This window comes from Phyllostomus hastatus, unplaced genomic scaffold (assembly GCF_019186645.2).
Source record: "Phyllostomus hastatus isolate PE091 unplaced genomic scaffold, TTU_PhHast_1.1 phas_contig_86, whole genome shotgun sequence".
NCBI classification, from domain to species: Eukaryota; Metazoa; Chordata; class Mammalia; order Chiroptera; family Phyllostomidae; genus Phyllostomus; species Phyllostomus hastatus.
Genome location: NW_025333977.1, coordinates 49,219,114 through 49,291,202, shown reverse-complemented (window position 1 = coordinate 49,291,202; position 72,089 = coordinate 49,219,114). Strand labels below are relative to the sequence as shown.

At 41.7% G+C, this 72,089-nt stretch overlaps 1 protein-coding gene and 1 pseudogene across 1 annotated transcript; one reads left to right on the top strand and one right to left on the bottom strand.

The window, feature by feature from the left end:
- Positions 1 to 99: 99 nt before the first annotated feature.
- Positions 100 to 188, bottom strand: LOC123827640 (annotated as a pseudogene).
- An 18,192-nt stretch (positions 189 to 18,380) lies between these two features.
- CLRN1 (clarin 1) lies at positions 18,381 to 59,218 on the top strand. The gene is made up of 3 exons (XM_045851821.1): positions 18,381 to 18,633; positions 46,576 to 46,755; positions 58,548 to 59,218. Exons 1-3 carry the CDS (start codon positions 18,381 to 18,383, stop codon positions 58,811 to 58,813), a joined length of 699 nt encoding a protein of 232 aa, XP_045707777.1. The 3' UTR covers positions 58,814 to 59,218.
- The last annotated feature ends 12,871 nt before the right edge of the window (positions 59,219 to 72,089 follow it).

Genomic DNA, 72,089 nt, shown 5'->3' with positions numbered 1-72,089 from the left:
TCTGAGATGCCCAGGAATCACAACTTGGTACCTAACAAAATCAGGAACTGATAAAACATTATTTGTTTTATTTTTCTTATTTTGTTTTCTTTTTCTTACATTGGCCTCTCATGCCTTTAAGAGCCAGCCCTCTACTCAGGACGGTCCTCCTAAACTGAGAGGGAGATTACTGTGTGTCCTGCAGACTCCCCAGTTACAACTGAAATTATTATTTTAGAATCACAGAAGTTAGAAGTATCCAATGTTCCATTAAAATGAGAGAAAAATAAGATCCAGCCAGAGTATCAGAAATAAAACTAGACCCCAAATCTAATAATTCCTAAATCCAGTAAGCCTGTGCTCTCTGCATTTACTCATTCACTCACTTACTTATGCATTTAGCATAAACATTCCATAGAAAAAATTCATTGACTGCACATGGAAAATGTTGGTGATGCCAAAAGTAAAATATAAACATTTAAGCAAAAGTAATAAATAAGTTCTTTGCTCTCAAAGAAACAATAGTGTTGAGAAAAGTGAGATAATGCACTGATCAGCCAAATCTGCCTGGGGGTACCAGAAGGACTTCACATGGTGACAGAGCAGGAACTTTCAAAAGAAGCCAAAGGAGAGGAGAACAATCCAGGAGGGAAGATGAGGTCAGGTAGGAGGCAGCAGGTGAAGTATCTGGGGACCATAGGGGCCTGGTTGCAGGAGGTGAGGCCAGGAAGATGGGCAGATGGGGTCATGAGGATTGCTTATGAACAAGCTGAGGAACAATTCTTTTTTTAGGAGGGTGGGTTATAGCTATTGTTGGTCAGATTTGCAATTGGAAACAAATCAAAATTTTAAAAGGCCGTTGAGAAGGGGTTAGAGCCGGGACAGTATGCCGCGTGGGGGATTTTAATCATGGAAAGGATCTGGTCAGATTTGCTGGAGGGGAGAAGTGGGGCTGCCTCTGAGGAGCTGAGAGGAACATGAATGAGGTTGCAGGGAGTCAGGTTCAGGGGCCATTGCATCAGTCGTATGAGAGCTCATGAGTACCCATCTTAGGTGGAGTTGCAGAGATGGGGGCAGAAGTGCCTTTGGAAGTAAACTCACAGGTCTTGGTCACAGAATAGGTATAGGGAGTAGAAAAGGAAAGAAAGGCAAGTCTGCCTCCCTGGTTTCTTTCTTTCTTTTTTTTTTACATATTAATTCCCTAAATATGTGTATATTCCTTAAATAAATAAATATATTTATGATTTTATTTATTTACTTATTTTGTTTTTAAAATTTATTTATATTTAGAGAGAGCAGAAGGGAGGAACAGAGGGAGAAAAACATCGATGTGAGAGAGGTATACATCAATTGGTTGCCTCTCCCACGCACCCAACTGGAGACCTGGGGAGCTGGGGATCGAACCAGCAGGCTGGCTCTGAATCCACTGAGCCACACCAGCCAGGGCTGCCTCCCTGGTTTCTGAGCTGGGAGACTGAGTGGAAGGTAAAGCTTCCTGCTTCTTTTCTTTTTTAAAAAAATCCTCACCTGAGGATATATGTATTGATTTTTCTCTTCTTAAGGGAGAGAGGGAGAGAGAAACATCGATGTGAGAAACATCCATCCGCTGCCTCCCACACAAGCTCGACCCCAACCCTGACAGGGGACTGAACCCATAACCTAAGCATATGTCCTGACTGGGAATCAAACTTGCAACCTTTTCGTGTATGGGAGGACACTCCAACCGACCCACTGCCAGGGCCGTACTTCTTTTCCACAATGCCTGCAGGTTGTAAACAATTCAAAAATGCAGAGCTGAAAGAAGTAACAAGTATTAAGCCCCTTGCCCTTGTCCTCCTTTACTCCAGTGCCACTCCCCAAGGTACAGCCACTGTTAATATTTTCTGTATTCCTTCCAATGATTCTGTGTTATTTGTGCCAAACTCAGTAAATTTTTTAAACACAAAGAGAACTGCTGCTGCAAAGACGTATTGCCAAATCACGGAAGTCTCTAGAGGGAATGTGTGCAGTCAACCATGCATATCACAGTGTCAGGGGCAAAGCTTCAGGAAGGGAGACACACCTCTGGGAGTTCATTCTGGGCTATGTCACGGATGCAGCCCTTGTTACAGCAGTCATTCATACGCCCCCCAAAATGGCTGTACAATGCCCAAGTATAACACAGCAATAATGAAATCTATAAACATTTTTAATTAACAGTTCTCCTTTAATGTAGGTATGTTCATCTCCAAAGTTAAATATAAAATATATTGCAGGGCATTCAATGCCCTGGAAATGCCAACAGGATTGTTTGTATGTACATGAGCTTCCAATAGGAGAATTAGCTATGGCAATTTTTCTTTCTCCTCTGTGACCTGGATAATATTACTTCTACAAATTAAAAATGAGGCAAATGTCATAAGGATGTGAAGAGATGACTTTGACAGCATATGAAACCAAAGTTAGATGGGATCTCTCTTTTTCACTCTATTTCACACACATAGTACATAAAAATCATTCAGATTTTCAGAGGGAAAACAAAGTCTACCATTTTTATAGAGCTAAAATAAAATCATATTGCACACACTAAATTCTAGATATTTCTCTAGGGAATTCACTGGTTAGGAGCTACTATCAAAAACCAAAGTGGAGTAAAGTAGACCCATTTAAGAACTTTAAATCTTCCTAAAGTTATGTTTCAGAGAGAACCTGTATCAAAAACTATATTAGAATGGTAGTAACTACATGTTCTAGGACATTAGGCCAGAAAATAATTTAAGTTTAAATTTGTCAAAAATTTAAGTCTCATGTTTAGTACTTTTAATATGAAAATAGAAACTAATATTTAGCAAGAATTAATTCTTAATTCATTGATTTTCTTAAAACAGGCTTAATATGTTATCTATTTCCACTGATTCATCTCTCTAGCCCAGAAAGTAATTATAATATGAACAACAATTATTATAATAAAGAATAGCTAACATTTATTGAGCATTTATTATGTGCCAGTTATTATTCCATTTCATCTTTGTAGTCCATTATTATCTCTCATTTTAAACATATGACCATTCCTGACTTTTAAAATTGGGTATCATAGACTCAAGGGATACTTAAGCAGGGTACTCTGGGGTGACAAAACATTCAGTGGTTTCAAAAATAGTTGTGCAAGGAAGCCCTGTCCAAATCAGATATTTGGAGCTGCTTCATGACTGAGAGTAAATTGCCCAGGTAGGTTACAGTATAAAGTGGAACTTAAGCTCTTGGTTCCACCCCTGGCACACAGAGTCCAAACTTAGAAACATTATCCTTTTGCATCTTGGACTAGTGGTTGCCAGGATAGGGTGTCGAATGTGGATGCAAAAGAGAACTGCTTCCAGATCTTGAATTAAGGAGACGGTGTATATGTCTGGGGAAGCTGCAGTGGGTGGCTGTGGATACATGGACAGGGCACAGACATCATCAATGAGATATCACTCCCAACAGAGTTGCTGTAAGTAGAATTTGTTGCTGTCAAACAGACCAAACAAACACATGTATGTTCCCATAGGAATGCTCAGAAAGACATTTTATTAAATGAAAAAAGCCAGATGTGTAAGAGTTCATGTGGTATATTATTATTTGTTTAGAAAGCAGATGGTGGAAGCAGAATGTATTTAAATCTATGCTAAGATGATCAGAGAATATAACAGGAAGTTCCATAAGAAATTCCCTTGGGGGAGAGAGTCTTTGAAGGATAGAACAGTTAGTTTTCATTGTTTACCATTTTATCATTTTTAAATTTTGTAAACAATGTATATGCATTACTATTTCAAATTGATGATGATGATGATGGTGATGATAGATAGATAGGTAGATATAGATAGATTTTGATAGTCAGCAGGATTTCTTCCACTTGCCCCTTCATTTCCACAGTCCACTCTTCTGCACCCTGCTCAATGCCCTGAGGCAAACCATTGGTATCCAGTTGGGTTTGGCCAATGAGAGCACCAGCAGCAGATCAGAGTCAGGTCAGGTCACAGTCAGGTCAACGTACTTATTTAAATTGGCCCCCAAAATTAATCATATAATGCAATTTTAGGTGGCAATGTGAAGAAAATAAAACAGTCCAATGGTATGGAAAGTGGTTATTCAAAGTGTGCTGTTTAGGTGGAATGGCCCAGAAGGATCCTCTGGAAAGGTAATATTTTCATATTACCTGAAATCAGCATGGAGAGAAAGGACCACCTCTTGGAAGATCCAAGGGATAAGTGTTGTTGGCATAGAAAAGGGCAAGGGTGAAGTTCCTGAGGTGGACACAAGCACTGAGTATCCTAAGAGTAGAAAGCAGGCTCGAATGCTGAGCCTGGCAAGAGAGGGTTAAGAGAAATGTCATGGAGTAGACAAGCAGGACCACAGGCAATAGTAGAGTCCATAATTGTATTATAACTGTAATGGGAAGTCACCAGAATGCATCCATCAGAAGCATGGACTTGCATTGAAACTTGCATGAAACCTGACTTGCATTTACATTTATAAAAGATCATTATCTGCTGAGTGGACAATGAATTGCACAAGGGAGAGAAGTTAAAGGTGATTGCAAGAGCACAGGCCAGAGACAATGATGATAGGACTAGGGTGACAACAGGAAAGATAGTAACACATGGTCAGGATCAGGATATTTTGGAGGTAGAGCTGGAAAAATGTACTGATAGATTGAATGCAGCAGTATAGGAGTGATGCCAAAAGTCAAGAACAACTCTTCGGGCTTTGGCCTGTGCTGAGGTGGACCAGGGGTGCCCTTAACAAGATGGGAAAAGCTCAGGATTGGGGACAGGGAGTAAGTTTTGTTTTGTTCCTGTTAAATGATTTACCCAATTACCATAATCTTATGGTTCATCTTTCAGAGTTCTGGGGGAGACATGGATCACATTCTTATTTTTGGAACTCCCCCACCCCCACCTCATAAAGCAAAGAACCAGAAAAATCAATTAAATTTTTTCCCTCTTATTTTCATGCAAAAGAAACACATGACAAATAAACCAAAGTTGATTTATTAGAAAAGAACTTCCAGCATGTCATAAGGTTGATACCGTTTCAGCCTAATCCTCTATACCAACTATACCCTGCTCTGCCTGATGGCTGATGGTCCAAGTGGCAATGGTGATGACCCCGGTCACCACAGAGTATTAGAGTGTCTTCTGAATCATCACAGAAGACAAACTCATGTACAGCATAAGGGTAGTGTTAGGTAGGCACTGCCTTCTATATTTTATGCCCTCAGCAGAACACCAGAATGAACTAAAATGTTTCTTAGAGATGATTAAATCCAATAATTTTTCACACAACTTGGGGATGACCTCTCAAGAATTTCAGATGTGTGGGAACTTTGAAAATGGATCACCACTCTCAAAGATACTGAAATGATCCTTGGGATTATTCTCTCCCTTGGTGGCTTCCCCCAACCCAGTGAAAACCACTGTCTGTGATGAAAACTCTTGCCAATGACGGTGTTCCTTACCTGTACCTGCGGAGGCAGAGAGAAGGTTGAGAACCATGCATCATGTCAAATCTACCAGTGTGAAACAGGAAAAAGTAAAAGACGAAGAAGAAAGCCACTTGCTCACGGTCCTGGGTAAGTCAGGTTCGAGACCTATAATTGAGCCCAGGTCTCCTGGCTATGCCACTTCTTCCAAATCATATTGACTGTTTATAGTATAACATATTTTGGAAGAAGTGTTTCTTGATTTAGAATTCTTTGGGAAGCTGTGATCCCTCCATGTAATAGTATATGTAACTCAGTTAAAGAAAATATTGAGTTGATTAAAATGTCCTGTTTTTCTATTCTAAGAAAGAGGTCAATTCACATTTAACTTCTTGCATAAGAAAATATCTGGAGAGCTATATGCTGAGTGGTGGCATTTCAATATATATTAATTGTTTTTTCTTTCTTGTAGGTTATATTTACATATAGCAGAATTTGCTCCTCTTAGGTATACAGTTCTAAAGTTTTTGACAACTCTTTTGAAGCATGTAACCCGCCATGGTCACCACCTCACAAAGTTCCCTCCTGCTCTTCAATAGTTAATACCACCTTCAGCCCCTAACAGTCATCAATATGATTTTTCTCCCAACAGTTTGCCTTTGCCAGATGTCATGTGAATGAAATAATTCAATAGAGTCTGACTTTTTTCACCGGACAAAATCCATTTGTGATTCATTGTTTTGGTGTATGTGTTGGTAATCTGTTCTTTTTTTGCTCCTGAAAAGTATCTCATTGTGTAGATGTACCAGTTTGCTTAACCACTCCCAGCTGGTGGACATTTGGGTCATTTCCATTTGGGAGGCAGTTATAAATAAAACCCCAATAAACATTTGTGTACAGGTTTTTATATGGCTGTATGCTTTCCTTTTTCTTTGATAAGTATCTGGAGTCAGATTACTGGGTCAAACTGAAAGTATATATTTAACTGTTAAGGAACTGCTAATCTCTTTTTCAAAGTGGCTGTGCCATTTCCCATCACTACCAAGATACGAGTATATGAGAGTTCCAGTTGCTCTGCATCCTCATTAGGACTAGGTATTATCAGTTTTCCAAAAATTTTAGTCATTTTAATAGTGGGTTGTGGTATCCCATTGTGGTTTTATTTTTTTTAAAAGATTTTATTTATTTATTTTTAGAAAGAGGAGAAGGGAGGGAGAAAGGAGGGAGAGAAACATAGATGAGCAAGAGAAACATTGATCGGTTACCTCTCACACACTCCCAAGCAGGGACCTGGCCTGCAACCCAGGCATGTGCTCTGACCAGGAATTGAACTAGTTAGGTTTGCAGATTGACTCTCAACCCACTGAACCACACAGTCAGGGCCCGTTGTGGTTTTATTTTGACTAATAATATTGAGAATCTTTTCACTTGCTTATTTGCCACCCATGTGTCTTCTTTTATGAAGTGTCTATTAAAATATTTTGCCTGCCCTGGGCAATGTGGCTCATTTGGTTAGAGCATTGTCCTGTAAACAGAAGGTTGTAGGTTCAATTCCTGGTCAGGACACATGCCTGGGTTGCAGTTTCAATCCCAGGACAGGGAGTGTGCTGGAAGCTAACAATTGATGTTTCTCTCTCACATTGAGGTTCCTCTCTCTCTCTCCCCCTCTTCTTCCTGCTCCCTTTCTCCTCCTCCCCTCTCCTTCTTTCCCCCTCCCCCGACTCTTCCTTTCTCTCTAGAAGCAATGAAAAAATGTCCATGGGTGAGGGTTGAAAAAAGATAGTTTATTCAATAAATGGTGTTGGGAAAATAGGGCAGATATGTGCAGAAAAATGAAACTAGATCACTTCATTACACCATAAACAAAAATAAATTCAGAATGGATCAAAGACTAAAATGTTAGACCCAAAACCATGAAAATCCTAGAAGAAAACAGGTAGCAAAATCTTGGACACTGCTTGTAGAAATTTTTTATTGGCTATATCTCCCCAGGCCAGGAAAACAAAAAAAAAAAAGTAAATAAATGGGACTACATCAAACTAAAAAGTTTTTGCACAGCAAAGGAAATCATCAACAAAATAAAAAGACAACACACAGAATGGGAAAACATGTTTGCCAATACATCTGATAAGGGGTTAATATTCACCATTTATAAAGTACTTATAAAACTCAACACCAAAAAAAAAAAAAACCACCCACAAATGACCCAATTAAAAAATGGGCCAAGAACCTGAATAGGCACTTCTCAAAAGAGGACATACAGATGGCCCATAGACATATGAAAGGATGTTCACTGTTAGTAATCATCAGAGAAATGCAAATTAAAACCACAATGAGAGATCATCTCACACCTGTCAGAATGGCTATCATCAATAAATCTACAAACAAGGGCTGGCAAGGATGTGGGGAAAGGGGTACCATTTTGCACTGTTGGTGGAAATGCAGATTGGTGCAGCCACTGTGGAAAACTATACGGAGACACGTGAAAAAATTAAAAAATGGATCTGCCTTTTGATCCAGTGATCCCATTTCTGAGAATATATATGAAGGAACCCAAAACACTAATTTGAGTGAACATAAGCACCCCTATGTTTATTGCAACATTATTCACAATTAGCAAGATATGGAAGCAGCTCCAGTGTCCATCAGTAGATGAGTGAATAAGACAACTATGGGGCGTTTAAACCATGGAATACTACTCTAAAAAAAGAAGAATGTTTTACCCTTTACAACAGTATGGATGGACCTGGAACTATGCTAGGTGAAATAAGCCAGTCAGGGAAAGACAAATACCATGTGATTTCATTCATATGGGGAATCTAGTGAACAAACTGAACTAACAAGGAAAATGGGGACAGACTCATAGATGGAGAGCAGGATGACAGCTAGTGGGGGGATGTTAGGAAGTAGAGGGGTTGTGCAAAAACGAAAATGGAATCATGGACATGGACAGCAGTGTGGTGATTGCTGGGGGAAGAGGGGTATAAGGGAACTAAAGGGTAATGGAAAAAATACAATAAAAATTAAATTTAAAAATATTTTGTTGACCTTTCTCTTGAGACATTTGTTTCCTTATTATTGACTTACATGTTCTATACTATATATCTATATATATCTCATATATTTTCTCCACGTCTATGGCTTGCCTCTTCATTTTTTATAGTCCCCTTCAAAGAGTAGAAATTTTCAACTTATCAATTTGTTTGTTAATGTTATGATTTATACTCTTTTTCTCTGAGGAACCTTTGCCTAACTCAAGATCATAAAGATTTTCTCCTAGAAATTTTACATTTAGATCTATAATATACTTCTAATTAATTTTTGAATCAGGTATGCTTTTCCTTTTTAAATATCTTTGTTAAAAATAATCTTTTTTAAAATGGTAAAACATTTCTTGTGTCACTAATATGAAAAAGTCATTGGCCAGTCTACCTTTCATTCCGAGAGAACTGAAGGCATGAAGTAAAGCTTGGTTCTCCATAAGGATCCCGGGTTCGTAGAATTTACATTTATTTTTCAGAGTACTCATGGATCAGTGCCAGGCATTTCACATCATTCAAAGACACAGTGTACTGTCTGATCTGGCTTGCTGGTGATTTTCAACATGTGACAGTCAAAGTGTCCTGTCTCCCAAGTACAGTAATTCCATAGGCTGTTTCCAGTCCAGCTTGAGTTTGCCAGCACTCACAACCCCCTTACTTACCCGTGGCTGCTCCTCCTGGAAAGAGACTATAAAGATAGGGCATTCACAGTCCTCTAGGTTGTTTGGTCTACAATTTACCTTTACTATTTTTCAAATAAGTACTATGCACAGAGAATATATACAGAGAAGTGAGAAAATTAATAAATATATTTATTTCTATCTGAATTTCCTGGTAAGGGGCTCTTAACATAGAAAACTTGTTTTGCTTTGTGTTTAATGAAACTGTCTTGGTGACTAGGTTTAAATGTTTGGCTTTACCTTTTCACTGCTCTAGTGACTGGCCTATGTTTTACCATCCAAGGCATTGCTTTTCTAAGGTGTACATATAAGCACTCTATTCAGGATCTTCTCATGGGCAGACAAAATACTTATTTTTGCTAATTAAAATGAGGATGGGAGGAAAGGAGAGAGTGAGTTAAGGAAAAAGGAAAGCTATTTGAAAGATTAAATTATGTGTATAGGGAGACTGAGCTGGACCTAGGCCCGGAGTGGAAGACAAGTCCCTGATCACCGTAGCTCCCTGAACTGTTACCCAGTCCCTCTTGTGGTTAGCTGTGAGGTCCACCTCCGGATAGCAGCCAGCACGCTGCCAACAGCAGACCCACAGCAGGGTTGCCTGTCTGCATCCCAGATTGCATTCAGCTCTCCCCACCTCCTTCTGTTCCTCTCCATGAAGTCAATCCCAGGAAGTTCAGCAGCCCAAGACCCTCTGGCTCCTCCAGGATTGGAGGGTGCACCCTGGACACCTATAGGGGTAGTGACGGCATGAAAAAAAGGGCTCATCCCTGATAAAGAAGCGGCCAGACCAAATGAGCCTGATTGAAAGCTCCTGAGTCAGGGCAGTGTTAGACACAGAAGCCCTGCAACTAGGGACAGGTGGCGCTAACACAGGTGCTCATGTACCACACATGGGGGCCCAGGCAGCCATCACACAGCCTTCACCCCAGTGACCACCACAGCCAGACTCACCAGGTGCACCACACTGTAAGAAGAGGTGAAATCAGTACTTCCCAGGAGATTTCTTTAGAAACAAATTGGTAAAAGACCAAGCAAACTTCGAAAGCAGACACCTACACTTGCCTTCCAGGAAGGAGAAGGGTCATAGTTGGCAAAAAACCGGAGCCATCAGTTTGGGCAGGAGCAGACAAGTCAAGCCCTTCTTCCTGGACAAAGGCTCTGCTTCCTGCTATCTTTCCACTGACTGGCGACCAGTGCTTGATTCACATCTCTCACCACCACACCTCAATTTTAAGGAGATAACATCTGATTGCTCCATGTGTCTATTCTTAATCAATGCAGGCTAGAAAGGATGGGTCATATAGCACAAACACAGCTGGCATAGATTTTATATCTGTGGGTATTGAAGGAATTTCTCAAAGAAAGAGTCGAGGGCTAGGCAGACACCCCAAACATGCATGTTACACTGTCGTAGCATTTGTAAAGGTCACGTCACAAATGGCTGCTATGAGCTCATTGTCTAGTTAATTGTCTTTTCACAGGATTGCTCACCAACCCTGATTTCCCCAGGCAATTACATTCTTAAATCTAGTGACAGTGTTGTTGCTTTGGTCTCATTCTTATAAACTATTGAGATAACTTTGAATCTCCATTTTGTCTTCTATTATTTTTAGCTGTCTCTGTCCATAGTCAGTGCTCAAATAAAGGTTTGATATGAAGCTAAAGTTTTGGGTGATGTATAGTTTAGGTTTCTAAGCAAGACACTGATGAAAATGTATGGGGGGAATTAGTCTAAAGATTGCTCTAGCTGGCATTGCTCCGTAAGGTAACAGTCTTCCTTTTGGGAGATTTGACAAGCTATAAATCCACCTAATTGTACTATTATCCAGTTCTTCAGCACAAGAATATTTTAGGAGACTTTGTGATCTGTCTGACTGAAAATTATGCTGTCCTACTACCTGGCACATCTTAACAGAGGAGAGGTAGGAAGTCTAGTAATTGCCCCAGTGCGACTGAAAAGAAATAAATCGATACACACAAAGTGTTTAGAATAGAGCTGATGCAGAGTAAGTCCTATGTGTATCACATTTTTGTTAATACTGCTGGTATTATTTTGATGCAAGTATCAAGGAAATTATCAGTATTTTAAGTGTCACACACCCACACAAAGGAAAACAAGTAGACAGCAAAAATAATTGGTAATTACAGAATCGAACTACTTCCAAGTTTGCCATCTCAAAATATCTACCCCCAGTTATAGCAATGAGGAAAATTAGTATCAATTTCTCTGTACAAGGACAGGAATCAGGTCCATCTATTACTGTTAACATAGTTGTCTCAAACTGTGCCATCCCTCTCCACTTCTTTAGGTTAAGTAATTTTTCCCTCCTTCCTGTAACAGCTCAGATATTCTGCTGGGCTGAGGTTTAAGTATCAACATAGCCTTGGTATAAGATACCAACGAGAAACCGAGAAAACTCTGAGGGTGTCACACTTCTTATTTGACAGATCACACTAGCAGCAATTTTCCTCCACTTCTGGCTCTCGCTTTATATCTGCTCTGTCAAAGGAGCAAGCCCAGCTCTGGCATTTACTCTAAATATCCCCACAACTGTCATTCACCCTGAAAATCCCTGCACTGAATTCTCACTCCCAGTCCAGTTCTGCTGTGGGTTCATCTGTATTCCAACAGAACTTTGTTTTCTTTTTCTTCCCTTCCCTCATCCCTTTTAATCCTCTAGTTCAAGCAATTAGCTCTACAAATAATAGCTGCAATCAAGGCCTAGCACACGTGGTAATTTTCCCCTAATAAATCAATCAATTCTTTCCGAGGAGTGTGGTTTTCCCCCTTACAGTCATTAGAGAATTATAATGCTACTTGAGGATCACCAGCAACTCGAATTAGTCAAGAAATGTCAATCAAACCTACCAGATTTTGCTTTAAAGATGAGAAAAATGGGATAGATTCACAAAGACCTCTTGTCTTAGAATAGGAAGCTTGATAAACCCTTGCTGAATCTCTCTTAGGGAGGCCTTGGAGTATAATGATCCATTTGGAAGAAAACCAAAGTCAGTATTACCAATGACAAATCAGACAAAACCCAGAAACTTATTTAAAAAGTTAATAATTGGAATAATCAATTGGAATAATTGGGATAGTTGGAATTATTATTGCAAATATATTTGCAATATCTTTAACAGATACTTTATAACAGATAACAAGTTGGTATCACAAAGAAAAAAGGATGAGAAATAATCTAGCAAAAGGACAAATTTTAATCTCATAACTAGCAAAGATATTTTTTTTAGTTGGAAGGGAACTAAAGGATCATCTGGTCCATACTTATCACTGTGCTTCTCAGAGTTGTCTTTAAGGCTGGAAGAGGCAGAGGTGGAGGCGGAGGAGGCGGAAGCAGAGGAGGGGGAGAGGGGGTGCAGTCAGTAGCAGAGCCACTTGATCCCATCCCTTCCAGTGTAAAAGCTCAATTTTTTACCTCTCAATCCACCCTAGTGTTCAACTGAAGAAATGATTTCTCTGGTTAAAAATAATTTGAGAATCACTCAAAAAGTGGCCGAGACCACTTTTTTCATGAATGAGTAAAATACATGCCAGAAAAATTAAAGAATTCTTAGTTTAGTGATGGAGTTGGGCCCAGACCCTGGATCAGGTATTTCTCCCAGCTCTCTCCACACCATGCCATGCCATCTCTTACACAGAGGGAGCGGATCAGATGAGAATTCCTATGTCTGTGGATTTTGACTTTTTTGGTTTTGTGTTTGAATGACTATAAAGAAAAAACAATGAAACCAAATTAGTGTGAGAAGAGGCATAAATGCTCTACTGGAAGGAAAGACACAGCCTGCAATTGCACTCTTTCTCTTTCTTTCTAGTCACACTGAAGAATTATATCATCATCCAGAATCTGAAAGGGGTCTTGGGGGAGGATGGAAAGGCCTAGTTCCATTTTCTTATGTCACCAGGTGTATTGCTATTAAGACTGTGAGAGGTAAAGATTTCAGTAGCATACTTGGTGAAAACTTGCTGACATTAATGACTCAAATTCTCAGAGAGACTGCAAGGCAAAATGGTGTCATCACTGTCATTCAAGACATTTAAGATGAAATTTCAAAAGCAGGCTGTCAGGCATAATGACTGCCAGGTTCTATTATATCATTCCCAGAGGGTGGATCACACACACTACTATGCAGCCTGTGGGTGGTTGATATCAAAGTTTGAAAGGAAGCTGTACAGAGAGAAGGTGGGCGTAGGACCTGAAGAGGCTGCTTCACAACTGGGAGACATCACCACTGACATTCACATGGTGACTTAGGGTGAATCTATGATCCAGGGCCTGGTCTTTTATTTTGGATATGCAGAAGCCTAGCCCATCAAGACATTTCAACAAGATCATGCTCTTGGTGCTGAACAGAACCAGGAAAGTCTGAGCTATAAATGATTGTGTAAGTTTATTAATTTACAATGAGAAAAACCTCTTCTAGTGACTAGCCATTCATGTCTCCTTGCACTAAGTCCATACTCTGAACTCAAACTAGCTTAAATCTCAGGAATTATGACCCAGACATCAATAGTTTTAAAATCTCCCCAAATGATTCCATTGAGCAGCCAAGGCAGAGACCCGCCTGCTTAGAGCAAAGAGGTTATCCAGGCCACCACGAGTCTTTAGACCTCATCATTTCCACACAGGGATCCACACCTGTGTGTGTTATAGACCAGTGATGTTTTGTTTTGTTTTGTATTTTTAAGTTGGCAGAAGATAGAGGCTTGCCAATTTTTTAACTTGCCAAGCAAGGACATTAAAAATTAAATTACTGGACTACTGGTCAAGATGGTGATGTAGGCAGACATAGCTCACCTTTTCACACAACCACATCAAAATTGCAACTAAAATATAGAACAACAAACACTCAGAACCATCAGAAATTGAATTGAATGGAAGTCTGACAACTATGGAATTGAAGAAACCACATCCATTCAGACTGGTAGGAGGGGTGCGGATGTGGAAAGGGCTGGCCTCACACCAAATTTGGGAGGGATATCTTGGGTGTGAGGAGACCCAGATCCACACAAGACCCCCAGTCCAGGATTCCAGTGCCAGGAAGATAAGTGCCCACAACTTCTGGCTGTGAAACCAGTGGGGACTGAGTCGGTGGAGGAGGCTGCTGGAGTCCTAAGCAGTTCTTCTTGGGGAACCCAAACACAAACTCACATCCTCAGACTTGCTCCCTCTGAGCATCAGCACTGGGGTGGCAGCTTGAAGGGCACCAGTGGTATACAGGGAGAGACTGAAGGGTCTGGCATCAGGGCAAACAGAGGTCATTGTCCCTTTGCTGGGCCCTACCCTCACAGAGTCTGTAGGCTGGTACCATATCTGAGACTCCATCAACCTGGCTAACACTGTGTGACCCACCTTGGAGATCCAAAGAGGCTCTACCCACCCAATTTACAGGCCCACCCAAGCTGCTTTACCATAAGAATAGTTGGTCTTGGCTCCTAAATCCTATCAAACAAGCAACAGTTGGCTTCAGTGAGCCCTAGAGGCAGCCAAATTACATTCACAGCTTGGCTTCACCTGGCAATCTCCAAGCCCAGCACAAGTAGCAGCCACCTCAGATTGCTTTACAGCTCAGGCAGGGGTGGACCCAGGAAAAACAGGTTGGGGCTGACCTTGGCCTGCATCACCTGGGAAACCCCACACCACACCCAGTGGACAGCTACAGACCATGTCAGAGCACCACTACCTTGCATAGCCGATCCTCCATGGAAAGCATAGGTTGGTAGTCAGTGGTCACAACCAGTCTTTGCAGCTGACTGGCCTGGGTAAATCCCTCCCGTTAATCTGCCAACAGCAATGAAGGCTCAACTACAAGAGGGTATACTCAGACCATACAAAGGGTGTTGGGAACTGCCCCGACTGGTATCAGAAGCTGAAACCCCCACCTAGGCTAAGGCTAAGGGAACGCCCTTGGAACCATAAGCCAGCAAGGAGACAAAAGCTTATCTCCCTGGCAGGAATGCTGCTTCTGCTGCTTTATTCATAACTGAACCCCAAAAAGCTTGGTCGGTTAGCCAAAGATGGGTAAGATTCCCCACGGGGGGAACGATCTAAGACAGGCATGATCACTTTGGGAGGCCCCCCAAAAGAAGGACTTGGGGAGCTGCAGCAAAAGGGGTGATGGACCCTCGCTCCTCGGCTTTGACATAGCCTGAGTTCTCATCGTCTGGGAGAAAAACTCCTTATCTCTTGGTTGCCTTAGTTCCCTTGTTCCACCTAAGCCTGAAACAATGACAGGGTGGTGCAGCTCTGTGCTGAAAAGGGCGGATTCCCCGGGTGATCAGGCCTAAGAAAGAGTATGTAAATTACTGTGAAACCTTCTTTGTTTAGAATGCTCTCAGTTGAATGAGAAGGGTCCTAGGAGGAAGTCTTACAGCTGTTTTACCCTGACTCAAAATAGACCCTCAGACTTCCTTGTTTTCTATGGTTCCTTACTTCCCCCTAATGAGTACTGTACTTTACCTGAATTATTGTGCAAAATGAGCCCAATAAAAGCAGGTATGGATGGTAAATCGGCGCACTCCCCACTAGAGGGGGTGGCCATTCCATCCCTACTTCTCCACAGAAACTAGTTTGTCTCTGTGCATGTTTTTTTTCTCGCGTGTTTTCGTCGAGCCATCCACAGCATTCCATGATCACTGCTGGCCGGTGACCCACGCATCAAAAGGGCATACTTGTGTACCCAGTTTTGGTGAAAGGTCCAGCAGTACTACTTGACCTTATAGCACACCTACTACCTTAGGCCACACTACCAAGACATGGAGTCAAAGCAACTCTAACTAATACATAGAAACAAACACAGAGAGGCTGCCAAGGAGACAAAGAAAAATGGCCCAAATGAAAGAACAGATCAAAACTGCTGAAAAAGAGCTAAATAACATGGAGATAAGCAACCTATCAGATGTAGAGTTCAAAACACTTGTTATGAGGAAGGAAGCTCAAGGAACTTAATGAGGACCTCAGCAGCATAATAAAGACCCAGTCAGAAATTAAGGATACACAAATTAAAATAAAGAACAATTTACAGAGAAACAACAGTAGAATGGATGAAGCTGAGAATCAAATCAGTGATTTGGAACATGAGGAAGCAAAAAGCAACCACTCAAAACAACAAGAAAAAAAAGAATCCAAAAAAATGAGGATAGCATAAACAGCCTCTGGAACAACTTTAAGTGTCCCAACATTCACATCATAGTGGTGTCATTTGGAGAAGAGAAAGAACAAGAAATTAGAAATCTATTTGAAGAAATAGTGAAAGCAAACTTCCTTAATTTGGTGAAGGAAGTAGATGTGTAGGGTAAGTGGAGGCAGCCTGGCTTCCTCACCCAGGTGTCTGGGTAACTAAGGGAAGCCATGTTCCCATAACCTTGAATGGACCTGATAAGTAGTGTTTTCATAGCCTTGAGACTGGGTCTGATAAACGGTCGCCATAACACGAAGTGGGCTCGCATTCGCAGAATCACGCCATGTTAAATAATTTTTTTTTGGCTTTTTGCCAGCTTTGTTTGTCTTTAGTACTTAAGCAAGCAGAGACTCCTTGCTTGGTGCCAGAACATGTGCCACACAAGGGGAGAGGTGACCTGCAGTGTGCCACAAAGAGACATGTAGAGGCTTCTCACTAGAGACACATGCAGCTTGCAGCATGCATGGACTGCCCACCCTGGAATAAAGGCATGTCAGACACAGCTCCATGAATATGCTTCTGTCTGCCCAAATACTGTGAAGATGTCAGGCCTTGAACGGTTGCAACACAACGTGCAAGTCCAAGAAGCACAGAGTCTCAATTATGATGGATGCAAAGAGGTCTACTCCAAAACACATCATCATTAAAAGGCCAAAGATTAAAGTTAAAAAGACTCTTAAAAGACAGAGAAAAGAAGTTAGTTACCAGAAGGTTGCCGGATGGGAGGGGGAGAATGGGTGAAGAGGTGAGGGGATTAAGAAGTACAACAGGAGGTACAGAATAGCCATGGGGATGCAAAGGAAAGTATAGGAAATGGAGTAGCCAAAGAACTTATACTCATGACCCATGGACATGAACAATGGTGGGGGGATTGCCTGAGGGAGTCGGGGGCACTAGATGGGGGAGGAAAAAGGGGGAAAAATCAGGACAATTGTAACAGCATAATCAATAAAATATAGTTTAAAAATTAAATTACCATTATTTAACTCACATTTCTACTTAATCTGGCTGATGACTTTGTTTTTTGTCTCCCTAATGAATTACCCCTGCTTGGACCCTTGCTTTTATGTGGCAAATTCTTAGAACCTTCTATCTGACTACAGTCTCTTCTTCCCATGACAATGACCTTGTCTGCTTTACAGATTCTGGTACTTCTCAAACTCAGAATAACCTTCCCTTGCTATTGTCCTGAAGCAGCCAAATGTTTTAATGGAAAGCACTTAGAAACCTAGCTATTTGCACCTGCATCTCTATATTCCTGTTTGCCAGGAAAAACTTGAATCAAATTCTCCATCGACACATTGGTTCTAAATCATAGATCTGGGAGAACAGGAGTTAGGAGGGCAAGCCCTGCTAGTTGGTGTAGGACACTTCTTGTCTGTGCAGGACCCAGTTTAGTCCAATATTTTGCCTGCTACAAAGAACAGTTTTCAAACTCAGTTAATACCAATATCCTTTCTACCTCTGCCAAGACTTCTCTTCCAACACACCAAAAAAAAAACAAACAAACAAACAAAAAAAAACACACAAGAAAAAAACACAAAAAAACCCACAAAAATAAAAACATATCAATATATGACCTTCTCAAGTTGCTGAAAATTTGCCATAGGAGACAAGCCTGTTTCTGAAAGTTTCAACTCATCCAATCAGACAAAAGGCTGAGGAAAAGGGAGGCATTTATCAAGTTACACGGAGGACTCCATCTGTTATCTTAGACCTTTGTTACCAAGTGACACAAGAGGAGGTACTCAAGGCAGTTTCAAAGAGTTTTATTTTACAGATTCTTAGTCCAAAGATTTCAAATTAGAGAGAAGTAAAAGCAAAAAAGGAGAAAAGCCAACTAAGTGTGATGCAGAAGCCTTCTTCCTGGCATACTACTGACATTTAACCTGGCCAGAGCCTCCGGCGATGATGAAGTTGCCTTTTCAGCTGGGTTCTGTCTGTTCAGCCTCTGTAATAAATGCTGACAAAGGGACAGTCACTTCTCATCACTCACAAAGGTCTTGGTTTTGAACCTCACCCTCACAAAAGCCACTTCTCATTATGCCAAACCAACAGAAGAAAGTCATTTTTTGCATGGCCGGGGTATTGAGCTTCGTGTGTGCCCTTGGAGTTGTGACAGCCCTGGGGACACCGTTATGGATCAAAGCCACCTTCTTCTGCAAAACGGGGGCTCTGCTAGTCAACGCCTCAGGGCAGGAGCTGGACAAGTTCATGGGTGAGGTCCAGTACGGGCTTTTCCATGGAGAGGGCGTGAGGCAGTGTGGATTAGGAGCAAGGCCCTTTCGGTTCTCATGTAAGTAGCTATTGCATTTTGGTTTTTTTTAATGTCTTAGGAACACTCCCACAAGTGTTGCAAGAAATTGTTTTAAGAGCCTTGCCTGGTGCAGGATTTCTTTGCAGGTATGAACCATTTGAATTACCTAGGACAGTTCTGAGCAATCTCTTCTCCCTAGTTTTAATTATTTTGTGTTTATTTTATTAAGTATTTCATCCTTGCTATTTTTTATAATGACAACATGTAGTTAATGAGTTGCTATGGAGTTATACTTTTTGAAAAGATAAAAAATTAAAATTCTTCTTGAATATTAATATTTACTTAAGAAAGTATGGATCTTTTAAAAAAGGGAAAGACTTAGAGAAATAGGAAAGCTGTAAGAGGTGATTTTTATTTTGCTCTTTATGAAAAGGTCAGTCAGTGTTGTGGGCTCCTTAACCAGCCCTAGCTGCTTTTCTACCTTGTTCATGAGTTTGTCTCCTGTCCTGTTTCTGTTATTCTTACTAGATCCTCTCCTGATGATAAATATTCTTTAAACCAATTTGAAGTCACTTGGCTATAGAAATTTAAAACAATTGGCTTTACTAACTGGGAAAGAAATACTTACCTATTTAGTATATAAAATTTGTGAGGGACTGACCTACAAATTAAGTAGACAATGTGAAACAGATTTTCCGTCACAATTTTTGTGAAATAGAAGTCTTAACCTCAATATTTATAACCTGTTTATCTTAGGAAGAGAACTTTTAAAAAATTATCATGTGAATAGGCAACTAATTAAATGAAAATTAATAAGAAGTCATTTGTTATATCTCTCACAACACACATTTAGAAATTATTATTATTTCAAAAGGGCTGGTTTGAACAATCTTTCGAAGACACAACCAGTAAATTAGTGCATAAATCACTCTTCAGGAAAGGAGGTTACCAATTGAGGTATTTAAAATGAGTTATTATTTTGTCTGGGTATTTTTTCCTCTAGCATAGGTAGAAGGCTAAATAAATTGAATTTATTATTAACATATGCAGTGTCTAATTAAATTTCAGTGCTGACCTATTTATATTTCTGCAACATTCTTCATATCTTCTTAGCAGTCACTGGATACCAAACTTTAACTCATATAGTGAGTTCATAAGTATATGAATTTTCATAGGGCACCAGAGATTCCCCAAGGATTAGTCTTCAGTTTTTCAAGAAATTATCATGCACTAGATTTCATCAAGTGGATACCAACTCTTGACTGAATGGCTTTAGTTTATTAAAGTTATAGGACTGTGAGGGTTGCTTATCTTTCATGGGGGAGGGGGCAGAGAACAAAGCAGAATGTCAAATGATTGGCAACTGTATTACAAAATAGAAAAAGGAAAATAGATGAGTGAAATGATTTAACCATGAGTTACTGGCAGCTTAAAGCATGAGTAAACACTTCTCACAAATGAATTTAGACAAAAGCAGGGAGCGTACAGTGAATTTTCTGAGTCTTTGCATTTTCTACACTGAAATGTTTCAAAACAATAATGTTTTCTGAACACATGCTAGACACTAAGCACTGTGCACATTTTGTCTCATTTAATCCTTGCGGGGCCACATGCCTCTGTGGTTCAACAAAAGGGTTTTCACGGCTGTGTCCTAGGCTGGCACTGTCTACAATGTTGATCTAATCAGGCGCCCTGCCCCTTGCTTTCTGTGAAGTCGCCCTGAGCTGGTGGTGGGCTTCAGACAATACCCTCACCTATCTCACAGAATTATATTAAACCCCAGGAGACTCAACATTTTCCCCCAGCCTAGTTAAGAAAATTTTGCATTTGCTTGCTTGTTCTGTGGAGACAACCATCTCCATACACCATCCTAGACATGTTAAAACCTCACTCATTTCTGAGGCCCTCAAAGTATACTTACAGTATAACTTTTTTCTTCCTAAGCAGAAAAGTATCTTTTTCAATGGAACGTGAGAGAAAGTTAGAAAACTGTAGAATAAATGGATCCAATGGACTCCCTAAAAAAGCATAATGCTCGTTTAAATAAACACCCCCTCTGAGTGTTAAAGACGTGCTAATGATGCGCCTCAGGACACACTGAGCCCTGTTTACACTCCCTTTGCAATACAGCTTAGTGGTCCATGTCTTGCCATTCAAAATGCCATCACTCTGTCCAGGATGTCCCATTAATGTACCCTTGAAGGAAGAGAGCTCTCTGAAAGTCTTCCTGAAAGAAAAATACAGCCCTGTCCATACAAGAGAATAACAGGCATAACTGTCTTCTCAGTAACAGCTTCCATGTAGCAAAATCCAGAGATACTGAAAAGCTTAGAATCCAACTTAAAATTAGAGCACAACTCATTTCCCAGAACTTGATTAAGCAAACATTTGGATTTGCAGAACCTCACCAAGTGTAGCAGGAATGGAAGTGGTAACTCATCAAAGTATCCATAAGTTTGTGTCCAGTTTTCTTAATGTTGTCATGTCATCACCGGTTAATGTAAATTTATATTGCAATTTTGTTGGATTGCTAAATGCTACCTGGTTTGCCACACTTTTAACTTAGATCAGCATTGGCCAGCAGAAAGGTAATGTAAGCCATAAGTACAAGCCACATCTGTAATTTCTAATGTTCTAATAGCCATATTAGAAAAAAAGTGAAAGTGAACAAGTGAAATTAATTTTAATGACCTATTTTTCCTTAATCCAAGATGACCAGAACACTGTCAATTTAACTGTTGATATAAAAAAGTAACAAGATATTTTGCATTCTTTTCTTCGGTGCTAAATCTTTGAAATTCGGTGTGTCACATCTCAAGTCAGACCAGCCAAGTTCAAGTGTCCACGAGCCATTTCAAGGTGGCTGATCTGTCAAACTGCAGAGTGCAAATTTAGATGGAGATTTACTCTGGATCTCCATATTCTAGATGAATTTTTATTGGTTTCTGTGTAAAGGTATGTGTGTTATTTTTATGTGCAATGTTTTTGTAACTTTTAAAACCCAGATATATGGTGTAACATGAGGATGAATAGACCAGAAAAACAGTTAGGCAGTGTTGTCCTTTTTGTTCCTATTGACTGCTCCATCTCTTTTAATTATAACAAGAATCTTCCCTGCCTGCATGCACAAATATGCTGGGAAACTTCTGCCTCGTTTACTCTGGCTGGTTCTCATCCATTTATGGGTCAGTGGTTCATTTTCTAGAGGTCACTAGCATTCATACCTAGCACACAATTTCATTCATTACAATGAAGAACTGTTTTTCTTTCAAAGCAACACAAGTGGCGGGCTTAATTTTTCCTGATATGTCACCTGTAAAATTTTAATGATAATGTTTAAACTCTAAATGTGCCATTGAGACAAACACTGTCAGTTTTGAGCTCAGTGTGTGTGGGTAGATTTCTGTTTTGGTGGTTTGAAACACTGCAGAGCATCATCAAAGTATGATACCCAAGCATCATATGGTATCAATCATTCCTAGATGTGCTGGTCTCTTCATTGCCAAGACAGTAAAATGAGCTGGTAAAAACATATGGAGTCTTTTTTTGTGAGGAGGAGAATGTGAAAAATAAAATTTAACCAATCATGTATCACAGCTTGCGACTTCAGTCATACAAAGCATTTTAATTTAATGATTGAAAATTTGTAAAACGCTTAACAGAGGATTATCTTCTTTCATATTTTAGATAAGCAGAGGTTTTGGGTTTTTTTGTTGTTGTTTTTCTTTACCAAATAACGTATGTGGTCCAGAGTGCAGAGGGAATGTTGAAACTACTTCTATGAGCAGGCAGGTGGCTTCTCAAACATATTTTGGGGTAGAAGAGTTGGGATTCAGGATCTCTGTCACCTCTGACACTGTCTCCACTGGCTCCTGCAAGTGTGACTGTTGTCTCTTGTTAAACCCACCTGCCTGCGCTAGGTGATTTCCTGGTCACCATCCTCACACCCTGCACCTCCCCCATCACCCTGCCAAACCACACAGAGCTGCAAAGTTCTTTCATGTACCTTCTTCTGATAATAGTGCCTGTCTCTCCTCCCTTCCTTAGTGCATGGCCTGTGTGGAAGCAGGAGTGGTGGGAGTAGAATAAAAGACTGGCTGGTGAGAGGGATGAAGAAAGGAAGCGACTTGCATCATCTCACCTAGCATGCTTGGGCCCGACTGCCTTTTAGCTCGGGTCCCTACTATCTAGTCTTACTCACCCATTAAAACCATCCAGCATGGGGGTGAGTAGGGCAGAGGAAAGTGGTGGTGGGAAAATGGAGACAGTTGTACTCAAACATTAACAAAAAAAAATTTTTAAACTGTCCAGCAACTAGAGATTTTGTTGTCCACCCACTGGAAAAAAGTGATTAGTGGAATAGAAGAGAGTAATATCTAAGAAGCACTAGTGTAAAGGAAAAACCTTCAATTTCTCTCAGCCAAATAATTTTCCTCCTCTGTCCTTTCCAGACCTTGATGTTCACTCTATTATTTCAAATCACCTTGTAATTATGAGCATTTGAGAATGTGTTTTGCTCTGCAAGGGGATCCTGAACCCCAAGAAGGCAGGGGCTGTGTATTATTCACCCCGGTGCTCTCTCAAACAGGACCTAGCACAGTTTATGTTCCAAAGAGGTACCTAGTATTTTAAATATTTGGTAAACTGACACTATTTAGATTAAGCAACCTGGGTTTGAGGCTGGTCTCTGCCACTCGCTGATGATCAGACCTTGAGCAAATCATGTCACTTCATGTCAGCCCTTGCATCTATAAAATAGGGAGTAAAACTAGGTGATTTCTAACATCTCTTTCACTTCAAACTCTCTATGATCTATATAATATGGGGCTAGCTATTCTAGAAAAGGTCCTCCCAGCTTTAAAATTGCATGACCCTTCTAGTGACAGCCTCACAAAGCCTTTGCTGACAGATTTTTAGTTCATCATCAGAAGGTAAGTTTTGTGTGCCTTTACTCTTTGGTCCTCAAAGCTCATGATTCTTAAAGTATTTGAAATACCTACCAATTGTCAGGACCTAAATGAATTTTATTATCAAAGTAAATGCTTCCTTTTTTCTCCATCATAACCTTTAACTTTTGGTGTAGAAAATTGCAAGTTAAAAAGAGGAGAAAATAAATGAGACATCTTGGAAATCTAGGAAAATGAGTTGGTGGGTTCCAGAGAGCAGGAGCAGCCACATGCACTCAATTTAGATGGTACTGTTGAGAAAATAAAACAAGACGGTCGAAAGATAGTGAGAGGCTGAATTTCTATTTCCTCCAATTGTTTCTCCATTTTTCCTAGAAATTCCTCTTCAGTTCACACTGTAAAATTCCTCTTTCCTGAATCTGATTTCTTTTTTAAAAAATGTGTTTTATTAGCCCTGGCTGGCGTAGCTCAGTGGATTGAGTGCGGGCTGTGAACCAAAGCATCGCAGGTTGGATTCCCAGTCAGGGCACATACCTGAGTTGCAGGCCACAGCCCCCAGCAACCACACATTGATGTTTCTCTCTCTCTCTTTCTCCCTCCCTTCCCTCTCTAAAAATAAATAAATAAAATCTAACTAGTTGCATGTAGCCAACACCTCTGATCTCAAGGACAAGACCAGCCTTTTAAAAAAAATATGTTTTATTGATTATGCTATTACATTTGTCCCAATTTTTTCCCCTAGCCCCCCTCTGCCTGGTATCCCCTTTCCCTCCAGCAATCCCTCCCCCACTTAGTTCATGTCCACAGGTTGTGCATATAAGTTCTTTGGCTTCTCCATTTCCTATACTATTCGTAACCTCCTCCTGTCTATTTTGTACCTACCAATTATACTTCTTAATCCCTGCACCTTTTCTCTCATTCTCTCCCATTCCCCTCCCAGCTGATAACCCTCCAAGTGACCTCCATATCTATGATTCTGTTCCTCTTCTGCTTGTTTGCTTAGTTTGTTTTTTTTTTCTTTTTTTTTAAATCAGTTGTTGATAGTTGTGAATTTGTTGTCATTTTAGTGTTCATAGTTTTGATCTTTTTCTTAAAAAAAATCCCCTTAATATTTCATATAATAAGGACTTGGTGATGATGAACTCCTTTAGCTTTACCTTGTCTGGGAAGTCCTTTATCTTCCCTTCACTTCTAAATGATAGCTTTTTTGGATAGAGTACTCTGGGTTATAGGTCCTTGCTTTTCATTGCTTTGAATACTTCTTGCCAGTCTTTTCTTGCCTGCAAAGTTTCTTTTGAGAAATCAGGTGATAATCTTATGAAATTAGGGAATTCTTTTGTAGGTAACTCCCTGCTTTTCTCTTGTTACTTTTAGAATTCTCTCTTTGTCTTTAACCTTTGACATTTTAATTATGATGAATCTTGGTCTGATCCTCTTTGGGTCCAACTAGTTTGGGACTCTGTGCTTCCTGGACTTCTCTATTTCCTTTGCCAAATTAGGAAAGTATTCTTTCATTATTGTTTCAAAAAAGTTTTTGATTTTTTGTTCTTCCTTTTCTCCTTCTGGCATCATCACTATGATTTGGATATTGGTACATTTGGAGATGTCACAGAGGGCCCTTATACTATCCTCATTTTTAAAAAATTCTTTTTTCTTCTTACTGTTCTGGTTGAATGCTTTTTTTCCCCTTATTTGAATCCCAGCTTCCTCCTCTTTTCTAATGGTTCCCTGTAGATTTTTCTTTATTTTACTTCATGTAAACTTCATTTCTTCCTTTATGTTGTTGCCATCTTCAATGAGTTCTTTGAGCATCCTGATCACCAGTGTTTTGAACTCTGCATCTGATAGCTTGGTTATCTCCATTTTGTTTAGTTTTTTTTTCCTGGGTTTTTTTCTGTTCTTTCATTTGGGCCATATTTCTTTGTCTCCTCATTTTGGCAGCCTCTCTGTGTTTGTTTCTGTGTATTAGGTAGAGCTGCTTTGACTCCCTGTCTTAGTAGCATGGCCTATTGTCAAAAAGGCACCTGTAAATTGTGTGGGGCGAACACTTAGGTAATTGTCAAGATAGGACTACCCACTTTATTGCTTAGTGGCTCTGTGTAGAGGGCAGGGCTCGGAGTGGGGAGGGTACAACACTGCTGCCTGGCTTCTGGAGGTTTGCCCGGCACCCACTCCATTTCTGGTCACTTCACCCACTTCCTGTATGTGACTGGCATCCTTCCGGCTGTTGCCCTGGTGCTGTGTCCCAGAGTGGGTGGGTCTGTGTAAGTTGTAAGTCCATGCTGGCCCTTTATATGGAGTCTCCTGAAAATCCAGCAGCTTCTTCCACCACCCCAGCCCCCATTGGTTTTTACAGCCAGAAGTTATGGGGATTTATCTTCTTGGCACTGGAACCATGGGCTGTGCAGTCTCTGGCCTGGGGCTGGGGTCACTTGCTTCCAAGGTATCCCTCCTGATTTTTATCCACCACACATGAATTTTGGACTGTCTATTCTGCTGTGCCCCCCACCTCTCCACACTGCACTTCATCTCAGTGCCTCTCCACCCATCTCTGCAGTTCCACCCCTCCTACTCATCTAGATGAATGTGGCTTCTTTAAATCCCTGGTTGTCATATTTCCATACAGCTCAGTTTTCTGATGGTTCTGGTTGTTATTTGTTTTGAGATCTAATTGTAATTCTTTTTATGTTTGCATGAGGAGGCAAAGCATTTCTACCCACACCTTCATCTTGACTGGAAATGTTGAATCTGATTTCTTAAACTGATAATGGCAAGAAGTTAGGAATGACCAATATATTTAATACTTCAAGGGTATTCTTTCCCCAAAGCAGGAAATAAAGCAGCAATTATCCTCAAATTGGTGAGAAATATGGGGGAAAGTTTTTGAGGAAAGAAATTTCTGGTTCTCTTTGCCTAGTCAAAGAAGAAAACATCTATCTCTCCCTCCTCCCTAACAACTACCAACAATATATTTACCAGAAAAAAATTTACAGAATGAGCTTTGAGAATTATAATTTTGTATATGTGTGTAAGTGTGCATATATATAACACACACACACATCTTCTTTCCTTTTAAATTATCTTCTACTTCAAAACACCCAGATGGCAAATGATAAGATGACAGTAGTATGTCCTTGTATGTCAATAATCACTCTAAATGTAAGTGGTTGAATTCACCGATCATAAGGCATAAAGTGCCTGGATGTTTGAATTACCCTTCACCCTAACAGCCAGTAAGGTTGTTGACCTGTGCTTACCTGAGAGAAGAAGCAGAGGCTGGTGCAGCTCCTTCTGAAGCTGCATGGCAGGTCCAAAGTGGGACTTCCAGAACCTAGCGCTGGAATATGAACTTTACCTGTTGGAGGATGACTCCAGAATTGTTTTCACAATTTGCTGCTCTTCTAATCTCTGAGAGTGATTCCTCTTCTCTAAGGACTTTCAGACAGCCCAGAAGAAAAAAAAATACTTATTTCAGCTGCCCATTTGTTGGGTGCCTCATGGGTGCCAGGTGTCTTGCATGTTTTATCTCCAGCTCTTACATAGAGGTGTTATGATACTATTCCTCTTAAACAAATACAGAAATGGGAAACTCAGAGAGATCACAAAAATTTCCTGAAGTCACAGAGCTAGTAGGAGTGGACCTGGGATTGAAATTCAGACGCATATGATGGACCATACTCATTGTTCTGTCATGTTTGGCTACCTTACAATATACCAAGGGGACGCAAAAATGTAGGAATAGCCTTGAATTTCATTTATTTAAAAAGCAATGTTAGGACTTCACGAGAGCTAGTTCTCATGTATCCATGAGATGGTACTTGGCCTTAAGACTTGAGTTTACTTATTGTCTCTTTTGTTCACATTGCAGTGGCCCTGATGTCCGCGCCCCATCTTTGACTTTTCTTTGGAAGGTAAAATAGCCAAGCCAAGCCTGTTTAATAGTCTAGGTTGAGCAGCAGCACACTAATTACTAATCTTTCAGTTTTGTAACCTTATTATCATGATGTTGACTATTTACATTTAAGGCAGAGATATCTAATGGCACATGTGGTGACCTGACTTAAGATCACCAGCAACAAAAACGTTCATGGTACAATCTTCAGAGTTAGTTACTTTGACTACAACTATTTCACCCTAGCAATTACCCAAATGGTAGTGCTGTCCTGGGGTGGCATGAAAAAAAGAAGGCAGGGACAAAAAGAACAGGAGATTAATATAATTTTATTCATTTTCAAATTACTCCCCCCAAAAAATCATTAAAAGACACTGGGGAATTAGAGCATAAATTAAAATCTCATTTTTTAAAAAAAGAAGCTCATTTTATCTCTCAAGTATATCAGGAAATTCATAGTTAAAGGTATATATTTAAAAACAGAACTCATTTACATTAAACAATGACAAATTTGCCTTTGATCTAGTCATGCAGCTGAACATCCAGACTGGTTGTGGTATGATACACTTTTATTACTGGTGTGATAGAACTGACTAACAGCAAACTGTCCCTGGCAGACTAATTCACGCACAATTCATATTTTGCTCCCTCCTAGCATGTTATAGCTGTGGCAAAGCCATTCTCAGGAGTCATTTCCCTGACATAATCATACCTTGTGGATTAGGAGCAGTTAAATGGGTTCTGTTATCAGAGGCACATATGTGCCAAAGCAGCTGTCGTCCCTAAGCCACCACTGGTGATTAAGACTCACTGATGGGGCTTCCTCCACACAGGCTTCAGTCAGGTAGATACACTTGAGCTGAGAGGGATTCAGGTGAGGTACTGAGAAAATTGTATTTTAAATGGTTCTATCGGGCCATCAAGTCACCCCCTTTTAAGTGCTGGGGTCATGGATTTCATTCTCCCTGACCACACAGCTATCAGAAGCCTGGCACAATACCTAGGTGTGAGATTATGGGGATATTAAAGGAGATGAATGCATTGAGCGTATGTCAGGGATTGCCTTTTACTGAATTTTCATAATGACTGGCTGCAGATGAGCTGAGGGGGAAGTCAGATCAAGAGCATTTCTGTAAGAAGAAAGAAATGTTCCTTCTTATTCCCTTTCAAGAAAATGAATAGCTGAGCACCAAGTGGCTAAAGACAACGTTTTTTGTTTTTTTTTACATAGCTTTTATATGAAGGACAAGTTGCAAAGAAAAACGGGACCTCTGAAGCTATCATTATGGCTTTAACCTAGGAAAAGTTGCTGCTCCTTTGCTGGCATCATTGTCTGAGGCTGCCTTCATTCTGAGAGCTTCACAGATGGTGCTATGTGCATTTTACTTCTGGCCAGATGAAGGCAAAAAGGGTTGACGAGACCCAAACCATTAGATCAGTGGTCCGCAACCTTGGCTGCGCTTTACAGTCACCCAGGGAGTCCTTAAAACTAGAGATTCCAAGGCCCTTCCCCACTGAATCAGGCTCTCTGGAGGCGGGGCCTGAGCACAGAACTGTTTAGAGACTCCCCAGGTGATTCTAATGTGCAGTCAGAGGTGAGAACTACTGAGGTAGGTGGTGGCCAAGGCAGGTGGAATCAGGTGAGGTCCTGGGTCAGAGCCCTCATTGTTAGGGAGTTGTCAGGGGAGCACATCAGAAGGCAGACAGAGGGAAGAAGTAGTAGTTAGCACTATTTCCACACAGTTGGGAGGTTTTCTAGTCAAACTTAAGCTGATATCCCTGCTTTTCATTCCTTTAGCTGTTCCATGAAGGGTCTCACACTCTGTCTATACCCACTGGGCCTCAGAGAGAATGAGTGATCTGACTGAAGACTTTGCAATAAGAAACTGAGCATACTTGGCTCTCAGGCCCTAGGCTTTTCCTCTTTCCACATCTTCCCACAAGTGACAGGAGCCTGCTTTCCACCTGGTCAAGGTGAAGGAGGCAGCTCTGTGCTGGACAGCAGGGCTCCGGCTGTCCAGCCCTGCCCAAAGCTGGGTGGATGAGGCTGCCTAATGCAGCAGCACTTGGTGGATGATGTAAGCCACGTTCTCCATTGGCTTTATCAGAAATACAGCTAACATTTTGACCTCCATCTGCCTGTCACCTGCAGAAGGGCCCTGCTCCTTCCAAAGAGACTATTAGGCTCCTCTTTAGAGGTGTGCCATCAGCCCAAACATCAACTGAGACAACCCATTACAGAAAACTCCAAGAAACTGCACAAGGAAAATAGAAATGAGAATGGGAACAATCTGTCTGATGCTGAGGAAAACAGGTATCGAATAAGTAATTAAACTATAAATCCAAAGTTCCTGGTTTATTTATAGCAATAGTCACCCACCTGGTCAGGAAAAAAAAAAAGTAAAAATCTGAGCTGCAAGATAGAACAATCTCTTGAATCCCATGTAATATAAAAACTCCTCGCAGGGGATCGTTGGTCCCAATGTACAGATGTGTGCTGACCACCCATGGGCTCCCACCCACAATGACTGATCCTGAGATTTAAAAATGCAGATATGCTCCCAGCTCTGAGTTCTTATTTCTCCCATTCTTCTCAGTGGGAACACAAATCTCATCGTGTTAAAAAATTAGGCAACTACTTAAAATTTACAAATAGCTTTCACATAAATGATCTCTCTTGTGAGATTATGGTGATATTAAAGGGGATGAATACATTCAGCATATGTCAGGGAATGTCTTCTACTGGATTTTCATAATGACTGGCCAGGAGTGGGCTGAGAGGAAAGTCAGATCAAGAACTCAAATGTTCTTCCCTGGCTGGTATGGCTTGGTTGATTGGACAGTCATCCTCCAAACCAAAAGGCCAGGGGTTCGATTCCTGATCAAGGCACCTGTCTAGGTTGTGGGTATAGTCCCTGGTCGAGGCACATGCAAGAGTCAACCAATCAATATTTCTCTCTCACATTAATGTTTCTTTTTTTTTCTCTCTCCCCTTCCCCTCCTCTGAAAAAATAAGTATGTCCTCAGGTGAAGATAAATAAAACAATTCAAAAGTTCTAGGGTTTATTTCTATTACTATCCTCATTTACAGAAAAAAGAACTGAGGCATGTAGAGGCCCACATGAGTAGTAAATTACAAAGCCAGAGTAATCTCAAACTCCTCTAACTCCAAAAGTTATGCTTTTTCCAACCTGCCATGTTACCTTTCAGTTAATGCCTCGCTGTTTGTCTCCCTTCCCAGCAACTCCTCCCATCTTGCTGCTTTGGTGGTGAATGATATTCCAACTGTCTAATACTCTTGGTTAATTATAGGTTTAGACTGACTTTAGTAATTCTTGTTTTAAAAATTGTAAGATAAAAGATGTGACTCTTAGACTGGAACCAGTAGTATATAAAAGGATATATTTAGAATAAAATATAACAAAAGAACTCAGCAGATAGAAATAAAATAAATTTTAAGGCAACCAAAATGAAAGCCATACATTTAGAGATATCAAATAAAAATGAGTTAATGGCAAGCAACAAAGGAGCATACTTAGCATTTAGTAAAAACAAATAGTTTTTTATCTTATTACCTTCTAATGATCTATTGTAAATATCATTACTTGGCATATAAGACACAAATTCTTTGTAAGTTAAAGGGTATACATACTAGGAAAAATAGAGACATTTATTGAAGAAGATACAAGATACAAGGAACATTTTACATAGAACAATGACTCCTCAGTCCCCTTCAAAGCAGGTACCTTGGGACCTCACACAGTTCTCCCAATTGCCATCAGCTGTCCCATCATATTTTCCTGAATTTATCAAGGTGCTGACATCTCTTCCCCTTCAAAGGTGATTTTAGTTTGGGGAAAAGCCAGAAGTTGCAGGGAACCCAATCCGGGCTGTAGGGGGACTGAGTCGCCTGGGTGATTTCATGTTTCATCAAAAAACTCTGCATGAGATGTGATGCATGAGTAGGCATCTTGTCATAACGAAGCTGCCAATCACCAGTTGCCCATAGCTGTGGCCTTCTGAATCATCCAAATATTTTCTTTGGAGGAGTGTTCAAGTTCAACACAAAATCTGATGCAGATCGATTGCTCTACTCGCTCAGTCAATTTGAATGTGCTACTCACTCAACAGCATCTACCACCCCCACTGACTAGTATAGTGAAGTCATCATTATTCATGCATGCACATTCTAGTCCACTCTCCTTGGCTGCCAGGTTACAGTGATGTCATGAAAACCTTTCTTGTTATATTAACTGTGGCTGGACTTTTTACAGGCAGACTTCGTATATGTCTTCACTCCCCCAACAAAAATAAAAGATCATCAGGTACCTATTATGTTCCTAAGCATTTTTCTAGACTGAGGAGATGAGGGGAATGAGAGAGGGCATTTTTTCACAAACAACTCAGGCACTAGCAGAAGTGTTTTTAAATAACCAACCACTTGTAAAAGCAGTACAGATATATCTGTCAGAATGGGCTAGGTTATGTTTTAGTAACAAGTCCAAATATCACTGATTTAAGTCAACAAAGATTTACTTTTTGCTCATGGTACATATTCTTCAGAGATCAGCTGTAGGTCAGTCCAGGATGCAGCCACCTTCTGGAATGTTGCCATTTGTTGTAACAGAGAAAAAGTTGTAGAGCATTTCACACTAGCAACTCAATTCTCACTTACAACAAACACATGCCACTTCTACTCATAAAATATTTTGTTGGCCAAGTCATGTTTCCTAGCCATACCTAACTTCAGGGGAGCCAAGATGTGCAATCCTACCATGAGCCAAGGGTGGGGAAGAACCAGAACTACAGGTGGTTGAATAGCACTAACTACCATCACAAAAAGTTCCAAGAAGAAGAGTTACTCTCAGGTCAAGGCATAGGAAAATCAGAGGAAAATTCTTAAGCATAAGTTGGATTTCACTAGATGGCACTGAAGAAGTCATGCCAAGCAAAGGAACAGCATGAGCTAAGGTATGAAGAGTCTATTGTGTCCACAGTACATAGTGTGTGTGAGAGAAAGGGGGAGGAGGAATATGGTGGGAGAGGAAGACAGTGATCAGAATGTGACTTTGCTTGCTGTACTGAAGCAGCTAATTTTTTCTTGTAGGCAATGGGAAGCCATTTAAGGGTGTTAAGCAGTATGTGACAGGACAGAAGATGGATTGGAAGAAGACCCAGAGAACTGGGGATGCCAGTCAGCAGGTTCCCCTAATATTTGAGGTCCCAAACCAAAGCATTGTCAGAGGGATGGAAAGGAGGAGAAATATTTCCAAATAATCAGAAGCAATGATCAACAGAACTTGGTGACAGGATAAATCCCAGATTTCTGCTAAACAGATGGCTGTCATAATTCACAAAGATAAGGACTACAGGAGGAGAAAGTCTAGAGGGAAGATGACATTATCTGTGGTCATGTTGAATGAGGTACCAGTTATGGGCCAGCAACCAGAGACATCCATGGGTGGTGCACAGTTGGAGGGCATGAGAGGGGCCCAGGATGGAGCTACAGAAGCGGGAACCAGCAGATTAGAGGTGGTAGTTGGAGCTGTAGCTGAAGAGTTTTCCCAGGAAGGGGAATCGAATCAGAAGTGGACAAAGATGTGTTCTAGGAAACATCAATGTGTATAAATAGAGGAGGAGGGACTTGCAAAGGAGACTGAGAGGGGAGGGTCAGTGGTTGGAAGAGAACCACAGTAAAACCTTGAACAAGGAAGGACTAACCAATGGTCTTAAGCACTACAGAGATGTTAAATGAAAATAGTCCTTTGAAATTTTATACCAGAAGTTCACAGGGCCCCTTTTCTAAAGCAGTCCTGATGAAGTGGTGGGGAAGGCAGGTCCTGGTAGCAGCTGAAGAGGAAATGGGAGTTGAGGACCCAGAGAAAGGCTTAGGTCAGGCTGCAGCTAGAACCCAAAGGCCAGACTAGGTGCGCGCGTGCGCGCTGGGGTGTGTGTGTGTGTGTGTGTGTGTGTGTGTGTGTGTGTGTGTGTTGTGGGTGGGTGTGTGTGTGTTTATAGTGGGAGGATCTTGAGCTTTGAGCATGATTCTATGCTGAGGGAGCAGGCAGTAGGAAGGAAAGTCTGAAGACAGAAAGGAAAGGTAGTTTATAGATATAGAAAGTACCCTGCAGAGGTGGAAAAGGGTGGGTCTGATACATGGAGAAGGCCAAGCCTTAGACAAGGGGAAAAATTTTTTTTCACTAAGAATACAGGAAAGGTTGGACATATACCAAAGAGAAAGCGTGGGTGGATGGCAGCAGGGGACTCAAAAGTTGAGAGAATTCTCCTGATAGCCTGTGTTTTCTCTGTGAAATGGAAGAATTCAGTCTACTAAAGATTTTTAAGCCTTTTGCAAGCCAGGCATGTAAGACTAAAGGAAATGGAGGTGGGGATAGGATAGGTACTTAGGAGTGGGGCTAAGGTTGGAATATTTGACAAGGGATAGAAGATGAAATGACTGAAAGAGGCTTTGCAGAATGGGGAGTGCCACAGCTCAGAGGCTTGAGGAGTCACCACCTGACCAGGAGCGTGGGGGTGTAGAGGCAGGGGACACAGCCCAAAGAATAGGCCCCCAGCAAATGACTGCAGAAGGGTAAATTTCCTACAGAGAGCATCCTGGGGACTGTGTTTTCACTCTATGTCATTATTGTGACTTAGCTCAGATTCATAATAGCAGACTATATAAATGAGAGCATAGCAGCCTTGCTCTGCTGGCTGAGAAACTTACACAATGTAAATTACCTCTCTTCCCCTCTGCCTTCTGAGACTTGGGCACTTTCTCTTATTAGGAAAGTGAAGCAATGATAAGTTTCTTCTAGCTCCCTGTTTCTGAATAGAAATCTAATCAGAAACCTCTGTCTTCAAGACTTCATGGAGGAGAAACTGAGCTTTGAACCAGGGTTGAAATGGTGGAATGTAATATGTTTGTTACAAAATATAACACGTTCTTTAAGTCTCTCTCTATATATATAACTTATATATATTATATATTATTCATATATAAATACATAAATTATGTGTGTGTGTATATATGTGTATATATGTATACATATACATACATATATATGTACATACACACATTCTTTTAGAAAGCACTCTGACCCAAGCAATTCCTTTCCTGGGAATTCATCCAGAAAGGTTATGCCCATTCATCATCCACCCTATAATAAGAAAAAGTGGTATGTACTCAAAGACGTTCATGAAAGCATTAGCTAGGATACTGGAACCACAGAAGACCATAGTTTGTCTTACACCAGTTTGATGGAAAAGCCAGGTAGTTATCTAAATGGTAGTTTTGAAAACAATATTTATAATATGGGAAAATGCTTATAGTCTGAGAACAAGAAGAGAATGTGACCTTAAAACTACATTTTGATTACAGCAATATAAGAAATAAATATTAACATTGACAAAGATTTCAAAGGAATAAAAATAAAGGAGAATTTTGTTTTTTATGTTGGTAGGATTGTGGGTGAAATTTTTATCTTAATTTCCATTTCAATGTTATAATGTTATTCATCAAAAAGGAAAGTTTCCACATAGTTTGAGCTTCGGACAAACTAACAGGAACAAGGAGCAAATTTATCCTCCCCCAGTCCTCTGGCCCTGCTGACAAAAGAGCTTTGTCATGTTCAGGTTTGAGATGAATTCTTTTCCCAAATCCCAAACTTTAAACTTGGTATTAAACAGTAGTCGGTTTCCATGTAACGTGTCAACAATCACTGAAGTACACTGGATTAAAGATTTTCTTTTAATAAAGAGATTTGAAATTCTATTCCGGTTGCTAGCAAGGTCTTTCAGCTACTGAAAAAATAAAACAAAACTTACTGGGTTCTATCACCTACCTCTGGTGACTACTTTATTTTATCTCCATTGCCCTAGATTCTCTCTAAAAACACTTTCAATGCAGCGTCTGTTACCACCAGCCCCCAGAAACAGCTTACATCAAGGTCAGCAGTGACTGCCTGACTCAATGAACAAATTCTGATTCTTAACCAGAACTCCCATCACACTATACACTGCCAACCTCTCTCTACCTCTCCTCTGGCCCACGTTGCTAAATGGACTATCTGCTCCTCTTCTTCCTTCCCCCTCTCCATTGTGGTGCTAACTCCCTTAGTCAGAATCAGTAGCTTCCACCAAGGAACCTGAGACCTACTGACCGCCTCAGGCTCCATTCTTGCATCCTATTTTAAGCAAAACATATCCATCCCACAAATGTATGTTGAACAGCTACATCATGCATTCTTAACAGCAGTAAGTGTATCCCTGGGGTGGGGGGGCGAAAGTTGGTTCTTTGAGAAAAAAATGCATTACTTAAAAAGTGTATATGTATTTACAACACAGATAGCAATACAACACAGAAACAAATAGACAATATACCTGCAGTATTAAAAATTTCCTTGGGGAAGAGTAATTAGAAGAAATGTGCACAAAGACTCCTGGGGTGGGAAGTGACAATAAAAAAATGTTGAGAAATGCTGATCTACTGTTCCAGGCATCTTGAGGCACTAGGAATACAGCATGAATAAAACAGACAAACACACCTGCCCTCTTACCATGGGGGAAACAAAGAATAAGCAAATAAGTAAAAATATAGAGTTTGTCAATGGTAATAAATGCTGTGTAGAAAAATAAAGCAAGGAAAGGGGTTTGGGAGTGGGGAGGCAACTGGACAGGGGGTTGTGACTTAAGATAAGGTGTTTAAAGGAGGTTTCCCTGGGAAAGTGACATTTAAATAAAGACAGAGAAGTGGCAGAGCAAGCCAGCAGGATACCTAGGGGCATATCCAGGCAGAAGGAACCTGCAGAGGCCCTGAGGTAGGAGTGTTCTGCCATGTCTGAAGTACCATAAGGAGACTGATGGCTGGAGCACAGTGAGCAAGGAAATCGGTAGCAGAGGAGTTAGGGGTCTGGCAAGGAGCTCAATCATGTATGACCTTATAGGCCATTGTGATGATTTGATTTATCCTCTGGTTGAGATTAGAGTTTGCAAGGGTTTGATATCAAGCAATTCACTTTTAAAAGGTCTTTCTGGCTGCTGGGTTGACAGCAGGTTGTAGGACGAAGGGGTAGGATCAGGGAGATCAGTTAGAGACCTCCTGGAGTCACCTCAGTGAGACATGGTGGCAGCTCAGACCAGGGTGGGACAGTATAGATGGTGAGAAGTGACCAGATTCTGGAGGTAGTGCCAACAGGTTTTCCAGATGGGTTGCATGTTAAATGTGAGAGTAAGAGAAGAAGAATCAAGGATAATGCCAAGGAAGAATGGACCTGCCAGCCACTGAGATGAAGAAGGATAAAGGAAGCAAGTGCAAGAAAAGAAGAAATATGGGTTCAGTTTGGGATACACTGAGATGCCTATTCAACACCCCATTCAAGATATTCGATAGGTAATTGGAAGCCATGCAAGTGTGCATTGAGGGGGAAGTCTGGGCTGGAAATACCCATTTGAGGGTGCTTCTAGGAAAAGTCATGAACTGGATAAAGCACCAAGGGAGCAAGTGATGAGAGAGAAGAGAAGACAAATGAGAACTGTGTCAGCCTCCAGATGACTCAGATGAGGATGAACCAACAAGTAGATCAAGATAGCAGCTGGTGAGGAACAACAAAAAGAAGAAAGTGTAGTCTCAGGAACCAGGGGAACAAAGCATTTCCAGGAGGAAGGAGTCAGCCACTGTGTCGAATGTGGGCCAGGCAAGATGAGAATAAAGAAATGACCATTGGGCTGGGCAGCTGGAAGCTCAATATTGCCTTGAGCAATGTCACATTTGTACGGTGGGCTCAAGAGCAATAGCTGGAGGAGGACTTGGGTGAGGTTTGTTTTTAAGATAAGAAAATGACAGCATGTTTATGTGCTGTTGGGATGGATCCAATAGAGGAGGAGACTGACAACTGACAGAGAGAGGAGAGCATTCCTCAGCAGAATCTTTGAGGAGGTGAGATCAAGAACAGTGGTGGGATGGACCTCCAGTAGGGGCACCACAGCCAACCTCTGCTGGGTACCTGCTATGTGCCACCTACACTGATATCATTGAAATTTCACAAACCTAAGACAGGGGTAGAATTAGCCTTATTTTTCAGGTAAGGTTTCAAATCAAGGTTCAGGATGTTCACAGAGTTAGAAAAGATGCTATAATGCAAACCTCAGATTTCAAATGCTTGACCGTTTCCCAGGCTGTCCCTGGGACATGCTCACTTTACAGGGAGGAAAATAGACCCCCTTACCTGCTGAAGCTCCCACAGTGCCTGGAACCTGAGTGTTTGACTCTTGGCCCCATGCTCATGCCTTTTCCTAAGATCCCCCATCCTCCTTGCCAAATGGACGCCTTTGCTGAGGCTATCTCTCAAGTTTGCAAGACCCTACTCAACCCAGACTTTGTTACTCCTACTCTCTTTTGTTTGCAGTCAGGCTTATTGAGGTATAATTTATATACAGTAAAATTTACCCTTTTCAGGTGTACAGGCCTATGAATTTTGACCAATGCGTACAGACATATAAATACCACCACAATCAAGATACAGAATACTTCTATCACCCCCTAAATTTCTCTTGTCCCCCTCTGTGGTCAGTCTCCTCCCCATCACTAAACCTGGGCAACCACTGGTCTGTTTTTGTCCTTGTCTGATTGGTTTTTCCAGAATTTCATATATAGAGAATCATATAATATGCAGCCTTTTGAGTTTATTTCACTTAACATAACACATTTCTGAGCCATCCATGTTATTGTGTGCACCCGTAGTCCGTTCCTTTTCATTACCAAGCAGTACTTTATCATATGGATGGGCCACAGCTTACCTAGCTTTTCGCCAGTTGATGACTAGGTTGTTGCCAGTTTTTGCTGAATATGAATAAGGCCACTTTAAACATCTGCATACAGAGTTTTGTGTAGACGTGTGTTTTTGATTCATTTAGGTAAATATAGAAATGATAGTGTGGGGTCTTATGTTAGGTCTACATTCAGCTTTCTAAGTGCTGAAACAATTGGGTAGCTATATGTAAAAAAAAAATTAACTGTAGCCACATACCAAAAAATTACTCAAATGGACCATAGACTTAAATATAAACTTAAAACTAAAAAACTTCTAGGAAAAAAAAAATAGGAGAAAATATTTGTGGCCTTACATTAGGCAAAGACTTTTTATATTTGACATCAAAACATAATACATAAAAAATTGATAAATTGGAATTCATAAAAATAAGAACTGTTCTTCAAAAGACACTGATAAGAGAATAAAGGACAAGCCACAGACTTGAAAAAAATATTTGTGAGTTATCTGATAAAGGGCTGAGTGTGCATAAACAATTCTCAAAACTCAATAATAATAGTAATACAATCCAATAAAAAATGCACAAAAGATACATACAGACACTTCAGCAGAAAAGATATATGGGAAGCAAAGAAAGTCACAGAAAAGGTGCTTAACAATATTAGCCTTTTGGCAAATGCAAATAAAAACTACTGTATGATAAACTACCCATCTATTAAATGGCTACAATTTTTAAAAACCTATCAAGTGCCAGCAACAATGAGGAGCAGCTGGGACTCCTTTCCATTGCTGGTGGAAAGGTGAAGAGGTACAGCCACTTTGGAGAAAACCTGGCAGTTTCTTATAAAGCCACACGCACAGGAGCTGAAGCAGAGGGACGGGTTGACTGCAAACAGGAAACAAGCAGCCCTGGGAAAAGTGGAATTGTTCTAGATCTTCTTCATGATGGTGGTTACACAACAGTATGAGTTTGTCAGAATTCACAGAACTATACACCAGAAAGGGAGAATTTTTTAGTGTGTTAATTTTCCTTTAATCTTAAAAATGGGAAAAAGTAAAAGCAAAGGCATACAACATATTGTGTGACTTCAACTCCCCTGTGTCCTGGTTTTAAAAAATCTGTACATTGAAGATAAAATAGTACCTTCCTTATTCTTATATTGTTGTGAGAATTTAATGTGTCAATTTGTGTAATATTTATAAAGGACCTGGAACATAGAAAATGCTAAATAATTATTGACTGTTACCTTTATTCCTCTTACTACTCTTGTATATTGCTCTTTGAAGAAGATTGGTGATGAAATAATGGGGAGAAAAGAAGGGTAATTAGGGGCTTGGGGTGGTTTAATTATGAGGAGACCTAGACACGTTGACTCATAGACAAAGTGGAAGAAACCAGTGATTAAGAGAATGAAAGAGAGTAATTCTGAGCACACAGCCCAGTCCTGTGCTACTAATGTGACATCAGCTGCCCGTCTTAAGAAATAATTCCTTTTCACTAGTCAACATCTAATCAAGTAATTACTGGAGAATTCTGGAGGCCAGAAGTGACTTGCTGCATGAATGAAAGCCTTTCCACAGATTAAAAGTGGGCAAAATTTTGTTAGTGTTGTAATCCTAAACCTAAAAGAATGAAAAGGCCATTTTACCAGATATATCTCCCCAGGCAAGGGAAACAAAAGAAAAAATAAACACATGAGATTACATCAAACAAAAAAGGTTTTGCACAGCAAAGGAAATCATCAACAAAGTAAAAAGACAACCCACATAATGGGAGAACATATTTGCCAATACATCTGATAAGGGGTTATCCAAATGGATATCCAAAATTTGGATTATAAACTTTATAATCCAAAGTTTATAAAGAACTTACAAGACTCAACACCAAGGAAACAAACAACCCAATTAAAATATGGGGAAAGGACCTGAAAAGACACTTCTCCAAAGAGCACATACAGAGGGCCCATAGACATGTGAAAAGATGCTCAACATCACTAATCATCAAAGAAATGAAAATTAAAACCACAATGAGATATCACCTCATACCTGTCAGAATGGCTATTATCAATAAATTAACAAGCAAAAAGTGCTGGCAAGGATGTGGAGAAAGGGAAACACTTTTGTACTGTTGGTTGGAATGCAGAGTGGTGCAGCCACTGTGGAAAACAGTATGGAGATACATCAAAAAAATTAAAAATGAATCTGCCTTTTAACCCAGTGATTCCACTTCTGAGAATATATCCAAAGGAACTCAAAACACTAACTGAAAAGAACATAAGCACCCCTATGTGATATGTACAATCGCCAAGATATGAAAGCAGCCCGAGTGTCCATCAGTACATGAGTGGATAAAACAACTATGGGACATTTATACCATGGAATACTACTAGTCCATAAAAAAGAAGAAAATTTTACCCTTTGTGACAGCATGGAGAACCTTATGCTAAGTGAAATAAGCCAGTCAGAGAAAGACAAATACCTTATGATTTCACTCATATGTAGAATCTAATGAACAAACTGAACTAATAAGAAAAATGGGGCCAGACTCATAGATGGAGAGCAAATGACAGGTAGTAGTGAGGGAGGTTAGGATGTGGAGGGATCGAGCAAAAAGGAAAAAAAGACTCATGGACAGTGTGGAGATTGCTAGGGGCAGGAGGTATAAGTGTACTGAATAGTAATGGGGAAAAAACAATAAAGATTAAATTTAAAAAAATGAAAAGGCCAAACAAATCTATGTCCTAGATATACAATATCCAATGCCATTAAAGCTACACCTCCCAATATTTATTCAAATGGTTTGCTCTCAGCTTCAACCAAAGAAACATCATATTAATGTTGGTTGGAAAAATGAAGGGCTGTTATCAGAGTTCTAGATGGTCATTACAGACACAGGGAATTTTCATTAGAAAAAGAAAAGGAAACAAACCTGATAAAATGTAAGTGTAACATGCAGGGATGATTTTAACCCTCTGGGTGACTTTCTCACCACTATGGGAATTTTAAGAGACTTCATAAGAATTAAAATGCTGCACATAATTTATTGTAGCTTCTGGCTTTTCCTTCAAGGAGGCAAATCAGTGCAACTTCTTTCTGCATTTATTTCAATGTGGTAACAACCCTCAACTTTTCAGACAGGCTAGCTACCCTATTGGAAATGAAGAGGTTGCCACCTCTTTTATAAGCAGGGAGATAAAAGGAAGCAGCTTTTTGGTAACTGCTAGTAAAAACCAAGTTGACAGTTGATTGAGTGCAAGAATAGCAGGTTGGATTGATTGAGCTGTGTCAGCAGTTGGAAGTACCAGAGGGCAGGCTATTGTAGCACAAGACTGGCTGGTTCCCGCCACATGCCCAGCACACGGGCAGTGGGGACCACTGCAGTCACTGAAGGCAGGAGCTCAGCACGTGTGAGCTCTGACCCACACAGCCCCTCTGGCATTCCTCCAGACAGAACTGAGGACTCTCCTTATTCTCTCTCCCACTCTCTCTTCCTTCTCTCCATTTGTTCATATCATCTTTAATTGATAAAGACTTTGAAAAACACAACCACAATATATTAACATAAGCAACAAAATCAATAATACTTATATAATATCATCTAATATTCAGTCCATGTTCAATGTCTCCTGGTTATCTCAAAAATGTCTCAGACCTGGTTTGATTAAGTCACAAAGAATATCCATACGCTTCATTTGGTTAATACATCTCTTAAGATTCTTTTAATCCAGAATCACAGGAATATTTTGTCTTCATTGATTCCTTGAATTAATTTTTTAAAGTATTATGTATTCATTAAGTACATAATTCTTGCAAGGCAGTAAAAAGAATTTTTTCCCCAAATAGTGCTAAAAGGTACATAATGAAATATCGCTCAGTTTCACTCCCCAGAAGCAAGGTTACCAGCTTCACACATAACTTTCTAGAAATAGTCTCCATCTACACAAGCATGTCTGTCCCTGAGGCTGATGTAGCCTGGTGGTTAAGAGTGAGGTCATGAATTAAAATCTCCACTCTGCCACTTACTAAGTATATTGTTCTTTGAAGAAGCTGCTTTACTAAGTATAAATCTTGGGCATGTTATATTGCTTCTGACCCACAGTTTTTTCCTCTGGGAAGTGGAAAGGTAGGGACTAATAATAGTACCAATCTATCTTATAGGGTTGCTGAGAGAATTAAATCAGATAAGTAAAGTACTTAAATAATTACTTGTTATTGCATACATTTCCCTTTGGCTTGTGCCTAAATGATAGAATGATGCACATTTCTGATGCGTGGGTCACCAGCCAGCAGTGATCACGGAGCGCTGTGGATGGCTCAACAAAAACACGTGAGAAAAAACATGCAAAGAGACAGACTAGTTTCTGTGGAGAAGTAGGGATTCAATGGCCACCCCCTGTAGTGAGGAGCGCGCCGATTTACTGTCCAAACCTGCTTTTATTGGGCTCATTTTGCATAATAATTCAGGTAAAGTACAGTACTCATTAGGGGGAAGTAAGGAACAATAGATAACAAGGAACTCTGCAGGTCTATTTTGAGTCGGGGTCAAAGAGCTGTAAGACTTTGAGGAACAAACTAACTTCCTCCTTGGACCCCTCTCATTCAATTGAGAGCATTCTAAACAAAGCAGGCTTCAAAGTAATTTACATATTCTTTCTTAGGCCTGATCACCCGGGGAATCCGCCCTTTTCAGCACAGAGCTGCACCACCCTGTCATTGTTTCAGGCTTAGGTGGAGCAAGGGAACTAAGGCAACCAAGAGATAAGGAGATTTTCTCCCAGACAAGAGAACTCAGGCTATGTCAAAGCTGAGGAGTGAGGGTCCATCACCCCCTTTTGCTGCAGCTCCCAAAGTCCTTCTTTTGGGGGGCCTCCCATGTGATCGTGCCTGTCTTAGATCATTCCCCCCTTGGGGAATCTTACCCATCATTGGCTAACTGACCAAGCTTTGGGGTTCAGTTATGAATGAAGCAGTGCTCCTGCCAGGGAGATAAGCTTTTGTCTCCTTGCTGGCTTACAGTTCCAAGGGCGTTCCCTTAGCCTTAGCCTAGGCGGGGGTTTCAGCTTCTGATACCAGTCAGGGTGGTTCCCAACACATTTCTATTTATTTGTTTGTTTGTTTTTATCTGACATCACATTTAGATGAGAATTCCATACCTTTTCTTATAAGATTCATTTCATTGTTTGTAATCATTGACTTATATTCCATTGTATGGATGCCATACTGATAGACATTATTTCCAATCTTTTGTTTTTACCAAAAAGAAAGCACTACAATGAATATGTTTGCAATATTTTATTGGATTAATGTGCAAAATATCCATAAAGTCAACTTGTGGAAATAAAATTATTTAGCTTAAAAATATGTGCATGTCAATGCTTTATAGGTATTGCCCAAGAAAAATGCACAAGGGCCCCCATTTCTCAGTACCCCAGTTAACTAGAACATTGCTAAAAATGTTGATCTTTGCAAATATGATTTGTGAAAAATGGTATCTCATAGATTTATAATGTACACTTATTTCTCTTATTGTGAGAAGGTAAAAAAAAAAATAGTGCAACTAAACCTCAGCAGTCAAATGACCCACCCATGACAGCTGAGCAGGGGCCCTGAGAGAACCCCACCTGGGTACTAACACTCTTGTCCATGCTCATAAAGTGGGTACCCCTGTCTGACAGCACTCAGCACACTTTATGCATGGACACAGGGAGTTAGTTCCATCTAGCAGTGGTGAAGGGCTCATTCTGAACCAGCGCAACCCCCTCACCTGGTCCCTTTCTGACACGCCTTCCAGAGCAGCACACTGTGGCTACTGGACACGCATCCCCACAGCTGACTCCTTCCTCTTTCCTGGAACATTTTCTTCCCTTGGCCTCCCTTCTGTCCCACTCATGGATTTACTCCTAACAAGCTCTCTTTCTTATCTCCTTGGCTGACTTCTTTCTTCTGTGTGGGAAAACATGGAGGAGCCCCAGGGCTCCTTCCCAACCTTTCTTTCCTCTAACTATACAGCTTCTCCATGGGTGATAACCTTCTCATAGCTTTAAGTACTGGTTCCAGGACTAGGGTGAGGCCATTGAGGCAGCTAGGACACACAATTTAGGGAGACCTTCTGTCTCGGTCTCTGCAGGCACAGGGTTGGCCCCAGACAGTGATCATCTCCTTGAGTTTGATACCCTAGTCCCACCCTGTTACACACCCCGGCCTTCTCCCTGCAGCTCCAACACATAAATCCTATTTGACATCTCTATTTGAAGGTTTTAAATGCAACTCAAACTTAAAACATCTAAAACAGAACTCTTGCATCATTTCTCATTCCCATGGCCACACCTGCTCCTTCTATTTCTGCTTGGGTTAATAGCATCGCCATTTATTCAGTTGCTCAGGTCAAAATTCTAGTTACCCTTGATTCTGCTCTTTTAGCAAGTCCTGTCTTCTATCTCCAAAATATATCCCAAATCTGACAACCTCTCACCACCTCGAATCCTACTCCCTCAGGCCAAGTCCTGTCCCTGGCTGGTGTGTCTGGCTGTCCCTCAGGTCTCTCCCATCGCCTTTTGCTCACTTCTCAGCAGCCAGAGTGGTATTTTTACATTATCAAGGAGATGGTGACACTCTCCTACTGAAAACCTTCCAGTGGCTTCCAAATGAATTTAGAATTAAAAGCAGACTCACTTCCATGGCCAATAGACCAGCATCTAGCGGGGACGGCCACCTGAGCTCAGAGAGCAATCTCACTTCCACCTCCCCCCATTCACTGGGCTCACTGCTCATTGCTGCCCCAGCTGTGCTCCTCTTCCCTGGAATGCTCCTCCCAGATCTTTACACAGCCACTTCCTTTCAACATTCAGGTATCAGCTCAGGTGTTACTTTCCTGACCAGCCCATCACTCATCCAATCACTCCCAACCGCATCACCCTGCTTTATTTCTCCATAGCATCATCACCATCAGAAAGTTCTTACTGTTATCACTCACATAATATTCCCCCATAGCTCAGGGGCTTAAAACAAAGGTTTATTAGTTCAGCTGGACAGTTCTCTTGTGTGGCTGCAGTTAAATAGCTGCTGAGGTTGACGTCCTTTGGAGACTTTGCTCTTTTAGCAAGTCCTGTCTTCTATCTCCAAAATATATCCCAAATCTGACAACCTCTCACCACCTCGAATCCTACTCACTCAGGCCAAGTCCTGCCCCTGGGCTGGACATCCAGCACTCTTCCCTCCCATGCCTGGCACCCCTCCAGGTGGCCCCTCTCTCCAGCACAGTAGCCTAGCCCTCCTGAGTGGCAGCTCAAGCCTCCAAAAGCAAAGATGTGGGAGCTGCTGGTCCTCTCGTAGGCTAGGCCTGTTAACTGGCACAGTGTACTCTGCTGCCATATTCCAGTGGTCAGACAGTCATAGGCCAGCCCATGTTCAAGGAATTGAGGAATAAATTCTACCTCTTAAAGGGGAAATTACGTTTGTGTAAAAGAAAGGAATTTATGGTGGCCATCTTTGGCAATAAGTTTTCACATTTGTTTGTTTACTTGTTAATTGTCTCTCTACTCACATTAAGTTATAAGCTCCACAGACAGCAGGGACTTTATCTATCTTGTTTGATGGTTCTATTTCCAACATCTAGAAGGATGCCTGGCACATAGTATGTGCTCAGTAAATAAATTAAACACTTGGTAAATGTTTAGGAAACTAAAATGGACTGAAATAAATTTGTCCAGACTGGCTGGGCAGGTTTGCTCATGTTAAGCATGCTCAAAGATCACCAGATAAGAGAAACCCTACATTTATAAAGCATTTTATTTCCTTTGCAAACAAGAAAAACTTACCCTGAACACAAAATCTAGGAATAGACTTGGCATGTTTTCCAAATGGAAAATATTTCTTGTGTCACCAGAAATTATTTTCCCACAGCTTGTGCTACATCAGAATATTGAAGTTGACTGCAAATATCCTATTTTTTAAAGTTGGTATGGGCTAGAAACAATTTTTTGTAGCAAAGACTATATAAAAACCTCCTGCTATTTAAACCCACCCAAAAATCCTCAAACTGAAAATGTCATTATAGGTAAGATAGAGTAAAAAAAAGAAAAAGACTGAGAAATGTGATTAAAATTTTGGTCATCAAATTGATGTACAGTTTTTATTTATAAAGCCATCACTTGTTTATTTAAGTAATTGCATATAACCAAAGCAAGAAAAAAACCCCTCAAATTTCTCCTTTGCTACATTTTACTGGTGAGTTCTATAAAATAATCTCATGTTTGAATCTTATTATAATTCCCTTGTAAGTAGTAAGTGAGGAGGTACTCATGTGAAGGATTTTAGTGATTTGTAAAATTAAAAATATAGGGATTTAATTTTTAAAATTCCTCTTGCAGACAGCAGCTAATTAAATGTCTTCTAATCTTTGTTTCATCTTCAGTTTTCCCAGATCTGCTCAAAGCAATCCCTGTGAGCATCCACGTCAACGTCATCCTCTTCTCCCTGATTCTGGTCCTCCTGACCATGGTAGGCACAGCCTTCTTCATGTACAATGCTTTCGGCAAGCCTTTTGAGTCTCTGCATGGTCCACTGGGGTTGTACCTTCTGAGCTTCATTTCAGGTAAGAATGAGATTCTACCCCTGAAGGCAAATGTGTTTTTCAACGTCAAATACAGGTGTACTCAAATAATAGAGAGTTACAGTATATATACATGAATGTTCACAGTAGCATTATATATGATAGCAAAAAGTAGAGAAAAATATAATTATCCAACAGTAGAGATTTCAATAAATATGTTATGGTGTTTTTATAAATAAGTATGATGGTGACATTAAATTATATTTTTGAAGAAGAGGTGATGAAAAGGATAAACACTTGTATCAAAAGTTAAGTAAAAAAAGCAATATAAAAATTTTATAGACATGGAACTAATTTGATTTGTATCTGTAGAGAGAATATATATAAATTATATTGCACATATACTCTATGTAGCCTCCATATATATTACATAAATACATATATAGATAAATATATAGAGAGACAGAGACAATTCTGTTGGCAGTAGTTACCTCTGAGTAGAGCAATTATGGGTGATTTTGATTTTTTCTCATACTTTTTAATATTCACAAATGCACTTATTTATACATAATCAGAAAAATAAATCAAAATCATCAACAAAAGCAAGGGACCAGTGTTCCGCCCACGTGTGAGTTGCCACATTCAGGCTTGTAGGCTCTTGGTGCAGTCCAGTGGTGGGTGCAGCTGGGCAAGGATACATTCTGAACCCAGAAACTGATTCATCAATAAACACGTGCCACTCATAAGCCAGGGTGATGAAAGGAATATAAAAGCTAGTCAAGGCCACAGGGTGCTTAGGATATATTTACAAGAAGGAAAAAAATTAGAAATAAAATATGTCTCTGATTTCATCCTACTCCAAAGTTGTAAAAAAAACAATACTTCATCATATTGCCAGGAAGCAAGTAGCTTTATTAATAATTTCTTGGAGAGGTGTGAGAGAGATATCGCATGCCAGCAAAGAGTGGATGGAAAGTCCCCATCCCCTCTGTTTCATTCTCCTCTGAAGTTGTCCTTTGACTGTCACCAGGCTCCAGTCCCCTTCTCTCTCTTCATCACTCCCTTCCCTCTGCATAATTCAAGTCCAGCCACAGACTGCATAGCTCCCTCTCCATGAAACAAAGCCTGGTCGTTAGCAGGCATTCGAGCCTCTGGCCATTACTGCTTGAGCTCACTTCTTCTGGTCTTATCTCATCATCATCTTAATAATCAAATGATACAGCCTACCAAAGTAGTTCTCTCTCCAGTGGGGGTTCTACTAGTATTTTTTCCAGATCTTTTACAAGCAAATAATACCATTTTCAAACTGTGCAGCAATGATTAACCCTATGAGGGCAGAGTCTAACTCCTTCTCGTCTTTGTGTCTTTAACAAAAGCATCCAGCATGAGGCTCTGCACACAGTAAATGATCAGTATGTATTGTGGACTTGAAAAAGCAGGCCCAAAAGGTGTTGACTTGGTCACTTAGTATAGGTTAGAGAAGTCGGAAATCAAATGGTTTGGAATTAGCAGAACAGGCCCTTAGAGGTGGTGGGACATGGGCCAGAGAGGGAGGGGCTGGAAGATCTTACAGGGAAGCTCACCAAGGGAAGCCAAGGGCTGTGCGATGAGGGCAGGAGAGCAGAGCGCAGGTGCACAGTGTGGATGGACAGGCCTAGATAGTGATTCAGTCTCATGGTCCAGGTCAGAAGTGGGTGTTGGCACTACTTCCTTCCACCGAACATACCAAACCAAGCTGGATGGTATGCTATTTTAGTGAAGGTCATTGAATCAACTAAGTCAGGGCATATAAAGTTAGAGTGGTTCTTAAAATGGGGTCCCCAGACCAGCAGACCTGTACCCCTGAGAACTTCACAGAAAAGCAAATTCTCATGCCCAATCCCTGACCTAGTGAACCAGAAACTCTGAGGCCAGGGCCTGGCAGTCTGTGCTTTAAGAAGCCCTCCAGGTGATTCTGATGCAAGCTCAAATCTGAGAACCAGGGTAAATGGGAATTGATTAAACAGGTGTTAGAAAACAACAACAAAAAAAAATGAAAAAGAGACACTGAGGTAACTCAGAAACCATAGTTCAGAAAGCAGCTACAGTCCTTATGGCCCAGAGAACCAAGGAGAGAGTCTGGAGTTTGCAGAACCCAGAAGCTTAAGGAAAGACCTAGGGCACTGGGTCTCAGACCATTGAAGAGAACGCACTGTCACAGGACTCCACGAGGTGGCTGTGGGAGTGTGGGGAGGTCTGGGGAACCTCACCTGAGTGCCAGGAGAGGTGCTATTCCTGCAGCAAAGAGGAAGGAGCAGACCCTCCTCTCCTGCCCCCAACACTGCTCTCCATTAGCACAGCCTCATGGGGAGCAGCTGCTGAGGCAGAGCTGGAGTCTGGGGAGTCTTGACCCAGCATCACAAAGCAGAGAAAAGAAGAGCTGGTCTGAAGCCAAGACACAAGAGCTTATTAAGTGGCATAGCCATCTCATGCTAGCTTCTGAATAAAATTCAGAGCAACAGCCCATTTGGAAGACAAATTATTTGACAGTTCTAACAGACAACAAAACTAACAGTATGTGAAAAGCGAGATGACTCAGAGAATGCAGAATTTAATCCAAGTCCCAGATCTTATCTTGGCCTTTGGCCAAGTCTAATGCAAAGAAAATGTGAGCACAGAATATATGTAGGAACACACAGACCCTGAGCTTATGCTATATCTTACCTTTGGACTAATTGCAAAAGCAGGTGTTCAATAAAGTTTTGTAGATGAGGGAAGGAAGACAGCGAGAGAAAGGAAAAGAAGGAGCCTGTTCCTATCTGTGTCTTGCAGAGGATAAAGGCCTAGTGTTTCTAGATCATCTGTTTTGTTTTGGGGGTTTTTTTAGACCCCAAATCCTTACTTTTAAATACCAAAATTTTCAATAACTTTTAAAAACATGTTCGAGGGTCACATGGACTCACAGTTTGTGATGTTTGGGGAAGAACAGTCACTTGAATCACGGACTTCCTCACTCCCCTTCAATCTCCAGATGGTACCCAGAAGCCCCTGGAGGTTTGGGAAAGTCTATCTAAAGCTGTAATATTCATGGAGACCCCAGCTCTAAGTCCTGATGTGGAAAGGTGGGGATTTTACAGCCTTTATCTCAAACCCTCCAAATGTGAACCAATAAATTTCATACTCAGAGGCTAGGGCCTCTATTAGGAGGTCCTTTAGTTCCAGTGGGAGTCATTCCATTAGACACCCCCCAGGGGGCAGCTCCTTTCCATCTTCTGCCCAGGTGGCCTCCCTCACAGTCAACAGAGAAAAACATCTTCCTCCTTGGTCTCCTTTCCCTTCTCCCACTTCCCCTGTGGATTCTCCCTTTCCTAGTGCTGATATCATTGCAGGCCATTTCTCCAGCTGTCTCTTCCTGAGGCAGGAAGGCAGGGAGAAGGGAAGGGGAGAGAGGTCCTGCCATCTAGCCAGGACCTTCCACACTGCCCAGAGTAACAATGTTGTGAGTGCTTCCTCACATGTCCTCATGTGGTGCATGCCAGGCCCTGGACACAGAAAAGAAAGGGAGCAACACCTTATATCAGGCCCCCAATGGTTTCAGTCCCCACAGCTTGCTCACACTATCACCCTCCTAGATCAGGAGTGCCTTCCACTTCTCATGGCCTCCAGTTTGGCTCATGGTATTCCTCAGCTTTCTTCGTGTAACATTTCTGACCTCTCCCACTGTTCCATGGAACCCATGCAAGTCAGTTCTGCTCTCTTATCCTGTCAATTATAAACTGAGTCTGAGAAATCATTCTGCTAGTTAGGATTTTAGTAACATCTTAATGGTCCCCCACAGTTCATTTTGGACAATGATTCTGTTCTTGGACTGTACATTAGAGTCACCTGAAGAGCTTTCAAAAATACTGATGCCAAGTCCCATGCCACACTACTTTAATTGGAATCTTTAGAGGTGGAAGCTGGGCATTGGTATTTTTTTAAGCTCTCTTAGTAATTCCAATGTGTGATGAGTGTTGGGAACCACTGGTACAGGTGCATACATTTCATTCATCCTGCAAACTCTGGATGAGTGCTCACTGAATGCCATTATAATAGGAACTGTGATACCACAGTGAACGAAGCACACAGTCTTGCCTTTGTTGAGACTACAATGTGTGGGAGAGTCAAACAAAGTGTATGCAAATAATTAAAGATCACAATAATTACAATCAGGATAATAAACAGGCTGCTATGATAGAAAATGGAGGGGGAAAGGAGAAGGGCTTTGATGTGGCAGTCAGTGAAGGATATTCTAAATAGCTGAGTTCTAAAGGCACAGAGGAGCTGAGGACTATCAGAGAACTTCCCAGGGAGAGAAGAAGACATGGGGAACTCTAGGGAAAGAGGTTGCCTTGCTTAGGAGCTGAAAGAAGGCCAGTGTGGCCAGGGAGTAGGCAGGGATGGGACACTGGAAAAGAAATTAGATTGGCGAGGTCATTTGATACCAGTTAAGGTCAGATCTCTAAAACCATGGTAAGTCTTTTGGAAGTGCTTCTAACTGCAATGAGAAGCTTGTGAAAGACTTTAAGAAAATATCACATAACTGACTTACCTTCTAAGAAACATCTGGGGAAAGACTAGGCTATTGCATTGGAGATGGAGAAGGATGAATAGATTCTAAAAACATTTCTAAAGTAGATCCAAGGTATTTTGCAGGTAGCTTAAGCAATTAGTATACAGTGGTGACATTAACCAGGATACATAAGATAGGACAGGAACAGGCTTAGAGTTTGGGGCAATGAAGAAGTGCAGAGAGGAGCTCAGCACTAGAAATCAGGTGCTGTATTGCGAACATGTCAATTTTGAGATCCTGTGAGGTGTTCAAGTGGACATGTCAAGTAGACAGTCGGATATATGAGTCTGGAGCTCAGAGAAGAGATTTAGATTAAAAATGTAAATTTAGGAGTTGTCAGGGTATAGATATTATTTAAAGCAATGACAATAGATGAGATCATCTAGGGAGAGAATGTAGTTAGAAGAATATTGGCCCAGCACCAATCCCGGAAGAACACCATTAGTTAGTCTCAGGTTGAGGAGGAGGAGGAGCCAGCAGAGGACACTGAAGAAGAGGGTCCAGAGGTGAAGGGAAAAAAACAGCAGACCACAGTGTCCCAGAGGTGGCAGGAGGGGATGTTTCAAAAGTATTTGTCAAAAGTTAGCTTTGTGAAAGAATCAAAGGGAGAGTAAATGGGGGAGGGGGAGTGACAGAAGGCAGAATGGGGGAGAGGGGTAAAAAATACTTCCCTTGAGGTTCAGAATACATACAGTAGGGGAAAGGGAGAGATCTATATAATTTAAGGAGATGAACAAAGAGAGGAAGCCAAAGAAAGAGAGAGAGAGAGAACTGAGTACAGAAGCAACTGGACCCATAGTTTCACACTGGAGCATTGATATATGAGGATATGCCTTTATATATTCCATTCTAGAAGTTTCCACTTGGTGATTGAATCCCATATCTGCATGTAAAAGAGAGCAGTCTAGGTGGAAGACTCACAATGAATCTATGGTAGAACATCCTCAGTAGTTCAGCAAATACTTTCTGAGACTTATATGAAATGTGTTGGCTTAAGCAAGCCTTTTGGAGGTGACAAAAACTCCAAAATGTGGGTTTATCACAGACTGCATTTATTATGTCATCTTGTACATAGAGCACCATGTTATAAGTTATACCAAGCAAGGTAAACAAATAAAATGAGTGTCTTTTTTCTAAAAGGGGGATGCTACTAATATGGGTCTAATTAATTATGGTAATTACTACCATGGCAGCAAACATAAATAAGCACAGTCATATATTAAACATGAAGACTGGAAAATAAGGAGCTGGACAAAAATAAAAGAATGCTGACATCGATATCAGTTTTAGTATCACTAATGTCCTGTCCTCTGTAATATGTCTAAGACATTATTCTGCAACTATCTACATCTTGTTTTACTTCAATCCTTGTGGAAGGGTTGTTTTTCAGAGTCTGAGGAAGACATACAGGGTGTCCCAGCATCAAAGCCATGGAGCCTGAGGAAGGATAAGGACTGGGGTAGGAAAAGTCATAATCAAAATATTCTACCAGTTTATTAGCATAGACTTTAGAAAGGAGACCACAGAAAGAAAAAAGAAGTTAGCTCACCCAATGGCAATGGGCAAGGAATTGTTTTGATATGCAGGCAGAGCTGAAGGGTCATAAGTGTGGTGAGAGGATTGCACTCCAGGTCACTCCTGTGGAAGGTGCAGTATAAGACCTGTTGAACTCACTCTGCAAAGGGCCCAGCCACAACCTTGTGCAAGGAGATACTCAATCGTGTTCTATCACAATTGCAGAGAGACTCCTTCCCTGCTCAGAATGTGAATGTATGTCTTCTCTTTTTCATTTACAGTCAAAGCCCAAGTCCTTGCTATGACCTCCAAAGCAATTCTTGATGTGCCTGCCCCAGAAACACACACACACACACACACACACACACACACACACACACGGCTCACGTCCTACCCCTCTCTGCCTAGCCTTCTTCCTCTCTCTGATGTCACCACCTGGTTCCTTTGCACTCACTATTCCCTCAGCCTAAAATGCTCTTCTGCTCAAATTTGTACCTTCTCACTCACTGGCTTCCTTCAAGGGGCTCTAAAATGTCATCTTCTCTCTGGGGCCTCCCCAAGCCATCCCCCTTCCCTGCTTTATTTTATTCTCCTTAGCGCATATCACACTCCAATAAACTAAAGAATACACTTACCTATCTTGTTATTGCCTCTCTCCCCACTGTCTCCAGCATCAAGAGGCTGTGAGGTCAGGGATTTCCCTCTGCTTTGTTCAGCGCTGTGCCCTCAGTGCCCAGAGCGGTGTGTGAGCACCCAGTAAATATTTAGGAGCAGCCCTGAGCATTCCCTGGTAACAAATCACATTCTCCTTTTCTGGAAATCAATTCAAATGAGAAAAACTGTGTTTTTAGACCATTTCTTCTTTGCACAAATAATCCCTCTCACTAATATGACACTTGTGAAGCTTGAGTTAGATGTAGCCTTGAACTTCAACTTTCCATTACAGAAGAGGAAGAGAAAAGACTGAACCCAATTGGTGTCACTCCTTCATCCATACCTACTCTTTGGATACGTGTGACCAACTTGCTATCCATTATGCCCTCCAAATTTACTCTTCGGTATTAGTTTGCTTTACTTGACCTCTACCCCTTTTCTAGTTGGGAGCCACTGGTCTCTAAAAGCAGTGGACGCTAGAACCACTTCTATTTGGAGAACAATCATTGCTGGTGATCTGACCTTCAATACCTGCTTTCTCATGAGGTTACCTAATTTCACAGAAAACTAGTACTTACACCTGCAACGGTGTGGCTTTCCCACCCCCACTTATTATCTCTCAAGACTCCTTAAAGAAGGAGATTAGCAATTTTTCATTCGGGAGAGGAAATTAAATGCTTCTAATGTTTGTCATCTATGAGAGGGTTTAAAGATGATGTGTTAGCTTTCGGGAAGTGTTGGCCATTACTTTAAGTGGAATTGAAATTCTAATTTATTATTTTCCAAAATACAATCTCAGTGATAATGGGAGAATGTTCCATAGATTTTTAGCTTTGAGGACACTTTTCTACCAAAATTCATGGGACCCTGGACTACCCCAGATCCTGGCAGGATGTTCCCATCCATAAAGGCACTATCACTCTCAGGGGCCAGCCGGCAGTAAAGAAGCAGTCTTGTCGGCTGTGACCTTTGTTCGCTATTTCATAAGGACTGCAGGAGGAAGGTGCCCAGTTCTCAGACAGCTGCCAGAGAGAGAGTCATGAGTGTGCCGTGTCTAGCACATTACCAACGTGTGGTAATTGACTGATAATTTATGGTGTGACAGCCTTATAACTCAGCAGTCCTATTCAGTCAGAAATTAACTCAGTAATCAAAGTCATTAAAAAGAAGAAGAAATACTACAGTAGCAGCCAGATGGTGGGGAAATCTAACACATGAAGGAAAAATGGCTGGTCTTTGAGTTAAGCACTGGGCAGCAAAACCTGGGTCCTCTGCCTGGTTCCATTCCAAATTCTGGCTTGAGTGAGGCTTCAGGCTCTGCTAAGTCGAGTGTGCTCTAACCTCTCTGTGCGCGGGGGCAGTGCTGGTCGGATGGACCGATATGTAGGGTATCTGGCCAATGGCCCTGGCTGAGTTTGAGCTTTTAGTGCACATGGAAAACTGAGAAAAGGAAGAGGGAAGCATGCAGACCTGCTCTTAACATTTGTAAGGCCTTGGGCAAAAGTATGAATGAAAGCTCACATGCCCTGTGTTTAATCATTTAAAAGTTAAAAGCTAATAAACTATTCACTGAGACATGTTCTAGCCTCTTGCCTTAACAAACATCTCTCCATAGGATCTGGAAGGCCAGATTCAAATTTAGAATTCTTGAGCCCTGGGAATTCTCCACTTGAACGTAGTGATGGGAGGAGGGCCGGCCCCTGCCTGTCCTCTTTCCTTCCCACCTCTGGTTCCATTTACATCATAAAGGGCCTCCAGCATATGCATCTGAACACTCCCCTGCATATCTGCCCTCTGACCATGCCCCCAAACAGCTGTGCCTTGGACACCTTCAGGCATCAGACTGTGTGCCAGGCACACAGTCTGCCCTTCAGAGGACCGACCCGGGGAAGATGCCCATGTAGCCTTGGAAAGCGCTCGGGCTGTATGGGGCAGGAATTCCCTGGTAGCAGCAGTATATCTAGAATGTGAGTTGGGGACTCTAGATGGGCCTGTCCCATAGACTTCAAGGATTCCTTTTTCCATGCAGGGGTGCCCTCCAGAAGAGAGAGAGACAGACAGAGAGCAGGACCCTTTGAGTGGAGTACCCTAAGCAGGAGGCCCCCTGCTGGAACCTGAGAGCTACACTAGAAATGTGCTAAGCCCTGTTCTCACCATCATTCACATCCCTTACAAACCCCCGGCCATGTTCCTGGCAGGCCACCAAAGGAAGCACTGCATAGGTACCTTTCGGTCCATAAGTCATAAATATTTATCCTTGGTCTTACGTCTCTTTTGGAGCCATCAGCAGAGAACAGCAAAAATATCCTGAACTCACACTGAGTTGTTTCCCTTCACTTCTCTGAGCAGTGCTGGCAGAGACTCGGGCTATGACCTGTCTCAGAAATGGCCAAGCCTAGAATCCAGAGCAGAATTTTGGACCATCCTTTCAACTACTGGACCATGTGTTCTGATTTGAGAGTTTGTGATCTTAAAGTATTAGCTACGGCAAAAGGCTGTGAGTTTAAGACACCCCAAGCAACTTTTGCTTTAGGAATTTGAAATGCAGTCTCACTAGGACGCTGTCTCCTTAACAAAGTAGTACCTTTAAAATATTTAACAACTTGAAAAGGAAACCAAGCTTGAATTTTCCTTTCAAGCACTAAGGAAATAGTGTTTCTCTTCTGCCTGAAATTTACCATCCCAGACAAAGAAGGCTCTTGTGGTAAAAGCAATGGTATTTTCTCCACCATTTTCAAATAAGAAGATAAAGAGAAAACAACATTGCAGCCTTTTTGTTGGATCTAACAATAAAGGAATAATACAGTTTTGCTAGCAGAAAGCTTTGGTGTTAAGCTCAGAATACAAAAATAGACTGACAAATCTTACAAAGGAATATTCTCAACTTCCACTCTGAGGCTAGTGAGAAGTGAAATTTCAAGAAAATTGTATCATTTGATTATTTGGGGGGGAGGTGGGTATTACAAGGATGATCAAGCTGATGGGGCCAATCTTGGATGAAATTATAGTAAAGAAATGTGATTTCCCCTTTCCTGCTCACCCCCATCCCCCACCCCGCATGATCCAGGCTGTTCCTCTACCCCAACCCAAACCTGGCTTCTGGAAAGGGAATGGGTCAGCAGGGGTGTCGCTTACGTTGCAGCTCCCACATCTGGAACACCTTCCCTCCACACTGTCCCGCTTCCCTTTGCTTGGCAAACTTTTCCTATGGCTACGTCTGAAACCTTCTGTGATGTTGCCCACCCTCTCAGTGACAGCCCTAGCCTGTAGCTCCCCGACCCTTACACTCACTGCTGCTGGTTTAACCATTGTTTTATCTGTGTTCCCTGCCTGATTTTACACTCTGTTAGAGCAGAAACCATATGCATTTTCTTTAATGTTTAATTCTCCATCACTGTTCCCATGCTTGGCATGTCATAAATCTAGCTGAAAAAATGAATGAGCGAATAAATCAATAGGAACTTAAGCCACTGTGTTGCTGCTCTCGGGGTGTTTGAATGAACTATAATTAAAGAACCAAAAGCACTTACCCCTCCCACGGAGCCACAAATGCAATGGGGGAGTATTTGGAGGCCCAAGGCACCGATACATCCTTTTGAGTTGCCTACCTGATGTAGTCTGGATTTTTTCAGTGTGTGGTGGGGTAAGGAATTATGGTAAAAACTTTTGAGATGAAAGTAATACATAAAAAACAAAGGAATAGCTGCCAATCGGTAAGCATTTATGCATGTCAATTCTAATGCCAAATGCTAATCATGTATTGTCTCTGTTATACGCATTTTATAGATAAGGAAATTGAGATTTGGTGATTTAAACTGCTTAACTTCACAGGTTATGAACATAAATTGGTTTGATCTAAGTCAGAAAACGATCCAGCAAGTCTCCTACTAACTGGCACCCTCTTGTGATGGCCTGGAATACACATTCCTCTGTGCTCCTGAACCCGCCCCCTCCCCTCCCTTCCCTGCCCCAGCCATCTGCTTCTGCCACCTTGCCACCCACCCACCTGGGGGTCCCCCGTGCTCCATCCTCAGGAGGAGAGATCCTATCAGAGTGTGCAGGCACCAGTGGGTATGGATGCCCCAACCTGCCAAGGTCTCACCCAGGTGGCAGGTGCACCAGTCAGGATTAGATTAGACTACCAGTCAGTGATAGGTGAGAGAAAAATGAAAACAGTGGATTCAACAAAACAAATGTTTATTTTTCTCTCACATAAAAACCTAGAGGCAGAAGTCCAGGGTTAATCTAGTGGCCCCAGGCCTCTGGGACCCAGATTCCTCCTGTCCTGTTTGGCCACAGTGCGAGGATTCCAGTTCTGAAACCACCTGGTCCAAAACGGGCGCTGGGGCTCCAGCCAGTGCTTCCCTAATCAGTTACAGGAAGGAGGAAGGCCCTAAAACATGCAACCTCAAGGGGACTTTGCTGCCTTTACATCCCAGCCACTCCCAGCCAAACAATGTAGTCTTTACTCAAGGCTCTATGCCCAGGTAGAAACCCTGAGCTCCGTTACAAGCAAGGAGAACAGATATTCTCTGCCTCAACATCTTACCCATGGCTCCTTTGGCTCAGGGACTCCTCTGGGCAGCTGTAGCCAGATGGGAGCTGGAGGAGTCGTGTGACCCTCTGAAGGAAGCCCTAGCACCTTCCATGGGTGGCTGTGTGGCTGGCATTTATCCTTCATGACCTATGAAGTATTTTGAGAAATTTGTTCAGAGAAATGTTGCTCTCTTGAAGCTACATCATAGCAGTGGCTGCCTTGCAGCCTGATGTCACCATTGTGTTTTTAAGGTGCCCAGCAACTCAGCCTCCTCACCATGTAGAGAAACATTTCCGGCCTTTGTAAGATCAGGGACCCCCAGGGGTCATCCCACTCAGAGACATCACCCAGGTACCACCCCGCATTGGGTGGGGAATCGGCTCATGGCTGCTAATTTGAAATGACATACTTGGGCAGAAAAATGTGAATGAGGGTAATGGTGAAAGGCTCTCTTTTCTTTGCAAGCCCACCCCCTTCCCTGTTCCTTACAGTCAGGAAGTACATGTCCCAACGTGTCGTTTGTTCCTTCTGTTGCAGGCTCCTGTGGCTGTCTTGTCATGATTCTGTTCGCCTCTGAAGTGAAGATTCACCACCTCTCAGAAAAAATTGCAAATTATAAAGAAGGGACTTATGCCTACAGAACACAAACTGAAAAATACACCACCTCATTCTGGGTCGTGTTCATTTGCTTTTTTGTTCATTTTTTGAATGGGCTCCTCATACGACTTGCTGGATTTCAGTTCCCTTTTGTAAAATCGAAAGACACAGAGACGACGAATGTAGCTGCGGATCTAATGTACTGAAAGGCAGACGTTTCTGCGGTTTTCCAAGGCAGTGAGTGGACTTGCTTTGGTCACTTGGATATGGTTCATTTTAAATGCCCTAATTAAAACACCCAAACCCCCGGTGATCATGTTTACACACTATGTACTAAGGACACAGGCTGGAAAGTAAAGGGAGCAGAAGGAAGGCTTTGGAAGGCTGTGCTGCCTGGTGGGAAATGGCTTCACCAGGGGTTGTCAAGGCAGTCGACTGGAATGGACAGATTCTTGCTCCATACACACAGCAACGTGCACAATGACTTTCCATCCCGGAGGAATCAGAAGGCACGGGGAATATATTTTAATACAAACAAATACTATTTCTGATCTACCCACACATTTGTTGCTACAGACACCGGAAAAGAGAGCTACAATAACTTTTTTTAAATGGTAGTGCATTAAGTGAGCTTTTTTTTTAAAAAAAGTTTATTTAAAGCACAGTCTTACTATCTATTCCTGTTAATTATAATTTACAAACCTCTAAAAGTAAAAATAAGAAAAGCAAAGCTAAGGGTATTTTCTCTACTGTGCCTATGACCCCACTGCATTCACACAGTGCATACAAAGGAGAGAACTGTGAGGCCCACTGAAGAATCATGAAAAATGAGTTTTCCTAGTGAATTTGATACAAAATGACACATTGGGGCTGCTGCTTCCTACTTCAGCATCTTGAGCACTAATTCCCAATTATGAAAATTATATTACACTCTGGGATTATGATGGTAATGCTTTGTCCTCTTGGCTTCTGGTCTGGTGGTGGCAAAGCATGACCCAGGTCAATTCCCCGCCCCCCAAATTAGCCATGAAATTGATCTGTGGCTGACCAACTGAGCGTGAAACCAACCCTCCCTCTCTCCTCAACCTCCTGGCCTCAAAAAAGCACACAGGAAGAAGCGGAGAATGACAGAACACATCACCAGCCCCCTCACCATTGTTGCTCAATACTCACTGCTCATTCCAGAATTTTGAAAGTGCTTGTTTAAAAAAAAAAAAAAAGAAAAAAACTTTTTTCCCTTTGGAAAACTTGACAAGAACTGAAGACTGTTTGCATGCCTAGGAAATAACTTGCACTGGTTGTGATCAGCCCACAGGCTGACTTGACACCACATCCTCAATTTCCAGACGCTAGTCCCTCTTCCTTCATTCAGGAAACACACTTGGAGAATTTCTAGAAGACCACAAGTCAGTCTAGTGATAAGGTGACGTTTGGTTCAGTAGGGAGCTAGAGCCTAAAAGAAGTCTTCAGGCAAAATGGTTAAATACAGAGAGCTGATAAGCTAGGAGTGGGCAGGAAAGTAAGGACACCACCCTGTGGGTAACTGGCCTGAGATCCCTAAGGCCAAATTCCCCACAATTGCATTTAACACCTCTCTCTCTCTCTCTCTCTTTCTCAGAGGCTTAAAAACTTCTAACACCAAAGTTTCTTCTTTAGAAAACAAGTCTCTGTTTGTTTTCTGTAAAAAGGGAAAACTTGGAGCAGCAGCTGAAAATCCAATGAGACCCTACTAGGCAGACTAACAATGTTCCTTCCGTGGGAAGTAGAGATTGGGCAGCTGGTTTCTACAAACTGTGCTGCAGACAAAAATAAAACGAGATACAATCTGGCTCTCAGAGAAGTGCACGTAAGTTGTCTCCCTGTCTTTCCTCAGATGAATTGTGTGGTCATTGGTGGCCTACGGGTAGCCCTTAGAAGAGGGATCTGGCCAGGATCAAAGGCTGGGGAAGTACATTCACTGTGCTGCATGGCTCCCACCCAGGTGGCAGTCAGCATTCCCACATCCTCAGAGGAACGCAGGGCCCCCTGCTGGCTCTGGGGCCACAAACACTAAGGACACATTTGGGAGCTCAGTTCAGGTGGTTGGCAGACACCCTCAGCATCAAGAATATCAGCGTTTACTATGTAGTGGGAAAGAATGGCAAGAAGCTATGAAAGCCAGCTGAAGTCCTCTTGTGTGGACTCTACAATGAACTTGGCAAGACAAAGTCACTGGACTCGGAGGAAGCTCCTAAACTAAACTACGCAGACAGGACAGGCTACAATGAGAAAGAGGAGGGCACTTTACAGATGACAAAGGTCTTTCACTCTGGTGGTCCCATCTACTTCTCCAAAACAGCCTCAAGTCAGTTTATAAGCTTTCAATGAGGGATGTGGATGAGTTTGCCTGGGCTCACACGTTACGCAACCCTAGGGCACATCCTTTTTCCTCCCTTTGCACAGTTTCAGGGGGAGCCACAGTGGGTGGAGGGAGGAGTGGTTCACACTGGCCACGTTAGGGTGCACCAGCTCCCAGCCTGCTGATAGAAGGCTTGTTGGTCCCAACCATTTACCTATCAACACCTGAACAAGAATCAAGGGGGTTACTGGAGGTGGTGTGGACAGCAGAAGAATTACCCCCTCTCTCAATTGTCCTCAATTTCTCCCTTTCCAGTAAGATCCAGTATAGGTAAAAATAGTGTGGTTTTATAAAAATGCTGCTCCAAGACCAGTCCCAGGCCACCTGCCCTGGTTTCCTAACTGCCTGCTGACCCTGATCGCCTCTCCTCAGATACTTGGAGTTTGTGCTATTGGGGCGCTCAGCATTTGATCACCCTGGCAGTTAATCATGACTCAGGGCAGATAAGCCCCCTCCTCCAAATGATAAGGGGCAGAGCCAGGCTGATGGGCAGAAAGAAAGACTGGGCAGGTCTGGGGTCCTGGATTCTGGGATGAAATTCCCCTTCAGGGAAAAGCCTTCTTGTTCATCAAAATGCTAATGTAAACTCAATAAACTTAGATTTATAGAATTTGTGATCCCACTGCCCCCACCCACTTGTGTAACCGGACATACCTGCAGTGTCACAATACAGAGATCATTGAACTGTTTCTAAAGTCCAGGGAAGCCTAAGGCTGAGTGGATGACTCAAGTCAGAAACCTCCAGAGAATGTCCCTTGCAGGGCCTAAAGGACACTATCAGACAGTATCCCACAGTATCAGACCTGAGGGTGGGGTGGGAGGGAAGAACAGGTATGGTGCTATGTGAGCCACCTGATAATTAAAGGCAAGTGTCTTAAAGGATTGTGTTGCTTTGCTAGAACCCTGGTCTGAAGGATTTTGACCCACTCTGAGAGTGGACAGAACGAGCAGCAAGGCAATTGTCCCCTCACTAGGCCAAAGTCCAGTACTGCCGCTGTGGGTCATGGCTCTAATTCTGGAGGGAAGAGAGACTAGGACAAGAGAGAAAGCCTCTGTTCCCTGCTCCTCCAGTCTGGTTGGTAAGGGGCACATGGAGTGGGTGGTCTGGGAACCTCAAGCAATTCAAACCCATGCGCTCCCAGAAATGTGTGATCTCAGTGCAAGGGAGCTGCTCACCTGTCCTAGGGTTTCCTCATCTCCTATTTGCCATGTCCTTAAACTGGGCAAGAAAGTGTATGTGTCTGACTCAGAGGTATGCATTCCAGATGCCCCAGCTCACAAATTTGCACTTCAATTGCTATCCTTCCATTTAACCAAGTACAATAAAGAGTGTGTCCCAGCTTAGGTAAGGACAGTGTCTGCTGGACATCTCAGGCCAGAGACCCCAATAGAAGCTGATGTATTCCCTCTCATTTGCTGCCATTTCAATGCTCCCTTCACACTCCTTTGCTGTCACCCTTTCCTCACTGACTGTCTGTGGTAGACAGTACTGTGTGTTCCCTATCTCATTCTCCTTAGGTACACAGCTACACTACATTTCTCAGCCTCCTTTGCAGATGGGTCTGTGTGGGTGAGTCCAGACTAGTGGGATGTAGGCTGAAGTGACTCATGCTACTTTCAAGTGCGGCCCTAAAGAATACCCCATGCCACCCTTCAGTTTTGTCTCCCCCTGGTATTGCAGCCAGGGAGTCTGTGGGACCCCGAGGGCAAGGCTACAAAACAGAAACAGGCTTTATGACCTGCACTGGAGTGTGACATGAGTGATAAAGCAACTTTCTGTAAAACCACTAAGTTTGGATGGTTATTTGTCACTGAATCTTAGCCTGCCATAGCCTAGCCAATAGGTCCTCTTCTCCAGGGTAGCTCCCCTGTTTCATGCCAGTGAGACACTCTTCTAGGTCTCTCAGGGTGTAGCCCGAGGCCAGTGCACCCTCCACCACCAACGCTGAGCTGCTGTCTGCACCACTGTCCTTGAAGCTGTGGCCTTCTGGTCACATGGCCCATCACCTGCTGAAATGAAGACCAGAGAGAGAATTTTCTGCAAAATCTCTAAAGAGTAAATAAACACCTTTGCTTATCCTTCACGGTTCCTTCCAAATAGCAATGAATAAGCCCTTCTTCATTCATTCAAAAAGATTTTATCTTGCATCTGATCTGCAATGGATCTAGCTGTATGTAAGGCACAAAAGATTTTGGAGAGGAAATGGGAAAAGAGAGTAAAAGATTTTTTTCTACTTGATCTTTGGTTAGGAGTGAAGACTTTCTTTCAAGACATTCCCTTTGTTTTTCTCTTTTTAAAGTTCAGTTTATTATCAAAAGCAGAGTTTTTAAGTTTCCCAGTAAAAAAGAACAAACTAATCAGATGAGGTTCCTTTACTACATAAATTACCCAAAAAATCAACAATTAGAGTCTCAATTTCCACAAAATGCTATAAGAACTATGTCCTTAATTAAATAATGCCAAGTAAAGTTTTGCAATGTGTCTGAAAGAGCTAGTAGAGAGGCTTCCGTCACTGTCAGAGTTTGGAGGTGTCACCTGAGAGGTGCTTGGTCAAGAAGCCATTCTCCCTTCCATACCCTACTTTCCTCACGTCCTCCCTCCTGAGGGGACTTTCCACAGTTCCAGGTCAGAGGAGGCCTGAGCAAGTCCTGGGGCAGCACAGGGAATGTAGTTAATAATATCTTTTTTTTATTTTATTTATTTATTTTTAGAGAGGGAAGGAAGAGAGAAAGAGAAAGAGAGAGAAACATCAATGTGTGGTTGCTGGGGGTCATGGCCTGCAACCCAGGCATGCACCCTGACTGGGAATCGAACCTGCGACACTTTGGTTCGCAGCCCGCACTCAATCCACTGAGCTACAATAATATCTTAATAACTTTGTGTGGTGATAGATGGTGACTAGACTCACTGTGCTGATCACATTGTAAGGTATATACATGTCGAGTCACTGTTTCATACACCTGAAACTAATACAATATTGTATGTCAGTTGTACTTTAATTTTAAAAAAGGTCTTGGAACTCAAAGCAGTATCCCTCCTGCAGGTTGGTTGACCGGCAACCTACTTCCTGCTGTCAGCTTGGGCTTCATGAGATGGCAGTGAGGACACCTGAACACCGGTTCTTTTTCTCCGATGTGTTCTAGGGCTGAAAAAAATCAGGACTTGCCCCAGCAGAGATCCTAGGCTTCATTCAGGAGTACCTCTCTGCCCCTCCTACCCAGCCCTACCCCTAGGAATTTTCTTGCTAGTTTGGAGACAAAAGCAATTTGTTCTCTAAGAGTGTATCTGACTCTGATTTACATCTAAACTAGTGACTGTTGAATTTAACGTCACTTTTTAAGTCCACCCTAGTAACCCCTTCTCCCCAAAGCATATGTGTAGCTGCCTGGACTGGGCAGAGGTCCCTGGTTACCAGGGAAGAAGTGGATGGAGCACAGTGGGCAGGAAAGCACAGCATGTGGAACCGTGAAATAGTATCTCACCACACACTTTCGCACTAAACTGGAAACTCTCTGCTTCAGCTTTTTTTTTTAACTTTTTAACAAACTTCATAGCTGCCCCACCCACAAAATATGCTTGTTATTTCCTTTTTAAAATACATAAATATATACAAATGTGAAATACATTTGTCATATCATTTAACTCTCTAAAGGATAGAAAAGCTTCTATTTTACTTAATAACTTGGTCAGGGTTCATTTCACATGAGAAACAAAAACCCACTTGAAACATATTAAGCAGAAAGCAAGAGCAGAGGAAGACACAGAGAGAGAGAAATCAGAATGGTGAAGCGCAGCCTATGGATCTGCTCCCTTTGGTCAGGTGCCCGCCCCTACTCCACATAGCTAAAGTGAGGAGGGAGGGTAAGTCATGGCTGCAGGGATGTGTGTGTGCGCGCGTGTGTGCGCACGTGTGCACACACATGGGTGTGCACACCCATGTGTGTGGCAGGGGAATTCTCACAGAAGATGTGAGTTTGGTAGGTACCCCCTAAAAAAACTACCCATGCCTCTGTTTTGTACTAAGAGTCTTTTGGCCTAACTTCTAGCCTTATAATGACTAACTAAATTTCCTTCACAATTTCTAACCCATTTTATTTTTTGCTAAAATTAGAGAAAGACATTGAGACGTATTGAGAGAAAGACATGGAATCACAGCTTAACTGTTCTGTGTGTGTCTATCTCATTCACAAATAGCCCAATTGACTGAACAGTACTTCCTTTAAAAAAAAGGCTATCTAGATGGTTTCCACTAAATAGGCAAAGCTGTTTTATTTTTAGACTTATTCATTCTATTCTAACATGACAGAATGTTTCCATCCTCTCCATGGTCTTTCCTCACTCACATCACAGCACACCTATGGCCAAACCTGCAGGGATAATAGGAGCCATGGAGCCAAATGGCCTAAGATGAGATTGCTCCGATCATGTTTACAAACACACATTTCTATGCAAGATGCTGATGTCAAGTTTTCTTATCTCCCTTATGCCTTGCTTCCAGCTAGCCTGTGAATCACATTAAGTTCTTTATCTCAGGAGACACACACACGCAAGATCAATTGTCACACCTTTACCACATTCCATGTCCTTGCTGAATTCAGCTTCAGGGACTGACTTACCATGGGCATTCTTGCCCCTAACTACCTCCTGGAGAAGGCATATGAACTCAGAAAGTCTCAGTCATGGGATTTAAGGTGACAGCTCTCCAAGACTCATCTAAGGGGTGTTTGGCTTGTGATGTAGTCCTAGAGCACATCCACAGAGTGTCTCATTTTTGGAGGATTCCTAAAACAAATGTTTTTCCAGTCATAGTATTAGAACTTGTTGTTCTTCTCCTAAAGAACTGTTGTTTTTTCGTTTGTTTCAATGGGTGGTACCATCACTTACTCTACTTTAATCGAGGAAATGCTTAAAGCCACATCTGTGGCCCACTTGCTGAGATGTCTAGGATTTTCAAGGTGCATGTTGTATACTAGTAACTAGCTTTATTCTTGGGTTAGTTTTGGGTTTTGATGCTTTCCAAAATTTTAAAACTCATCTTCCTATCTCTATTTCTCTTTTATAATCTTTTCATGAATTGTACACTACTTTATAAGTTGCTTTAGGTTTTTTAGAACAAGGTGGGATATAAATTTTACTAATCTAAATCTTTCCATCATCCTAGGACTATAAGAGTGTCAATGTAAGAAATATCCAAACCTACAGAGAATTTTTATAAGAGTTTATTTGAGTCAAACTGATGACATGTGCCAGGGAGCAAGATCTCAAGTGCTCTGGAAAATAACAGGCTTTCAGTTTCTTTTATGGTTATGAAGTTCAGGAAGGGATGCAAGGAAGACTGGAGAAAGCAAGACATGTATGGGATTAAAGGACAGTTAACAAAACTATGTGTTCTCCTGAGAGTTAATATCCCCTTTGGGAGCTATTATCTCTGTTATTTCAAAGGTGTATTAACCTAGATGTACAGGAACAATGTACAGGGCTTACTCAAAACCTTTCATTAAAGAAGTTACAGGCTCAGACTTCCAGCAAGATGGAGGCATAGGTGGATACACCATACCTCCACACACAACCAAGATTAGAACAACAACAATTTAGAGGCAGAATAACACCCAGAACTGACAGAGAATTTATCTGAATGGAAGTCGGACAGCCAAGAAGTTGAAGTAGACCCATTCATCCAGACTGGTAGGAGGGGCGGAGAGGAGCAGCCGGCTGTGGGTCTCAGCATGGAGAACAGGGAGACTGGGCGCATAAGGCAACTGGGAGCGCATAAGGCATCTGGGGTGCACAAGATCACAGCGGGTGGACCCTGAGTACACAAGTGGCAGCTGGCGGACCCAGTGAGGCGGCGATTGTGGACCAGGGCAGAGCACACAACCCAGGATCCCAGAGAAGGGACTGAGGTCCCAGGAGAACGGAGCTACTGCCATTGTTCCTTCCCGCCCCCACCCCTGCCCCCACATACAATGTCACAATCTAGCGACTGGGGTGCCCAGCCCCAGTGAACACCTAAGGCTCCGCCCCTCACCATAACAGGAGTGACCAGACCAAAAGAGAGAGAGAAAGAGACATGTCTCAAACAGAAGAACAGATCAATTGCCCCAGGACTCATCCTTTTGAGCAACTAAGAGATAACCAATCTATCAGATGCACAGTTCAAAACACTGGTGATCAGGAAGCTCACAGAATTGGTTGACTTTGGGTGCAAATTAGATGAAAAAATGCAGGTTACCATAAAAGAGATGAAGGAAGATGCACGGAGAACCAATAGTGATGGGAAGGAAACTGGGACTCAAAACAATAGAGTGGACCAGAAGGAAGAAAGAAACAACCAAACAGGAAAGAATGGAGAAATAAGAATTCAAAAAAAAAATGAGGAGAAGCTTAGGAACCTCCAGGACATCTTCAAACATTCCAACATCCGAATTATAGGGGTACCAGAAGGGGAAGAGGAAAAGCAACAGATTGAACACATATTTGAACATAAAAAGGAGAACTTTTGAAATAATAAAGGAGAACTTCCCCATTCTGGCAAAGGAAATAAACTTCCAGGAAATCCAGGAAGCTCAGAGAGTCCCAAAAAAGTTGGACCCAAGAAGAAACACACAAAGGCACATCATAATTACATTAGCCAAGGTCAAAATGAAGGAGAGAATCCTAGAAGCAGCAACAGATAAGGAGAGAGTAACCTACAAAGGAGTTCCCATCAGACTGTCAGCTGATTTCTCAAAAGAGACCTTACAAACAAGAAGGGGCTGGAAAGAAGTATTCCAAGTCATGAAAGACAAGGACCTATATCCCAGATTACTCTATCCAGCAAAGCTTTCATTTAGAATGGAAGGGCAGAGAAAGTGCTTCTCAGATAAGGTCAAGTTAAAGGAGTTCATCATCACCAAGCCCTTATTTTATGAAATGTTAAAGGAACTTATCTAAGAAAAGAAGATACAGAAAAAACATGTATAGTAAAAGGACAGCAAACTCACAATTATTAACAACCACACCTAAAGCAAAACCAAAAGAAACTAAGCAAACAAGCAGAACAGGAACAGAACCACAGAAATGGAGATCACATGGAGGGTTAGCAACAGGGGAGTGGGAGGAGGAGAGAGGGGGAAAAGGTACAGAGAATAAGTAGCTTAGATTGTAGGTTGAAAATAGATAGGGGGAGGGTAAGAATAGTATGAGAAATGCAGAAGTTAAAGAACTTATAAGTATGACACATGGGCATGACTAAAGGGGGGGATATGGGTGGGAGAGGGTGTACAGGGTGGAGGGAAGTGAAGGGGGGAAAATGGGACAACGGTAATAGCATAATCAATAAAATATATTAAAAAAAAAAAAGAAGTTACAGGCTTGGGGCCTGTAACCATGGTGGGTGACCAGCTACCATGACCTGTCCAGTTAGAAATATATGATCAGATCACCCTGTAAGGTTAGTTTCCATAGAACCCCCTTTTTCTCATTCACAGAACATAAAGAGAGATATAAATAAAATATAACCTGATCCTCAAAATGCTTTAGCTGTAAATCAATTCTGTTTTATCCACTGCTGAATCCCTAGTCCCTAAAACAATGCCTGACATGTGCTAAGCATTTGATAAATATTTGCTGCATGACTATGGCCAGTTTTCAATCCTTCTTTCTGTCCCAGACACCTGACTGCTTCTGATCTTTCTGAAGTCCCTAAACTCTGTTCCCTTCCTATCATCCTGAATGCGCCCTTCCCCTCAGTTTCCATCGAACCATTCCCCTAATAGGGCTTTCATTACCTCCTTTCTGAGGGGCTGACTATTTTGAGACATAAGCTCTGCTGTGCTGCCATATCTTCCCAATCCTTTGCCAGTAACTGCCCACGATACTAGGAGAAAATGCTAATGCTGGTTCTAATGAGTGAATCAAATGACTTATAAGATATTGATTAAGCTTCAACCTTGCCCTACAGGAAAGAGACATACAGGTCTTAGAACTTAAATCAATTTCCTAAAATCACAGAAACTATACAGCCACTAAAATGTAGATTGTTTTCTCAGTAAATGAATTCAAGTTGAACCAGCTTGTGGGAGTGGAAAAAAGACTGGATTCAAGCCCAAACCCTTCCTCTTACCAGTTCTGTAATGCTGGGGCATCATCTAACTTTTCCTGACTGTGTTTACTTATCTGAAAATAATCTAAATGCCCCCAGATTTCTCCAGTAGATGAACATAGATCCCAATCATACTCTGTTTAATTTCCAAATTTTTATCATTCTAAATAGATGGCCCTCTGCCAAATTGAGAATCAAGGCATTGTTCCCATCTCTGCCCTCTTCCCCAGTCCCTCCCACTTCATTCTGGGAGTTTCTAAGTCCTGTTTCCTTAGGAACAAGTCTGTCCACACCAACGCAGCTCACAGCTTACCTGGCTCTGAGGCTTCTGGGAGGAGGCTGATTTCCCAAAGCAAAGGAATTGCTCCCTGGGAGATACTCTGCAAGCCTGAGGTTCCAGAATGCACTGAGGTCTACAACAGAGAGGGAACGTGATGGAGAAGAGCTCCTCCCCAACTCTGTCACACTCTTGGTCATCTGTGCCCTCAACTAAACTTGTCTGTGTCTGGCTTGTCACATATCTTCCAGGAAGGTTCAGAAACAGACCCACAGGCTGAGTGAGATACAAATGTCACATGCTTGCATTCTCTTCTGTCACAAGTCCCTCTCCTCTCCTCACCTCTCCTCTTCTCTCCTCTCCTCTCTGCCCTCCCCTCCCCTCCCCTCCCCTCCCCTCTCCAGGTACCCAGCTACAGAATTTCCTTCTCCAACACAAAAGGAGAAACCTCCTGCTTATCTGCTCTTGTCAATGTCTTATCAATATATCCAGAAAGGTCTGGGATCTAATCCACAGCTGGATTATCCACTACATGAAAAATGATCCATCCAAAAGATTTCTACAATCCATCATGAGAGAAGGAGTTACCTACAAAGCAGTTTCCATAAGACTATCAGTTGATTTCTCAAAAGAAATCTTATAGGCAAGAAGGGGCTGGAAGGAAGTATTCAAAGTCATGAAAGGCAAGGACCTACATCCAAGGTTATTCTAGCCAACAAAGCTATCATTTAGAATTCAAGGGAAGATAAAGTGCTTCCCAGATGAGGTCAAGTTAAAGGAGTTCATCATCACCAAGCCATTATTGTATAAAGTGTTAAAGGGACTTATCTAAGAAAAAGAAGATAAAAAATATATGAACAGTAAAATGACAACAAACTCACAACTATCAACAACTGAACCTAAAAAAGAAAAAAGAGGTAACAAAAACAAACTAAGAAAACAACTAGAATAGGAACAGAATCACAGAAATGGAGATCACATGCAGGGTTATCAGTGGGGGAGTGGGAGAGGGATAGAGGTGGATAGAGGGGGAAAAGGTACAGGGAATAAGTAGCATAACAGCCTATGAACAAAGGAATCCAGCACTTCCTCAAGAGCACAGTTCCACCAGGCAGCTCAGAGCACCACTGGGGGCATCAAGTCCAGATACACAGCATGAGCAGAGGCTACCTGGGCCTGTCATCAACTGGTGGCCCCACACCACACACATTTGGGGGTCTGTTCTGTGCAGGACCTGCAGAGCAGAACAAGGAGACAAGAAAGTGGACAGTCAGTATTTTTAGCCCTTGATATTTTTTACTCATCTAATATTTGAGGTTCTTTCCCTTTTTTTCATCTTCCTTTGTATTAGTACTACTTTCCATTTTTCTTTAAGCAGTGAAAGGTTTACATCACATTTTTTAAATGGCTCACTTTGGAAATTGAGAGTTTCTGTGTAGGAAAACTTGGGGGCTTTCCAAATATGCTCCATGCTCAGCAACTTCAAAGCTCTACTTTCATCGCCTTGTGAATTGCAAATACTACAGAGCCCAAGCCCAATTAATCACTGCCTCCAGTTGAGGTATCATCCCAGCACCTGTTAAAGGCAAGGAGGAAGGACACTGTTGGCTTAGCAAGCTGACAGAACCGGAGGACAGCATATGCAAGGCTGGTTTAGATTTAACCTGACAGGCTGGCCAGGGAGAGGTGCTCAGTGTCCTGGAGAGGCCAACTCTGGAGGCTGCACAGGGGAGGCAGCACAGATCTTGGGGAGAGGCCTGTGTACTGGGAGTTTCTCCAGCAGATCATAGAAGGGAAATGGCAAAGCTAGATTCACATGACAGAAGAACACCATGCTGGGGCCTGTTCAGGGATAGGAACAAACGTCCATCAATAAGGACATTTTACAGAAACTCACCCAGTAGGTGAAGAGAGTCTGACTCAGGGAGGGGAGAGATGCAGAAATATCTATGAAGCAAAATAGTGATAATTTGTTCATTGATCAAATGTGTGAAATGAGGAGTAGCTGTCTTTGCTGTATTCAGACTTGAGTTCAGTTCTACACTGAAGTCTTTCTCCCTCACTGTAATAGTTTGCATAAAATCTCTCTTGTCAGTTTTAACAAGTCTCTAGTAAAAACGTTTTCTTTCACACCACAGACAAGCCACCTAAATGCTATGAAGTGAGTGAGGAGTGAGAAGACAGAATGTAGGACTAGAGTTCTAGAGGTGGGACCCACAGCAGGGGGTCTAACTGCTCAGGAGGTATTACAGAGCAAGGAGAAATAGCCAGGTAAATATGAGAAGTCGGGGCTTCTGTCTCCAAATCCAGAACAGCTAAGAACACCTGTGGTGATAGCACAGAGTGTGGTGTGGGCCTGTGCAATTGTGGAAATCCACACAAGCAAACAAGGTAGCCACCTCCACAGTACAATGTTAAGTGGAGTTGCAGAGGGTTGAAACCTCTTCCCTTTGCCCAGAAAGTTCACCTCCTCATTTCTTTTCTGATACATGAAATTGTTTTATTAGAAAAAATGTTTTATTATGTAATTAAGAATTAAGGCTTACAGGGTCACTCTGGAAGAGGTATATGTATCTATACATTCACGTATTTTTTACAATGTCAATGATTGCTGTTGGAGCCTTTTCTAATAGCTAATTTTGGTTGAAAACGAACATGTAGATAGAAAGAAACCACAGTTTACCTTTCACTTTGAGAGGGTAAAAGGGCACAGGTTTATAACA

Bases quoted from the DNA above. Each gene is read 5' to 3' on its own strand.
- CLRN1 (XM_045851821.1), top strand. From the start codon at position 18,381: ATGCCAAACCAACAGAAGAAAGTCATTTTTTGCATGGCCGGGGTATTG. The intron at 18,634-46,575 runs GTAAGTAGCTAT...TTTCATCTTCAG, and splicing joins AAGGCCCTTTCGGTTCTCAT to TTTTCCCAGATCTGCTCAAA. The intron at 46,756-58,547 runs GTAAGAATGAGA...CTTCTGTTGCAG, and splicing joins CCTTCTGAGCTTCATTTCAG to GCTCCTGTGGCTGTCTTGTC.